The following is a 72,089-nucleotide window of genomic DNA, read 5'->3' on the forward strand; positions in this document are numbered from 1 at the left end:
ACATGAAGAAGGAGTAGACGGAGAGTGAATAGAGAACTTACCCGATTGCTCCAGGTCCTCCTGTTCGGAAGGAGGTTGCACCGGTGCCGACGAGGATGGAGGCGGATCGATTGGCTCCCCAGCATTGTCAGTAGTCTCTGTGCTCCGAGGCTCCTCCGCAGGCTGAGGATGGTCCGGTACACCAGGGGCACTGACAGGATGCGACTCAGAGGGGATGTTCTGAGGCTGTGGTGTAGCTTCCTCCGAGTCATTCGGAGTCGATTTCTTGTGGAGTGGGCAGTCTCTGTACAAGTGGCCCACTTTGTGACATCTGCGGCATCTGTAAGGAACGCCTTCATAGTCAATAATCTGCTTGCGCTCCGTGTCCCTCCACTGAATGGTAATGTATTCCAGCAAGCCTCCTCTCGTGTCCAAGTTGATAAGAATTCTGGCATAGGCCATCATACCCGTCTGCTGAAAGGATTTGTCATAGCCCATGTATCCTCCAATGGCATTGCCAATCCTTTTGAAAATGTCTTCCGACCAGTACTGGAGTGGAAGCCCTGGAAGACGGATCCATACAGGTCCAATGCCAATTTGCTCCGTTTCAGGGTCAAATAACGGAGTCCATCTCTTCAGTAACACAGGGGCATGCTCAAAATGCCAATATGATGAAAGTACCCAGTTGGTATGGTCGGCACGCGCGAAGCGAAGTGCGAACCAGCCCCGCACGAAGGTCTGCACAAAGGGAGTTTCTACCAGATGGTGGCCCCAGACTTCCGCTGCCCATTGCTTCAAGCGTGCAGCCGAGTAGTTTCGGCCCCTGATGCGACCGACCAAAACACGATCCGCAAAGTCCATAGCCTCGCCCCAGCGGATGTCGTCTTCCAACCTTAGAAAAACGTCCTCCTCTCTGGATTTAAAGCACTTATATTTCCGCTTAGGCCCCCGTGGAGGTTCTCTGAGAGGACGATCAGGAGGGGGGGGGGAAAGGATTGCTGCGGGGTCGGGATATTGGGAGTGAACGATGGACCCAGAAAGCCGGAGGACGAGGGGATTCCAGAGAGCGGAGGTACAACAGTAAAACTACCGGATGGAGGACCGATGGAAACAGGGATACCAATAGCATGCCCAGAGATAGGGAGGGCATGGGAACCCGCAACCGGAGGATGTGAACCAGGGTTAGGGTTAATACAACTTGCTACAAACCCTAGGGTAGCCGGAGAGTGCGGGGGCGTGGATAATGCAGGCCAGGTCGGCGGGTCGTCCGGGAGGACCACCGGGATGTGCGGATGAGGTTCACAGAAAGAAATCGGCGGAAAAAGTTCAGGTGGTTCTGAGCTGTACATACCTCCAGAAGAAGCAAGAGGAGTGCGCCAGATGGAGACCCCCTCCAATGGGTCCTCCGAATAATCAACGGCCTCGTTATCCTCCATAGCCAGCTGCGCCTAGGATCTGCAGACACCTCGGAACGGAAAGTAGACGGGCGAAAAAGACAGTTACAGATGGTAAACGGACCGTGTAGCACTCCGTCACAGTGCCTCCCAATGCCGGTGATTAACTGCCCGTGAAGATACCTGCAGGTCAACTGAAGTTCCGCGGTTGTGGTAAACGGTGAACGGCGATGGTGAGAGACGGTTGCACAGTTGGAGGGTTCGATCGCAGACTGCAGAAAACAAACCCTAACCATAACCCTCGCTCAGACAGGATCGCCCGGACGCCATCTCCTTTTGTCGCCAAATCATAATCTTCCTTATTTATTTTTTTTATTTTTATATGCATCAAGTAAATAATTTTTTAATAAAAATAATAAATTGAATTTTTTATTGATATATTCTTAATATTTTACTTGTCTGTAAATTTGTATTTGTAATTTGTCTATTAAAAAAGTTATAATTGGATGCATATTTTAATTTTAATTTTAATAATTATGTTTTTTTTTAGCAGAAACAGGTATGAGCTTTCATTAACTGGGCGGCCAGAAGCCATGAAATCGGTTACAATAGGCAGGTAGATTTTCTGCTTGACTTTTCAGCCAGCGAACTATGCCCTCTACTCTTAATATCCTCTTCTTTTTACATCTGGCAAAGTGGGTTTCTGCTACTAATTTCCCCAGATGGAAGATACAAACAAACTTTCTGCTGCTAATTTCCCCAGATGGAAGATACAAACAAACTTTCTGCTGCTAATTTCCCCAGATGGAAGATACAAACAAACTGATATAGAAGGAGACAAAAAGACATTTCACTTTATGGAATTGGGTCCCAAAGAACTTCATTATCTCTGAGAAGGGAGCCAATGTCTAGTTGAGCTGCCTTGTTTGCCTCGCTGTCTGCTTCTCTGTTGTTTGTTCTCAAAACATGGAAAAACTTCAGTTTCATATTCTTTGTCATACCTTTGATCCTTGAGATTATCCTTGCAAGTTGCAGGTCTGCTGAGTTGGAATTGTTCGCCAATGCTTGGATAATTACCTGGGAATCTCCAAAGACATTTGCCTCCTTATAGCCCAGTTCTTTGAGAAATTTGGATCCTTGGAAGAGGGCCATCGCTTCTGCTTGAATGCCTGTAGAGTGGCCTAGACCCCAAGCGAATCTGTGGACAGCTGATCCGTCTGGATTTATTATGATACCTCCGGCTCCCGCACTACCTGGGTTCCCTTTGGCAGCCCCATCAAAGAAGAGAGATGGAAGAATTTGGTTGGACATCCAGATTTGAAATTCTTGTTCATTTTTCCTGATTTGCCAATCTTTGCAAGAAGGGGGAGAACTGTTTGCTTTTGGGAATTTGAGATTAAGAGCAGATCCTAGCTCAATGTCCTGCTGGCTTAAGTTAGCATCATCCCCTTTGTCTTCCAGCCACTCAGCTAGCTGGCATTTTGCTGCATTGGCCACTAATATGAAATCTTGTTCTTTATTACGAAAAATCCTTCGGTTCCTTTCCAGCCATACTTGCCAACTGATAAACTTTGGTAAAGTGCTCCATGCTGACCTGACAGTTTTATTTTTTGGAGGGTGGCCTGGGTATTTGGTCATCCAATTTGCAAATAATTCAGGAACTGAAGATGGCAAGGTGAAATTATGAATCCAGGGGACTAGAAGCTCTTGCCAGATAGAGGATACGAATTTGCATTCAATCATAATATGTAGAGCAGATTCAGGATTTTCCTTACATAAGGAGCATCTAGACGGCCCATAGAAACCCCTTTTCTGTAGCCTGTCTTCAGTCAATATTTTCTGGTGACAAAGGAGCCAGCAGAAGTGATCAACCTTGGGGATTGAAGGAATTCTCCAAATGTCAGTCCAGGGAGCAGGGTTGGGGGGCACGTGAGGCCTCTCTAGTCATTTGGCATAGCCCTGGGTTATTGAGTAGCCTGTTCGATTTATTCCCCAGCCTCTCACATCATGCTTGTTTTTTAGAATGGGAGCGAGCCCATGTAAATGCGTGGATAGAGAATTCAGGTCAGAACGGAGATGAGCAGGAGCAGCAAGTTGTTTCCAACGGACCCACGCACTTTCCTCCCAATTAGATAGATCCCACAGCGTATTGATATTTGCTTTTGTCATCCAGCGCTGCAAGTCAGGCATGCGCAATACTTCAGCCAGCGGGGGTCTATTGAGAACGTTGTCCTTCCATATATGAATACACTTTCCATTGCCTGGAACCCAGAATGCATGATTTCTAATTAAAGAACTGGTTTTGCTGATGAACTTGTTGAAAGGGGTGTTGAATTTGTTCTTGGGCTGGTCTAGACATCGAGTTCTTGGTCCTCTGAAGTATTTTCTCCATAGCGCAATTTGCACCCAGCCAGGATTTGGAGCTATGATCTTCCAAATTATTTTGGCTCCCATGGCTACGTTTTGAGCATTGAGATCTTTAAAATTCAAACCTCCCTCCTGGAATGGTCTGGTGACAATATCCCAGTTTATCAAAGAAAACCTTTTCTCGTTTTGTTTACCTCCCTTCCAGAAAAAGTTTTGATTAAGTCCTCCATCCTTTTTATGATTCCTACAGGTGCTAATAGAATTGAAAATTTAAATAGAGGAAGACTGCTGAGCACGGATTTTATGAGAACTGCTTTCCCTGCTAAATTTAGCCAGGAGGACCCCCAGACCTACAATTTTAGTTTAAATTTGTCTAACAGTGACAGCCAGTCTTTGCCCAACGCCCTTGAGTGAAAGATGGGCAATCCCAGGTACTTGAACGAGGACCATGAAACAGAGATTTCAAACCCCAGGCAGCGAGCAATGGAATTTGCAGTTGAGGCGGGAATGTTCCAGCTGTAAATGTGGCATTTGGCGTTGTTTAGAACACTACCCGAGATCTTACAGTATTCTTCTAGGACTTCTTTAAATTTGGACGCTGAATGCGGTGATGCAGCCCCCATCAAAATGGTGTCATCCGCGAAGAGTGCATGGTTGATGCTTTTGGCCCCTCTAGCTATACAAAGACCAGCTAATTCTTGATCCTGTTGTTTGCGTTGACGATAGAAGCTGAGAACAGAGGCCTGAAGAACAAAAAGGAGAGGGGACAGGGGGCACCCCTGCCTCAACCCTCTAGAGGCTTTGAAGAAGTCAGCTACCATCCCATTTACCAGTGGGGCAATCCGTGGCTCCGAGATGCAGGCTCTAATCCATTTTATAAAGCTTGGGCCGAACCCCATTTTTTGTAAAACATCAAATAAAAAACTATGCCTAACATGATCAAAAGCATTTGCAAGATCTAGTTTGACAACCATACCTTTCTCCTTGCGGTGAAGACTGGAATGAATCACCTCTTAGACCAGCACGAAGTTGTCCACCAATTGCCTGCCTTGGATAAAACCACCTTGGTTATCCGGGATGATTTTGGGGAGGATCCTTTTCAATCTATTGGCTATCACTTTAGTGATGACTTTATACCCAATATTGCAAAGGGAAATTGGGCGAAATCTGCTGAAATAATTCGCTCCTTTCTCTTTGGGAATGAGAGCGAGAAAGGCTAAGTTTGTGCTGCCACCTATCTTTTGACAATCCTGAGATTTCTGTATCATTTTGTAAAAATCGTTTTCTACTATCTGCCAACAAACTTGGAGGAACCTAGGCGTGAAACCATCTGGGCCCGGGGCTTTGTCTGGGTCCATTGAGAACAGGGCTTCCTTAACTTCCTTTAGTGTGATTTTATCTTCTAGAGACTGGTTCATTTTAGAGGTGATCATGATAGGGATTGCGTCCAACAGGGCAACGTTGACATTAGCTCCAGCTTCTTCTCTGTACAGCTGCTCAAAGTGAGTTGTAGCTGCCTTTTTTATGTTGATAAAATCCTTCAGAACTTGATTGTCTTCCTTTATCTCGCTGATGGAGTTGCGGCCTTTCCTGGCTTGGGCTTGTTTGTGGAAGAATGAGGAATTTGTATCTCCAGATTTGAGCTAGAGGCTCCTAGACTTGAGCCTCTAGAATTCTTCCTCTGCCAGACAGGCCTTATGGAAACTGTGTTGGAGTTTGGCCTCCTTTTCCAATTCAGCCTTAGTATTTTCCGCTGTTTCAAAATGCAGATGTTGTCTTTCTAACACACTTTGAATTTTTTCCTTTCCGCTGCCGGATTAGGCAGGGTCTTGGCCCAAGCTTTCAGCATGATTTTAACTCTTCTGAGTTTTTCCTCCCATACAAAAAACGTTGATCCATTGACTGGCTTCTTCCAGCACTCTCTGATTTTTTCCATAAAATCTTTTTCTTTGATCCACAGGGAGCTGAATTTGAAGGGAATAGGTCCCAAGTCCTTAGTGGTCAATAGCTCAAGGCTGATGGGCTTATGATCTGATATGCTGTTGTGGAGAATATGCGATCTGGCTTCTAGACCAAGGAGTAGAAAGGAGCTTTGCACTAAAAATTTGTCCAGTCTTGCAGCTATGTGTCTCGGGCCAACCCTCTTGTTTGACCACGTGTACTTGCCGACGATTGGCTTGATATCTATCAGATCCCAGTCTTGCATGAGGTCTTCTACTGATTCTCTTGCCGGATCTCTGACAATGCTGCCTCCTCTTTTTTCTGACGAAAGGAGGGTGAGATTGAAGTCCCCGGCTATGATAATGTTTTCCAAATTTTCCAGATCTACCAAGCTTTTGATGGAGTTCCAGCATGTTTTCTTTTCACCTGCATTGTTAGGGGAATATACATTGACCAGACTAATAGTTTCCTTAGTTTCTAAATGCTGCAGTTTTAACAAAATCCAATGAGTATTCAGGGACTCAGAGATAAGGGAGAACTTATTTGGATTCCAGAGCGACCCCAGATCTCCAGATGCTCCACAGGCAGAGGTTGCATGCGCTCCATCTTTTTTCCAAAACTTTCTGCTTGTTTGGAGGAAGGCTGAATCCTCCAGCTTAGTCTCCTGGATGAGAAGAATGTCCGGGGCTTCCAGTGTTATTAGACTATTCATTGCTTCTTCTTTGGCTTTGGAGCCCATTCCCCTACAATTCCAGGAGACTATCTTCATCATTTACTTTTGCTGTGGTGAGCTCCTTTGGAGCTCTGGGTTTGGATCTTCTTCGTCTTCGGGGTTTTTGCTAGAAGTTTCTCTATTGGCTGGCTGCCCTGGAGCTTGTCTTTGTATGTTTCTTGCTCCCTTTTTTCTTTTGTTGACATTCGGCCTCTTGTAGATCTTTTGGGGGTAGACTGCGAATCTCCTATTTCCCCTTCTTCCTCCGAATCCTCGGAGTCTTGGGTTTCCTCCTCCTCTTCCAATATCTTCCCTTTAGATCTCCGCGGTTCGCTTTTATATTTGGGCGGGGAGACTTCTTTCGTAGTTTCAGTCTCCTGGGTGTTCATGATTTCAGATCCCAGTATCTCAAATTTATTTCCTTGGCTCTCCATGGGTGGGTGCTGAGCAGGGCCCGATTGGTTGGTTCTGGAGTTAGTATTTGCAGTCTTCTCGAAAGCAATTTTGGATCTTTTTGCCTGATTCCATCCTTCTTCCTTCCCTTTTTCCTCTACCCCTTTGGTCGGGAAATCTCTAGCGAAGTGTCTATAGACTTGACACTTCCGGCATTTGAACGGTAGCTGTTCATAGTCCAACTTCTGAACATGCGTCCAAGGGTCGACCCTTATTTTGAATGGCTTCTGGTAATCCGACCTCCAGATCTACCTCCACACAAATTCTAGCGCAGTCGTACTAGTACTTGCTGTTGGCCTTATCTATGAACTTCCCAAGGGTGTTTCCGATGTGTTTCAAAGAATCCCAGTTCCAACAGTGGACCGGGAGGTTGGGGAGCCTTACCCAAACCGGGACGACAAAAGGCACGTCCATCGCCGGATCGAAGTCCGGCGTCCATTTATTCAGATACAGCCCTTGAGGCCCCATGAAGTAGTGGCCATTTCTGAAAATTAGATCCTTGTCCTCTTTATCTGAAAATTCAAATAGGAAGTATCCTCTTCCGAGGAAGTAAGACATTACCTTATTCTTGATCAGAGGAGCCCAGTTTCTAGCAACCCAGTTCTCTGTTGATTTTGGGGAGGGCCAAAGACCTGTAAACTGACCGACCAGAGCGCGATCCGCCAGAGACAAAGCTACTTGAATCGGCCCTTCAGGAGGAAGAGCGATCTCGGGAATGTCTTCAAGTCTTTTCACGAACTTGGCAGCAAGGATCTGGAGGCCTCAACAACAGATGAGGGGGAAGGGGAGGAAGGCCCCTGGGGGCGATCCGGCTCCTCCATGATGAAGCAGGTCAAACCCTGGCCGACCGCAGCCAGAAGCTGGGGCCTTCGGCGGCAAACCCTAACCGACCGTAGCCAAAGGAAAGAGCTCTCGGCGATCCAGCTCGCAGGGGACGGAGGATGCAGCAGCAGGCTTGTCCGCAGGGAGCAGAGGGATGCAGGGCGGGCACGCGCGCAGGCTTCAAGATCCGCCGGGTGCGGATCTCGCGAGTTGCAGGGCCGAGTCGCGCGTTGCAGCAGCCCAAACAATCAATAAATTTAATAATTATGTTATATATATTGAATTTTATAATAAATTTTGTGAAAATATGAGTTTATGTAATTTTGGAAATTTTGTGTGAATAGAATTTTTTTTAAGGATTAATTATAAGTTTACTATTTGAATCTATAATGTATAATCACATTTTTTTCAAGTTTTAAGTTGTTTTTTTATATTGAATTGTAAAATAAAGAATATTAATTTAGATAAAGAAGCTTTAAATTTTTTTTATGAAGTGGAATTTCTTTAAGAATTTAATGCATGTTTAATGTTTGAATTTAAGATTTCATTTTCTTTAGGTTTTAAGTTGTTTTTATTTATATTGAATTATAAAATAAAACTTTTGAGAATATGAATTTATATAAAAAAAAACATTGGAAAATTTATATGAAGATTGGTGAATGTTTTAGGCACACTGTGTATAAATGGAAACGCCTTTAGAGGTTACTCACAAAGAAACTTGGTTTGGAACAATTACCACATGAGGGAGAGTGAAGGGTTCAGTGTAGACGATGAAAGACAAAGGTACCATACTGAGGTGATGAAAGACAAAGGCACCATATGATGGTGGCACCATATGATGGTGGATGGTTCAGTGTGGTTTCTATGCTTGGAGATTGGTGAATGTTTTAGACACACTGTGTATAAATGGAGATGCCTTTAGATATTACTCACAAAGAAATTTGGTTTGGAACAATTACCATATGAGGGTGATTACCATATAAGGGGGAAGGGTTCAGTTTGGTTGAGGCGATGAAACAAAGGTACTATATGATGGTCGAGGGTTCAGTCTCGCTGAGACTATGAAAGACAAATGGAAGAGAAAGGAGTTCTGATCTGGGATGCAATTATCAACGAAAATAAACTCTTCGAATTGTCAATGAAAATAAACTCTTAGATTGAACACTTGGGAAGGAAGTTGCACATGGCTCTTTTTTGAGTAGATTGTTTGATTGTATTACATTTAACATTAACATTTTTTTCACTCAAATTGGACTATAGTTAGATCATGTAACATATCACATCTTTTTTCTTTTATGCTCTTCTTCCATATGCGTGACTTACACGTTTTCTTTGCAACATCTGGTGCAAATGCTAGTTTACATTCGACCCACTGCTTTTTTACATTTCTAATTGTCATTGCAATCGCACCACCTCACCACCAAACCTTCCCACTTGAACGTTGGTCCTTTATGGCAAAGGGATCGATTCTCACATGCAAATATCTAATGGACAAAGAAAATACTAAAACAATACAAATATAAATTTTTTATTTCCCTCGGCTAGGAAGGGACCAAGGCCCAGGCCCGAATGGGCTCTAATACCATGTTAAATTTCCACTGTGGGTTCACCAACAAAGCAGACAAATTTTCGTCTCGGGTTCACCAACAACACTCTGTTTTATAAATCGCCCTCAGATTTCAGACATTCTGTAGCAGCTGGGATAACAATCACCCTCCTCTGTTTCGAGCACATTGGGGGTTGGAGGAGGTGGCCTTGGGCCTGCTGCATCGATGCTTCTCTCGCCTCCACTATGTTGTCAACAACAGAAAACGCAAAACCACCCACTAAGGCTCTTTGGCGCGACCTCTGTCAACCTCTAGGTCAATTTACCTCGCAGTTGAATTTACCAATAGCTTTCACCTCGGCGCGACATCAAAACACGCGGTCACCTTCGCGCAATTTGGTTTTTCACAGGCGGACGCGATTTTTCCACTGAGATCCGAGATTTTCGAGGGCGATGATGAAAATCACTGTAAGGAGATGAATAATCATCGCGATTTTTTCTCTCAGATCTGTGATGATCAATGTTCTTTTTCTTTTAGGAAGAGCGATGATGACTGTGAATAGAATTAAAAAAAATCGTGCTGCTGCTCCGCCTCCTCACCATACCAGGGTTTCTTCACACCAGCCACCAGGGGACCTCTCTTCCGTCACCTGGACACTCACTTAGTTATCAAAGCATATTGGTTTTGACTCAAAAGCCCTGCAGGTTCGATACCATGTTAAATTTCCATAAGGAAAATCTATAAGAGTCAACGCTCTGATTTTGAGAAGAAATTTAGTCGGAAGTGTCGAAAAGTATTAATGATGTTTGAATACTTGGTAACCATGGTCTTTACCGTTGTTCCCATGAAAAATGAAAAATCTTTAAAGGTAAAGAAAAATATGATATAAACGATGATTTATTAAATTTTTGATATTAAAGTGAGAATTAAGAATCATTTAAGGTAAAGAGACACACGTTTAATAGTGAATCTAACTCTACGAAATACGCGGTTTGGTATTCAACTGAGTATAAATAAATAAGGGCGAGTGAATGTTGAGATACATTTCTGCACAAAAACAGAGGGTTTACATTGCAACCCTCCCTCGAATTTATCCGCCATTTCGAAACACTCTTAACTAAGGTCCTCCTTTGCGCTTTGTATCCATCTGATCTGCCCTTCGGAAACTCTTTAACTCAGGCCCTCCTTACCAATTTGTATCCGATCTCATCGATCATCGGAGAATTTCCAATCTCTGTTTCTATTTTTCATTCGACAATGGCTGCTTCCACCTCCACCGCTGCTCATTCCAACAACAATAACTGCTTCGACGTGTTCATCAGCCATAGAGGGCCAGACGTTAAGAAGACCTTCGCCAGTCATCTGTACCGCCGGCTCATTTCCTATGGACTGCGAGTTTTTCTCGACTACCAGGAACTGCAAGAAGGAGAAGAATTTCCATGTCAAATAAAAGGCGCTATCAGAACCGCGTCCGTCCAGATTGCAATTTTTTCACCCACATATGCCGATTCACAATGGTGCCTGGACGAGCTTCTGTTCATGTTGGAGTCGGGGGCTCCTATTATTCCAGTGTTTCACCATGTAAAGCCAACTGAACTTCGGAGGACACAGGGCGAAGGAGTCTATGCTACATCTCTACGCAATCTCGAAAAGAAGAGAAGGTATGATTGTGAACCCCGTTACGACTCCAAAACTATCGAGAACTGGAGAACCGCTCTTTCACGGGTTGCAGACATAAGTGGGTTTGATCTGGATGAGGGGTTTAACGGGTAAGGACCTCGACTCTTCTCCCTCTTCCTATTTTAGTTTCAATACAAAATGCACTATGAAAATGATACTTTAGCTATAGTTTTATTTATTTGATAATAATCTTATTAATAGTTATATTTATTTTTCTTGTAAATAACTAGCGATGAAGGGGAACTACTGGATCGGCTCGTGGAAGTTGTATTGAAAAAAGGCAAAAAAAAGTTGAATGTTGCCAGATATCCCACGGGTTTGGATGAGTTGGTGGAAGATTTTGAAACGAAATTATCATTGCACCAGCACAGTGAAACAGTTCAGTTTGTTGGCATCACCGGCTTGGGTGGAGCGGGGAAGACGACGCTGGCTAAAGAACTCTTCAACAGGGAGAGTTCATGTTCAAAATACAGTAAATCCTGTTTTTTAATTGATGTACGAGAAAATGTTAAAATCTCTATACCTTCGTTGCAGAGAAAACTTCTGAAAGACTTAAGCGCATCTGAGGAACCAATAGACAGCAAGGATGAAGGATTAGAGATTCTCAGGAAGCATTTCTCAGTGTTATCTGCTCCAGTCCTGCTAGTTCTAGATGATGTAGATCACCAGGATCAAGTATATGCACTTTTGCCGGTTACAGATAAAGGTATCTTACTTCTACCCCATAGTAGCTTAATTTTAATCACAGCCCGTGACAAGAATGTCCTCACAAGGTCAGGAGTACAAGAGCCATCAATTTATAAGTTGACTGGCCTTAACACAGAACGCTCCAGAGAGCTCTTCTGTTCGCATGCTTTCAGCCAGCCCCATCCAATGCCGGGATTTGAAGATCTCGTTAATCAATTTTTAAAGGCTTGCAATGGATTGCCTTTATCCTTAAAAGTCTTTGGGGGGCTTCTCTATGGAAACACCAATAAATCTTACTGGAAAAATGAATTGGAGGAACTTAGAAAAGCACTTCCCCATGAGATACAAAAGAGCCTTCAGATTAGTTACGATGCACTTCCGAGAGAGGAACAACAGATTTTCTTAGACATTGCCTGCTTTTTCATAGGAGAAAGCAGGGATACCGCCATCAGAGTATGGGACGCGTCAGGTTGGAATGGCTCGCGCGGCTTTGAAAATTTATTGAGTAAATGCCTTGTCGAATTGGACATGTATGAGATGACAATGAAATATCATATAAGAATGCACGATCACCTCAGAGATATGGGGAGATATCTTGCTAATAATACTCCGGGATTCCCGTGTAGGCTTTGGCGTGGGACAAAGCATATAGAGGATTTGTTGCAACAATCTTCTGTAAGTAGTCAATCTTTCAATCTTCTATAGACCTTTCAATAAAAATCCGGGTACAATTTCTTACTTCGTCATTGATTTTGAAAAATGTACAGGAAGCAACCAAAGTGCGGGGAATTAGAATGTTACGTTGGGAACATTATTATGATGAGCGTGCAGACTCAGATGTGGATAATGAGTGTGCAGACTCAGATGTGGATAATGAGCGTGCATCCTTTTCACGCTACAAAATGAAGAACTTACAACTTCTTGATATTGACATGGAAGAAGATCACTTGAAATGCCTTTTGGAGGGGATGGACTCACCAAATCTATTATGGTTTCGCTGGCGCAACTGTCCCTGCTCTTCCCTCCCTCCTTATATTCCAATGGAGAAGTTAAGGGTGTTAGATGTGGAGGGGTATAAATTGGAAACATTGTGGCAAGAGGATTTGCAGGTAAATATAAATTTGTCAAGAATTAAAATGTTTATTTGCTATTATTAATAGGACACCACGGAACAAAAACGAAACAAAAGCGCTCTGTAGAGGACAATTATCTATTATATTTAGACTAATTAGAAAACCTGAATATACTGCAGACACCTTTCCGGTTGCGGGAGTTGCGGATTAGAGTTCATGTGCTCCATAAAATTCCTAAGTCCATAGGAAAGTTGAAGCACCTGATGGTGGTGGATATAAGGGCAGACGAAACTGTCGTAATTCCAAAGGAATTCTGTGATCTCCGTTCCTTGAAACACTTGGTTCTGCGAATTCGACAATTGAGATCTTTGCCAGATTCCTTCGGGGATTTATCGAGCTTACAACACATCGACTTGTCTAACTGCGTTGCCTTGGAGAGGCTTCCCGACTCCTTCGGGAATTTATCAAAGCTAGAACACATCAACCTGGAAAGCTGCTGTGCCTTGGAGAGGCTTCCCGACTCCTTCGGGGATTTATCAAAGTTAGAACACATCGACCTGGAAAGCTGCGGTGCCTTGGAGAGGCTTCCCGACTCCTTCGGGAATTTATCAAAGCTAGAACACATCAACCTGAAAAGCTGCGGTGCCTTGGAGAGGCTTCCCGACTCCTTCGGGGATTTATCGAGCCTACAACACATCGACCTGTCTTACTGCGGTGCCTTGGAGAGGCTTCCCGACTCCTTCGGACGTGACCTAAGGAACTTGAAGTATTTGGACCTGCGAAGCTGCCAGAGTTTGAAACGTTTACCGGATACCTTTCTCCTCATGGATAAGTTGATAAAGTTGATAGTGGACTGTCCCTTACAAGAACTGCATTTTGAAACGGTTGAAGGCGGAAGTGAAACAATGGCAGACTCAGGAGGACAACGAACATTGATTAATTTGGAGAGGCACCTGCCTCGGCTTCAACACTTGGAACTGCACAAAACACAAATATCGCAGGTATCATTTCCTACCGGTGTTTGCCCCAACCTTCAATATCTCGACATCAGGGATTGTCAAGATCTGGTGGAGGTTGGAACATTGCCAAATGCACTCATAAAACTGCAATTGATCGATTGTCCTAAATTGAGGAAAATAGAACGGCTATCTGGTTTTGCAAAACTTACGCTGGGAGTAAGCCGGTGCAAAGAAGTGGAGGAGCTGCCAAGTATCAAAGACAAAAGTGTAGCATTAGCAGAGTCGACGGGGCCAAGAGAATTGAATAATTCGAATTTTTCTTTTGACAATTGTCTGCTTCATCTCCAACACTTGGAACTGCACAACACAGCAATATCAGAGGTATTATATCCTACCGGTGTTTGCCCCAACCTTCAATATCTGGACATCAAGGATTGTCAAGATCTGGTGGAAGTTGGAACATTGCCAAATGCACTCATAAAACTGCAATTGATCGATTGTCCTAAATTGAGGAAAATAGAACGGCTATCTGGTTTTGCAAAACTTAAGACGCTGGGAGTAAGCCGGTGCAAAGAAGTGGAGGAGCTGCCAAGTATCAAAGACAAAAGTGTAGCATTAGCAGAGTCGACGGGGCCAAGAGAATTGAATAATTCGGATTTTTCTTTTGACAATTGTCTGCTTCATCTCCAACACTTGGAACTGCACAACACAGCAATATCAGAGGTATTATATCCTACCGGTGTTTGCCCCAACCTTCAATATCTCGACATCAAGGATTGTCAAGATCTGGTGGAGGTTGGAACATTGCCAAATGCACTCATAAAACTGCAATTGATCGATTGTCCTAAATTGAGGAAAATAGAACGGCTATCTGGTCTTGCAAAACTTAGGACGCTGGGAGTAAGCCGGTGCAAAGAAGTGGAGGAGCTGCCAAGTATCAAAGACAAAAGTGTAGCATTAGCAGAGTCGACGGGGCCAAGAGAATTGAATAATTCAGATTTTTCTTTTGACAATTGTCTGCTTCATCTCCAACACTTGGAACTGCGCAACACAGCAATATCAGAGGTATTATATCCTACCGGTGTTTGCCCCAACCTTCAATATCTTGACATCAAGGATTGTCAAGATCTGGTGGAGGTTGGAACATTGCCAAATGCACTCATAAAACTGCAGTTGACTGGTTGTCCCGAATTGAGGAAAATAGCGCTCGACGTAAGACGGCGCAAAGAAGTGGCAGAGCTGCTAAGTGGCAAAGGAAAAAGTGACATACTAACAGAGACAACCGGACAAAGAACATCAGGTAATTTGGGCTCTTCGTTTGACAAGTGCCTGATTCGTCTCCAACACTTCGAACTGGACAACACAGAAATATCAGAGGTATCATTTCCTGCTGGTGTTTACCCCAACCTTCAATATCTATCCATCGAGCATGGTATCAGTCTCGTGAAATTTGTAACATCTCCAGATTATATATTGAGAAAACTAGACTTGTGGCATTGTTCTAAGTTGAGGAAAATAGAAGAGCTTTCTGGTCTTGCAAAACTTCAAGTGCTGAGCATTGCCTGGTGCGGAGTGGAGGAGCTATCAAGTATAGAAACATTGGGATCTTTGGAAAACTTGCAGGTGGTTCGGTGTTCGAAGTTGAAGAGCATACGGGTATTGGCGAAGCTGACTAAACTTCGAGAACTAAACGTTTCTAATTGCTCTGAGTTGGAAGATTTGCCCGGGGTTGAACATCTGAGGTCATTGGAGAAGTTATGGGCATGCGGCTGTAAGAAGCTGAAGAGCATAAGGGGGTCGGCCCAGCTGACACAGCTTCGAGAACTGGACGTTTCTGAATGCTCTGAGTTAGAGGAGCTACTTGATATTGAACATTTGAGGTCGTTGGATAAGTTGCAGGCATGTAATTGTGCGAGATTGAAGCACTTACAGGGGTTGGCACAGCTGTCACAGCTTCGAGAACTAGATGTTACTGGCTGCTCCAGGTTAGAAGAGATGCCAGGTGTTGGATATTTACAGTCGTTGGTGTGGTTGCGGGCATCTGAATGTGTGAAGCTCCAGAGCATACAGGGTTTGGAGCAGATGGCACAGCTTCGAGAACTAGAGGTTTCTTATTGCTTCGAGTTAAAAGAGCTGCTAGGCGTTGAACATTTGAAGTCCTTGCTGAATTTGCAGGCACGTAGCTGTAGAAAGCTGAAGAACATACAAGGGTTGGCACAGTTGACGCAACTTCGACAATTAGATGTTTCTTTTTGCTCTGAGTTAAAAGAGATGTCAGGTGTTGGATGTTTGCAGTCATTGCTGGTGTTGCGAGGATCTGAATGTGTGAAGCTGAAGAGCTTATGGGGATTGCCAGGGCTAACACACCTTCTAGAACTAGATGTGTCTGGATGCTGTGAGTTAGAAGAAATGCAGGGTGTTGGATATTTGTCATCTTTAATGGTGTTACGGGCATGTGAATGTGTGAAGTTGAAGAGCATACAGGGCTTGGAGCAGCTGACACAACTGCTAAAGCTGGATGTTTCTGGATGCTCTGAGTTAGAAGAGCTACGAGGTGTTGGACATTTGATTTCATTGAATATGTTGCGGACATCTGGATGTGTGAAGCTGAAAAGCATCCAAGTTTTGGAGCAGCTGACACAGCTCCTAGAACTACACGTTTGTAACTGCTTTGAGTTGGAAGAGCTGCTAGGCATTGAACATTTGAAGTCTTTGAAGGAGTTGCTGGCAACTAACTGTAAGAAGCTGAAGAGCATACAGGGGTTGGAACAGGTAACACAGCTTAAATATCTAGATGTTTCTGGCTGCTATGAGTTAGAGAAGATGCCAGATGTTGGATGTTTGGAGTCACTGGTGGTGTTGCGGGCATCTGAATGTGTGAAGCTGAAGAGCATTCAGGGCTTGGAGCAGATGACACAGCTTCGAGAACTAGACGTTTCTTACTGCTTTGAGTTAGAAGAGTTGCCAGGCTTTGAACGTTTGAAGTCCTTGATGAAGTTGCAGGCACGGTGCTGTACGAAGCTGAAGAGAATAAAGGGGTTGGCACAGCTGGCACAGCTTCGAGAATTAGATGTTTCTTTATGCCCTGAGTTAGAAGAGAGGCCAGATGTTGAATGTCTGCAGTAACTGGTGGTGTTGAAGACCTTGCATGAAGTTGAAGAGCTTTTGGGAGTTGTCCCGATTCACAAGTCCGTCAGACCTGAAAGTGGAAGGTAGATGCCAAGACTATGTTCCAAAAGCATCTTATCGAAGCAAAAATCTTGAATAGTTTTTGTATGGTGCAGTTTAGTTGAATAGTTTTTATTTGATGCTTTATTGGTTGGAACATCGTAGTGTTTGTTATTGTAAGTCCCTGATTTGTATGTGGATCAGTATTAGTTTAACATTGATAGTTGAACATCAATAGTTTAATATTGATCATGATCAATTCAGTTTAGAAGGTTTAATTTAAAAAAAATATTTTCAATTAATTTCAAGGCTTTAAAATTTGATTACAATGCTATGTGGATAATTGATAATTTTATCTTAATGTACAATGCTGGGTGGATAATTGATAATTTTATCTTAATTTACAAATAAAATTGCAATATTCAAGGCATAAATTTTAAACATCAATACACTAAACTTTTCAAAAATCTGGAAAGTATTAAAAATCGTCCACGAACCTGTCAGGCAGGTGCTGATAATCGTGAAGATGGTAGTCATCCTGAAGTGGTGATTCGTTGCTGGCCAATCACTTCAACATGATATGATGCTCTTCCTCAGCACAGAATGACTTGAACAGAAACGACGCACAAATGCTCTTTGTCAACACAAACTATTCAAAATGACTTGAACAGAAACGACCAACAATTCTCTTCCTCAACACAAACTATTCAACGCGCACTAAACTTAGAGACCTCCAACGCAGCGGCAGCAATCTCTATACCTTCGTTGCAGAGAAAACTTCTGAAAGACTTAAGTGCTACAAAATGAAGAACTTGCAACTTCTTGATGTTGACATGAAAGAAGATCACTTGATATGCCTTTCTTGATGTTGACATGAAAGAAGATCACTTGATATGCCTTTTGGAGGGGTGGACTCACCAAATCTATTATGGTTTCGCTGGCGCGCCTGTCTCTGCTATTCCCTCCCTCCTTATATTCCAATGGAGAAGTTAAGGGTGTTAATGTGCACGCTTTTATATTGGAAACATTGTGGCAAGAGGATGTGCAGGTAAATATAAATTTGTCAAGAATTAAAATGTTTATTTGCTATTATAAATAGGACACCGCGGAACAAAAACGAAACAAAAGCGCTCTGTAGAGGACAATTATCTATTATATTTAGACTAATTGGAAAACCTGAATATACTGCAGACACCTTTGCGGTTGCGGGAGTTGCGGATTAGTGCTCATATCCTCGAGAAAATTCCCAACTCCATAGGACAGTTGAAGCACCTGGAACTGATGGTGGTGGATATAAGGGCAGAGCCTACTGTCGAAATTCCAAAGGAATTCTGTGATCTGCGTTCCTTGAAACACTTGGTTCTGAGCATTGGAAAATTGAGATCTCTGCCAGATTCCTTCGGGAATTTATCGAGGCTGGAACACATCCAACTGTCTTACAACTATGTCTTGGAGAGGCTTCCCGACTCCTTTGGGGATTTATCAAAGATACAACACATCAACCTGAAAAGCTGCGGTGCGCCGGGGAGGCTTCCCGACTCCTTTGGGGATTTATCAAAGCTACAACACATCAACCTGAAAAGCTGCGGTGCGTTGGAGAGGCTTCCCGACTCCTTCGGGAATTTGTCGAGGCTAGAACACATCCACCTATCTGAAATATTAAGCTTGAATACATGGTTCTGCCCGCAAATTGCCGCATCGAAGTGTTGTCCTCCCCTCCCCAAATTGCTCACCAGTGGTCCGTACTGTTGTGGCTTATAAACTTAGGAGAATGGCCAAGTGCCATTGGAGAGTCAAGCCATTTTGAAAAGTTGGTGTTAGAAGTGCCTTTTTTAGAAGCGCTGCCGTCTTCTTTCGGACGTGACCTAAGGAACTTGAAGTGTTTGGAGCTGCGAAGCTGCCAGAGTTTGAAACGTTTACCGGATTCCTTTCTCCTCTTGGATCAGTTGATAAAGTTGATAGTGGAGGACTGTCCCTTACAAGAACTGCATTTTGAAACGGTTGAAGGCGGAAGTGAAATAATGACAGACTCAGGAGGACAAGGAACATTGAGTAATTTGGAGAGGGGCCTGCTTCGGCTTCAACACTTGGAACTGCACAAAACACAAATATCGGAGATATCATTTCCTACCAGTGTTTGCCGGAACTCCAATATCTGGACATCAGGGATTGTCAAGATCTGGTGGAGGTTGGAACATTGCCAAATGCACTAATAAAACTGAAAGTGTATAACTGTTATAAATTGAGGCAAATAGGGGCATTATCGAGGGGTGAAAGAGCATTGAGTAATTTGGACTCTTCGTTTGACAAGTGCCTGCTTTGTCTCCAACACTTGGAACTGCACAACACAGCAATATTAGAGGTATCATTTCCTACGGGTGTTTGCCCCAACCTCCAGCATCTCGACATCAAGGACTTTGAAGATCTGATTGAGGTTCGGACATTGCCAAATGCATTCATAAAACTGAAATTGTACAACTGTCCTAAATTGAAGCTGATGAGCATAGCGGATTTGGCGCAGGTGATGCAGCTGCGAGAAATACGCATTCATCTGTGCAATGGGTTAGAAGAGCTGCTAGGCGTTGGATATTTGAAGTCCTTGGAGGTGATGCAGGTATGAAGCTGAAAAGCATAACGGGTTTGAAACAGCTGACACAGCTCCGAGAACTAGACGTTTCCAACTACTGTGAGTTAAAAGAGCTGCTGGGCGTTGGACATCTGAAGTCCTTGGAGGTGTTGCAGGCATCTGGATGTGCAAAGCTGAAGAGTATACTGGGTTTTGATCAACTGACCAAGCTCAGAAAACTAGACGTTTCTGAATGCTATGAGTTAAAAGAGCTTCCAGGCTTGAGCATTTGAAGTCCTTGATGAAGTTGCAGACATTTAGCTGCAAGAAGCTGAAGAGCTTACAAGGGGCCGCCGCTGCTGGACAGAATTAGACGTTTCTGAAGAGCTGCTCAGTGTCCGGCATTTGAAGATGTTGGATGTGTTGCGGGCGTCTAAATGTGTGAAGATGAAAATCTTATGGGGGTTGGCTGACAAACCTTAGAATGCTTGAAGTTACAGGTCTGCCGCTGAGTGCTGTTTGGGCTCGATTCCAGGGGCTAGGAATGCCGAGAGTATGTTCCTAGAATCTGATGATACTTTTTATTTTATTCTTTTAAAACCCATTTGTCCTTCCCCTACTGACCATGGTTATCACAAGAAGGTACAGTTTGCATGAATTTCAGTATTTGTTTCCGGGGTACAGTTTGCATCAATTTCAGTATTTGTTTCCGGCGTCGTCTACCCAGCGGTTGAAAATGCAGTTGTCTATAATGAGACTTTTTGGAAGCCTTTCCGGTGGGTTTTTCCGGTCGAAATCTGGCAGCAATTTATTGGAATCGCAAGTTTGATAGCTAGTTTCTGCACAATCAAGGCGTCCCAGGGGTTTTTCAGGGTGCTGAATCCAAATATGCAGTGAAAAAACCATTTTAACTGCAACAAATCAAGATTTAACCTCAATTTCTTCCGCCGGATTCCGTCACCGGAATCTCCAAAAAGTCGCATTATAGACAACTCCGTTGAAAATGGTGGCCGGAATCTGGCTAAAAATTTAAAAAAAAATTGCAATAAGAAGGTTTAAATAAATCCAGTTTTTGAGGGTGGAAATAGTTTTATGTTTAAATAAATCTAGTTTTTGAGAGTTGAGAGTGGAAATAGTTTTATAATGGAAATGGTTTTAGTACTATCAAAACCTTGAGCATCTTGTAATTTAGATATACAAAATTTAAAAAAAATTCTGCCATATTTGATCAAGAGAAATTTTCATAATTTTCCAAACAAATTTGAAAGCAAGATAGACTGCGGCTTTGTGTTCAACATCGTTTTTCAGAAAAATTTTAAAAAAATCTGCCATATCTTATCAAAATCTTGAGAAATTTTCATAATTTTCCAAACAAATTTGAAAGCAAGATAGACTGCGGCTTTGTGTTCAACATCGTTTTTCAGGATTGTGTGCGGACTAACGAATTTCAAGCTTTATGCACCTTGCACGAAATGGAAGCTGCAGTGGTAAAAGTTTTCTTTTTGGTCATGGCTTCCATACATTTTATCTTGTTTTTATAATTTTACCTTATTTTCTAAGTTTATGAATATTGGTAAAAGTTTTCTTTTTGGTCAGAAGGAGAAGTTATAATCACAACCTGCAGTATCTCCACAAATGCAGACAACTTATGGAAAAGACTATCCAAGCCTGAACTCATATCATAGGCCAGGGCCACAGGTATCCACGACTGGTTCCATCAGGATTGCACACAACAGGTGGTGGAGCAGGTCCTCGTCCAGGCTACCCATACTATGGTTCGACTGGAACTGGCTTTTAATCAATCAATTTTTTTTATTGAGAAATATGTTCATCAAATCAATGGCAGTTAGTTTGGGATTCTACATGCATTAACAATTTAACTAGACTGTGATGTAATACTACTGGAGTCCACTTGATAGCAGTCTACTCACTATTTTAAATGTCCACTGGGTTGTTGCCATTTTTTATGAATGTGAAGTTATACATTGTTTGAGCTCAATTTTCTGAAATTCTGTTGCAGGAAGAAGAAATTCGTTATCATATATGTCACCAGTGGAGTTTTCCAACCAATGCACACTCACTGAGCAGTTTTGTTTTTATTTGAATGTAAGTTGGTGGCATGCTATGATCTGAAACGGCTAGTTAAAAAATCATGTTTATTTTGTTGTAGACGTGTTGGAAAAGATTGTGCTTGCTTTGATAAAGCATTGCTCTCCTTCATATATTAAAATATATTTGTTGCCTTGGGGGTGATATATGTTTTGAAGCCAAGTGAATGTAATGCATGTACTATCAGGCATTTGAACAGCATGGGGAGATTGAAGAGGCTCTGTCACAAGGATTTGGCTTTGTTACATTTAAGCATATGGATTCTGCCCAAAGGGCATTGAAGGAGCCTAGCAAGACTATTGATGTATGTATTTTCTTTGTCAGTCTTGTAAATTTTGTGTTTTTTTATGCTTTGTATTTGTCCACCGATATCTTATTGAATTTGAAGGATACTGTCATTAAAGGATTAAGCATGTTTATTTTCCCAGTAGCTTCTGCTTTATCAATATTATATCTCATGAACACTTCCCAGGCATCTTAACCTTGTTTTCACCAACATTATAGACATGCATGCATTTAAATCTGAATGCCGCCCTCCCATACCTTGTGATGGTTATGATTTGCTTTATGATGGGCAGTTTAACATGCTTCTGTTGTTAGAGATTTTTGCATGTTTTTCCAAGGCCTAGCTCGTTTGGCTGTATTTGTCTTGGTTAATGTTGTATGTATTTGTCACCAACAGGGGATTTGCATTTGTGACTTTCAAGACTGTGGAGGCTACAAAGCGGGCTCTTAAGGAACCAAACAAAACAAAACCATTGATGTAAGCAATAGCTAGTACTGGATAATGTTGGTCATATTAGTTGAAGGGCAGTTGTTGATCTTGACACCTATGTTCTATGCTTGGCATGCAGGGAAGGACTGTTACTGTGAAAGTTGCAGCTGATGGTCAGAAGGAGAAGTTATCATCACAACCTGCAGTCTCTCCACAAATGCAGACAGCTTATGGAAAAGACTATCCAAGCCTGAACTCATATCATAGGCCAGGGCCACAGGTATCCACAACTGGTTCCCTATACCGTTGAGATAACGCGATAATATATATAATGAAAGAAATCATGTATCCCTTAATAAGCGCCCGACCTTTTCAAGATAGAGATTCCATGTCTTTGTCCCCGCCTCTGTATGTTTTCTGCCTGTCCTACTAGCTACTATCTCTGCTGCTGTTCCTTGTCTCTACTGGCCCTAATTACTCTGTGGTTTTCCTAGCCTGTCCTTGCCTGTAGTCTCTGTCCTTGTCTTTGTTGCTTCCACCCTGCTTGGGATCTGAGACTAAATGTACAGATCGCTGAAGATAGCTAGATCACTGAGAATTTGAGAATTTCACTGATTGATTAGAGCATCGAGAGAAAATGTCATGCTACCGTGATTGAATAACTAGATAAATCCTCCAATTTTGTTTGATAATTCGAGCTTCTCGATTCAGTCACTCCCGGTTCCACTCCGACTATGCCACAGGAATGCACAGTTCCTCGCCTTGCATCGGAGTGTTTCTCAACGGTGTTCGGTGCGAGGTTGCCTGTCTTAGCTATTCGGACTTAGTCAATTCGTCCTCAGGGAATGTTCCACCCCGACCCTCATAAGCCTGTCCACTCATTTAATCACACTCAAGATGCGGCTTAGTCTCCCAGCCCAAAATCCACCCATGGTTCAAGTCGCAATGGTAAGGTTTTGTTCGTAACTATTACTCCCCAATTAAGCTTTCACCTACATCACCGGTGGGGTCGTGTCCTAAAATGTAGTATTGTAGCATCTTATCCTTTTGAGAGACTCACTGCAGAGGGCCACCTACCGGCTAGAGCCCAGTCCCCAGTTAATCACACTTGTAGGAATTTACAAGGTAAGTTCCTCAGACAGAACACCAAAAGGACACCGCTCACAACCAGATCGCAGATCAATACACCAGTATTTTGACGTGGTTAAAACCCTCAAAGAGGGAAACAGTCCACGGCCTGAGCCAACGCGGCCACTTCAGGCAATTTATTAATAAAAGAATGAAAATTTACATATGTTTCTCTCATGCACGGATTACCCTACAAATGACCCTCCATGCGCTTTAAATAGAATTCATGGACCAATCGGGTGTCAAGCCACGGATCAAGTGTCGGTAATACCGAGGAGAGAATGAACCGTCGGATCACTACATATCGTGACCGTCGGATTGTAAGTTACAAAATGTACAACGGTAAAGAAACACACTTTACCTAACTCTATACTAGACCAAGTTGTACTTAACTATTTCCTATGTGTCAGAATATCCTAACATCCCCCCTTAAGAACAACTTGGGATAGGATTGAAGGATTTACAAATATGACACAATAGGAGAAGGAAGGAGGCACTAGAGCCTATACCCCCTTAGTGACAACTTCCTGAACTCCAACCATAAATCGAAGTTTAGTGAACTTCACCTCTGTGAGAGCCTTTGTGAAGATGTCTGCAACTTGATCATCTGTTGAACAATATTGCACTTCAAGAACATGGTCGTGAATGAGCTTTCTGATGAAGTGCATGTGCAGTTCAATGTGTTTGCTGCGCTGATGTTGAACTGGATCTTTGCATAGCTGAATGGCACTTTGATTATCACACCAAAGTGTAGTCGGATGCTGCTGCTCAAAGCCAAACTCTGATAGGATCTGACGAAGCCACAAGGCTTCCTTACTAGCTTCTACGACACCACGATACTCTGCTTCTGCTGATGAAAGAGAAATGGCACCTTGTTTCTTGCAAGCCCATGTAATAGGTCCTGAGCCAAGAGTGAACACATAACCGGCAGTAGACTTCCGATCATCAGGGTCACCAACCCAATCGGAATCAGTGAAACCAACCAATAGAGGAGATGCTTCGGCACTGTAATGAATCCCAAACTGAATTGTACCTCGAACATAACGAAGTATTCTTTTAACTGCTTTCCAATGACTTTCACGGGGGTTTTGCATGAACCGAGCAACAAGGCCAACAGCAAAGGAAAGGTCAGGACGAGTATGGGTTAGATACAAAAGTTTTCCTACAAGTTGACGGTATAAGGTAGCATCAACTTCAGGAGAAGTACAAGTGACGGAAAGTTTGACTCCAGACTGAAAGGGAGAAGGGGTTGGCTTACAGTCTTCCATGTGAAAATGACGTAGAATATCACAAGCATACTTGGACTGGGAAAGGGAAATACCCTCCTTGGATTGCAAGACTTGAAGACCGAGAAAATAGTGTAAGTGTCCTAAGTCTGTCATTTCAAATTTCCTTTTAAGGCTAGACTTCACATGGTTTATAAGGTTGGGATCACTACCAGTAAGGATAAGATCATCAACATAAAGAACAAGGATGATAAGAGAGTTGCCCACTTTCTTGGTGTAGACAGTATTGTCAGAATGACACCTAGAAAAGCCAGATTCTAAAAGAAAGCTATCCATTTTGGCATACCAAGCCCGAGGAGCTTGCTTGAGACCATAAAGGGATTTCTTAAGTCGACATACAAGGCTGGAGTCTGTTTGTATGAAGCCAATGGGTTGTTCCATATAGATTTCTTCATGCAAGTCCCCATGCAAGAAGGCAGATTTAACATCCATCTGATGGACTTCCCATTTGAAAGAGGCAGCAAGGGAAAGAACAAGGCGGATAGAGTTCATTTTGGCAACAGGGGAGAAGGTTTCAGTGTAGTCAATGCCTTCAACCCGTGAAAAACCCTTAGCAACAAGACGAGCTTTATGTTTATCAACTTTCCCATCTGGTCCATACTTGGTTCTGTAAACCCATTTGCATCTCACAAGTTTTCGTCCCTTTGGTAGAGGAACAAGATCCCATGTATCATTTGCCAACAATGAATGATATTCTTCATTCATAGCTGCTTCCCAATCTGGATGGCCTGAAGCTTCTGCAAAGGTGTCAGGATCATAATTTACTAGAGCTTGAGCCAGTAAAGAAGAGGCTCTCTTGAACTGAGAACGTTTACGTCGCTGATCTGTAGGATCACGGATCACTGGCAAGATCACCTGCTGCATCTCGAGTAGCATGAACCCATTTTGGAAGCTGAGGAGCTGAAGGAAGATCCTGAGATGGTGGGGGAGGATTGTCATCCTCACTTTCATCATCTGAAGAAGAAATGTTTTCAAAAGTAGAAGAGATAGGGAGAGGTGGCACAACCGCCGGACTAGGCTCGCAGGCCGATATATTTTCATCAAATTTTACATCTCTTCTAATGATAACATTTTTGGACTTAAATGGAATAAGTCTATAGCCTTTGACAGCTTCAAAATATCCAACAAAAGTACATTTTTCACTCTTAGGTTCTAAAGCTTTATGCTTTTCATCTGGAATATGGGCCCACGCTTCACTTCCAAAAACACGAAAGTGACTTACATCTGGTTTGATTGAGCTCCATGCTTCTTCTGGAGTGATATTCTTTAAAGCCTTAGTAGGAGTGCGATTTATTATGTAATTTGCACAGTTAATTGCTTCTGCCCAAAAACTAAGACCAAGTCCTTTAGATTGTAGCATACAATTAGCCATTTCCTTTAAGGTGCGATTCTTTCTTTCAGCTACACCATTTTGTTGTGGAGTATATGGAACAGTATGTTGCATTTGAATTCCATTCTCAGTGCAATAGTTGATGAATGTGTTTTTAACATATTCTCCGCCATTATCAGATCTTAACTTAAGAATTTGATGTCCAGATTGTTTTTCAACAAAGGCCTTGAAGGCCAAAAAAGTGTTAAATACTTCACTCTTGAGTTTTAAGAAGTATCCCCAAGTGCGTCTGGAGAAATCATCAATGAAAGTTAAGAAATACTTGCAGCCAGAGAATGACACAACTGGAAGTGGACCACATAAATCACTATGCACAAGCTGTAAAGGGGCTGAGGCGTGCCAAGAGGCACGTTTTTCAAAACTGTCCCGATGATGTTTTCCGAGTACACATCTGGAACAAACACCATCTATGCAAGATACCATAGGAAGACCTGTCACCATATTTTCTTTACATAGATGCTGAAGGGAGCGATAGTTTAAGTGACCAAATCGCTAATGCCAAAGTTTGCTCACTTCATCGTTATGAGCAACAAATACTGAGGGAAGATTTGATGACCCAAAGTTGTGAAACTTATACAACCTTGTAGAATCATCAGCAATGCCAGTAGCCAAAATCTGTTTAGGATCTCTTAAGTCCTTGATTACAACATCATGAGGTGAAAATTCAACGATTTTACCTTCACCTGAATGAGTTATCTGATATACAGATAGAAGGTTGCAGGATAAGGTTGGAACACATAATACATCATTAAACTGACCATTGTCTAGATGAACAGTTCCAGTCCCTACAACACTAAGAGATCTATCATCACCAACATATATATTTTTGGTGTTACAATCATTTAAAGAAGAAAACATGACTTTGTTTTTGGCCATGTGATAAGAAGCTCCAGAATCAATGAGCCACTCATGAGAATGAGAAGAAGAAGATACATTTAATGCATAGCCAGACCGAGATGCTTGACAACCACATGCAGAAAGTGCCATTCCTGAAGATGAAGTTGAAGTTGAAGATTGCCCCAAATGGATGTTATGCTTCTTCATTGCTGCTTCCAAGGCTTCCATCTTCTTAAAGCATTTTGATTCTAAGTGGCCATCTCGATTACAAAAATTGCAATGTCTATCAGTCTTCTTCCCTTTGTTTTTATTTGTCTTATCAATTTGTTGAAAGGATTTTTCATTTTGGGGTTGAAATTGCTTAGGACCCTTGTTTGGTTTAGGACCATTCTTTTTAGGATATGACTTCTTAGGATTCTTTGAATTTGGTTGCTGCTGGGCGGCTAACGCTTTCTTGGAAGAGTTTCCAAGATTAAGAAGACCAAGGTGTAAGAGTTTTTCTTGTTTTCTTATTAAAGAATCACAAAAAGAGTCAAAGGAAGGGGGCTTGTAGTCTGTTCCTTGAGAAATGAAGGCTTCTCTTGTAGAATGGAAGGTGGAAACAAATACAGAGTAGGCTGGTCCCAACTTTGTAAGAATGGAATAGATAAGGTTACTATCTTCTTTCTTAACTTTAACACCTTCCAAAAGATATCTAAGGGTCTTGAACTTGGACAAGAAATCTTCAATGCAAGAAAAATTATTAGGGTCCAATGTAAGAAACTCATTTTCAAGTTGATGGGCTCTAATTTCATTTTTAATCCCAAAAACTTTATTGATTTGTTTCATTGCTTCATCAGGAGTATCAATTTCTGCAATATGGAATCTAAGATCTGGAGAAATAGACATACCTATCAATCCACGTGCTTGATCTTGCCTATTTTCCCATTTAGCAGCCTTATCTTCATCCTTCGGTTTCTTTTATTGGCCTGAGGCTATTCTGTAGAGACCTTTACTTCTAAGTAAATCCTCAATGTAAGCCAACCATTGGAAGTAGTTGGTGCTGTCAAGGGTAACTTGGTATTGACTTTCCATTTCAATGGAAACTGAAGCTAAAGATGCTGAAAATAAGTGTTCCAATGGATAGATCTCGAAAAATTAGGCTGGTTTAAAAAAAAACGGCTCTGAAAATGGCTTCCAGATGAAGAAGTTATGGCTTTTTGAAAAAAAGTTGTTGAAGTTGCCGACGAAGTGCGGGAATGTGCGGAAATGAAAAAGTCCGCCCCCACAAAATGGAGACTTGAACCCAAGACCTCTACTCTCTTAAAATAGCTTTGAACCAATTGATCTATACAAAAAATTTGAGAGAGAGAGAGAGAGAGAGAGAGGGGGGGGGGTGCTTTGGGTTGCGTGCTTGCTTTGAGAAATCTCTTTTTCCCTACAAAACAAAAAACACAAAACCCAACACGGACATGCAAAGAAAACGAACCTTATGGCTCGAAGTTAGCTTTAGCCGAAAAACTAAATATTTTCAAAAAATGAACCTTGCGGCTCAAAGTTAGCTTTGGCCGGAAACTAAATATTTTCCTCAATGTTTCTGATTTTCCGAGATCACCCTAAGGCGCAGGGAAAAGAGCATACGCATGAGAAAAATCCTTCCCTTCTGTTTCTGATTTGCCCAGATCGCACAGAGTCGCAGGGAAAAGAGCATACACAGAAATGAAAGGTATAGATCCGGTAATAAAAAAAAGCTAAATAAACCGAAACCGAAATAAACATAGAGAAAATAATAGTAAACTGCAAATAAACACTGTATACCTCCAGATCTTAAAAATGACGCAGCTAGGGCTACCGGAAACCTTTTCGCGTGAAACGAAAGGGGTTCCTCACTGGAACAGATGCTCCCAACACAACAGAGCAGTCCTCTCGGCCCGAAAGCAGTCAGAAACAACAGATCTAGGAAACGGCAGTCGGATGCAGTTCTATCGGCTTCAGATTTGGATCACCAACGGACGCGGCCCTCAAATAGCTCTGATACCATGTAGGAATTTACAGGGTAAGTTCCTCAGACAGAACACCAAAAGGACACCGCTCACAACCAGATCGCAAATCAATACACCAGTATTTTGACGTGGTTAAAACCCTCAAAGAGGGAAACAGTCCACGGCCTGAGCCAACGCGGCCACTTCAGGCAATTTATTAATAAAAGAATGAAAATTTACATATGTTTCTCTCATGCACGGATTATCCTACAAATGATCGTCCATGCGCTTTAAATAGAATTCATGGACCAATCGAGTGTCAAGCCACGGATCAAGTGTCGGTAATACCGAGGAGAGAATGAACCGTCGGATCACTACATATCGTGACCGTCGGATTGTAAGTTACAAAATGTACAACGGTAAAGAAACACACTTTACCTAACTCTATACCTAACTCTATACTAGACCAAGTTGTACTTAACTATTTCCTATGTGTCGGAATATCCTAACAACACTCACGCACAAGGTCACGTAGCAGCTCTAAGTTCTTTAAGGAAATGGGCCAAGCTAGGCCAGAAGTACAGTGTTTAATGCTATCTCACCCAATAGCTAGACGATTTGACTAGTGCGGGGGTGCAAGCGATCAGATCAGAGAGATGCTATGCAAATAGAAGCTCAAGTAGAACTCCTATCAGCGTGTCAAAGTGAAACTAAATGCTGAGAAGCCAGACTCAGGATTCATGCACAACCAGTGTGCTTTCATTAAATACTGATCCATCCTTACCTTCTGAAATCACCCAATTGTTAACAACTAACTAAATGCCTTCTTTGGAAAGTGTGTTTGCCTCTGTGTTAAGCTCCCTGTAGACATGGAGGAAGGAAATGGTATTAAACACTGCCTTATTATTTTCATTTGTTCAAAGATAGGGCTCAACACCAGATTGCCCATCTTGAATTTCCCATTCATCCAATTAAGAACTACCAAGGAGTCTCCAAACACGTGGGACCTTGTCACACTTTTCTTTGCAGCTAATTTCATTAGTAACTTCAATGCCAATAGTTCTGCATAATTGTGTGAGCCTCCTCCCAACCCAGCCTTTAATTTTATTAGGTGTACTACGCTAAGGAAGATGATGCCTCTTGCCCCACACATAGTTGGAGTGCCTTGACTGGCACCGTCAAAGTACCCCAATGCTCCTGATTTGTCAATTGATTCATGAATTAGCTGTCTCTGAATCTGCATCTTTGGAATGGTTGCTTCCAAAGACTGTTCTTACTTGAGATGCACATTGAAAAGTGGGGGATATATCTCTCCTCGAAGAGATTTGCATTCCTAGCCAGCCAGATGCCCCAAGCCACTATTTCTTGCTTTTCATATTTTTAGGCTAGTCCACCTATAGCACTTTATGTTGTTTCTAGCTCTTAAAGAATATGTTTCAAGGCTTAATACACATATACCAAACTACGGTTTCTAGGGTCTTACTCTGTGTCTAGGTTGTTTAATACACATCTACCGAACAACTGTATTCGAGATTTTTTCCCCTTCAAGAAGACTGTTTCAAATCCGTTTCTAGTTGTAGATATATTATCCCTTCTAAGAAGATAGTTATAAAGCTGTAAGATATTTTTTCCCCTGCAAGAAGACAATAATCAACTCTGTATCTAACTTAGTTCACATATACCACACATATGTTTCTAGGTTGCTTAATACAGCGTTACAACTTGTCTCTAGGGTCTTACTCTGTCTCCAGGGTCTTACCCTGTTTCTTGCTCTTAAATCATAACTAAAAAATAAATCCAGAACCAGTAACTAAAAAAGGGTCTACAAGATACCATCAACGGCAAGGCCCAAGCCGAACCCATCCATACTCCTCTCTCGCCCAAACAAAAACCTCCCTTGATAGCTGCTCTCTCACTTTCTTTAAAGTCATGAGTGTCCTGCTACGCCCGGACCCGTAGAGCGTTAGCCAGGAGCCTGACTGCATTGATTCAAGAAGACTTGCTATTTGCTTTGATAAAGCATTGCTCTCCTCCATATATTTAAATATAGTTTTTGTCTTGGGGGTAATATATGTTTTGAAGACAAGTGAATGTAATGCATGTATATTTCCTCTCAGGCATTTGAACAGTATGGGGAGATTGAAGAAGGCGTTCTTATTATGGATAAGCTATGAAACCGGATTCGTCCAAACCCCTGGACGAATCCCGAATCGGACGAATCGGACACGATTCTGTCCGGACACGTGTCATATTTCCATGACTCGTCGTGTCATATCGGGAGTCGTCGTGTCATGAGCGAGTCATAAAAAATGGAAAACGTGTCGCGATTTTGGAGAGGAGTCCTGGTTTCGGATTCGTTTTTCCGCCGGCTGTAGGTTTAAGTTCGCTGTTATAAACCCCATTTGACCGCATTTGCAACCTTAACATCCATTTGGAGCGATTTGGAGCCGAGTAACAGCGATTTGGAGCGCATTTCTATTTGCAGGTTTAAACTTTAAGGTTAGTTTGCTGAACGATTCACGCCATGGCCAACTAGTTGCAAGTTTTTTACTTGTTTTATGCTGCCAGGGAGTGGTTAACCGTTACAATATACACTATTTTGTTGGGGTTTGCGTGGTCTCAGAAACCAACAGGTTCAGATAAATCATAAAAGCATTTTTTGACATCATACTCTCAGTTCATGAGCAGTAACAAAGCCACCGTACATTTGCATGTTCACTACAATCTGTATACCTGTACACTGATGTCTTTTGATTTCCCATACTCTAAGTGTGTTTATCTTACTATCTTAGTATCTTGTAGTTGTAAGTTGTCTTTCAGTTATACTTATGAATTATAATTTATGAATCATGATTTAAATTTTTAATAGATTTATCATTTATCAATTATCATTTATGTGACCAGTACCACTGACATTTATTTGAATTTTGTATGTACTATGCATGCTAATAGCTATAGATGAGGATCTATGTTTGAAATCAATAAATTTGTATCATTAATTAAAATTTGTGTAAGAAATATGCTAATAACTAATTTTTAAGATATATATATATATATATTTTAAATATATATATATATATATATTTTTTTTAATAAAATAATATATAACGTGTCCTAACCGTGTCTTGTTCCGGGGTCAACTTTTCCCGAATCCGACACCACGAATCCCGAATCCTACGTGTCCCGAATCCTCGTGTCAGGTGACTTAGTGGATAAGACATTAGGAAAGTCACGAGGATTTGGCTTTGTCACATTTAAGCGTATGGATTCTACCCAAAGGGCATTGAAGGAGCCTAGCAAGACTATTGATGTATGTATTTCCTTTGTTAGTCTTGTAAATTTTGTTTTTTTGATGCTTTGTATTTGTCCACCGATATCTTATTGAATTTGAGGGATACTGTCATTAAAGCATTAAGCATGTTTATTTTCCCAGTTGCTTCTGCTTTATCAATATTATATCCCATGAAGACTTTCCAGGCATCTTGACCGTTGTTTTCACCAACATTATAGACATGCATATATTTAAATCTGAATGTCGCCCTTCAGTACCTTGATGTTTATGATTTATTTCAAATAGAGCAATCATTGTTTCATTTGCAGGCATCTTCCCCTGGGACATTGATACCTCCTTACAATTCTAAATTGTATTTATTGTTCCACTAATAATATCTTTATAGTTTTAATTGAATATGTATCAGGTAATATCACTGTTATTTTGAAAAATATTTAACTGATGTTGGGGAGACAACAAAATTTAACTTACCACAAAACCCCAAAACTTGTTTGAAGAAAAATGAAAGCAATCCAACTATTGTTGCTAAAAGTGGTATTCCATTTATATATTGCAGTTTTGTCGGAGTCTTGAGACTTCTCAAATTCTATGGTACTCCATTGTTACATATGGTGGAAGATCGATCGTCAAACAACTCTGATTCATTATTTAACACCTATATTTGGTAATTTTATGTCCATTGTTGTTCATTGTACAGGGGAGAATCACTGTAACCAATCTGGCAGTGGCGAGCACAGGTCCTGGTCAAAGTGCAGATCAGGCTCAAAGAAAACTTTACATTGGTGGTCTTTCATATGACACGGCCAAGGATAAGCTTCTAGAAGTTTCTTCCAAATATGGAGAGATAGAAGAAGGTTCAGTTGCATATGATAAGAATACTAACAAATCCAGGTTACAAATCTAATATAAATCGGTTTGTTTTATGATGGGCAGTTTAACATGCTTCTGTTGTTGGAGATTACAAATCTAATATAAATCGGTTTGCTTTATGATGGGCAGTTTAACATGCTTCTGTTGTTAGAGATTTATGCATGTTTTTCCAAGGTCTAGCTCGTTTTCCTGTATTTTTCTTGGTTAATGCTATGTGTTTGTCACCAACAGGGGATTTGTATTTGTGACTTTTAAGACTGTGGAGGCTACAAAGCAGGCTCTTAAGGAACCAAACAAAACCATTGATGTAAGTAATAGCTAGTACTGGATAATGTTGGTCATATTAGTTGAAGGGCAGTTGTTGATCTTGACACCTATGTTCTGTGCTTGGCATGCAGGGAAGGACTGTTACTATGAAACTTGCAGCTGATGGTCAGAAGGAGAAGCTATCATCACAACCTGCAATATCTCCACAAATGCAGACAGCTTATGGAACAGACTATTCAAGCCTGAACTCATATCATAGGCCAGGTCCACAGGTACCAACCTCTGCACCACCACCAATTGGTTTCTCAGCATATGCATCTCAGCCTCCATATGCAACACAACCTACATATGGAGGAATTTCATCTGCTTCTCAATATGGTGTTCTAAGCTCCACAACACCATACAGCTCAAACCAGTATGCAAAATATGCAACATCCCTCCAAGATCCACGATTGGTTCCATCAGGATTGCACACAACAGGTGGTGGAGCAGGTCCTGGTCCAGGCTACCCATACTATGGTTCGACTGGAACTGGCTTTTAATCGACCAAATAAATGGCAGTTAGTTTGGGATTCTACATGCATTAACAATTTAACTGGACTATGAAGCAATACTACTGGAGTCCACTTGATAGCAGTCTACTCACTATTTTAAATGTCCACTGGGTTGTTGCGACTTTTGATGAATGTGAAGTTACACATTGTTAGAGTTCAATTTTCTAAAATTCTGTTGCAGGAAAAAGAAATTCGTTACATATATGTTATCAGTGGAGTTTTCCAACCAATGTACACTCTGAGCAGTTTTGTTTTTATTTGAATGTAAGTTGGTGGCATGCTATGATCTGAAATAACTAGTTAAAAAATTATGTTTATTTTCTTGTAGACGTGTTGGAAAAGATTGTGCTTTGCTTTATAAAGCATTGCTCTCCTCCATATATTTAAATATATTTGTTGTCTTGGGGTAATATATGTTTTGAAGCTAAGTGAATGTAATACATGTATAGCAATGTGGGGAATTAATGTTTAGAAACAACATAGAAATGAAGTTTATATTTGTTGTCTTGCGGGTAATATATGTTTCGAAGCCAAGTGAATGTAATTCATGTATAGCAATGTGGGAAATTAATGTTTAGAAAAGTTTGGTGTCAATGTGGGGAACAGATGTTTAGAAACAACATGTAATTTTAGTTTGGTGATAACGTGGGGAAGAAATGTATAGAAACAACATGTAATTGAAGTTTCGTGGTAGTAAAACTGGAGTAGAACCTAGTGGACGCTAAATCACTTTGCTTTTATGTAAGCTTTCTTTTTACGAACAATGTAAGCTTTCTTTTTATCAACAAATAAGCAATGTAGGTATGAAAGTACTTGTAATGAGTTTTAAGCAATGCAGGTATGAAAGTACTTGTAATGAGTTATGTCTATTATTTAGATCCCTTTACTTCAAGGATTTAAAGTAATACAATACTTCATTATATTTCAGTGTTTGTAGTTAGAAATTGTGTGGATACGGGTGGAGGATAGGGTTTAGGGTTTATGTAATACAACACAACTATTCTAAAGAAAATAACTTTGATTTTTCAAAGTTTTCTTGGAAGTCTAAGTTATTAAACTTTGAAGTCTAAGTTATTACAATGCGCTTCATTCAATACTGTTCTATTAGTTTATTTACTAATAGTGAACTGGAATATTTGATCCGGAGTTAAATTAAATTAGTTAAATTAAATTCCTTGCTATAGCATATTATTATAGCAATATATAGGAAATCATCTACTTATATTTAAATAAAGTATCCACTCTGAACCGAAGTTAAATTCATTGCTATAGCATATTATTATAGCAACATATAGGAAATCATCTACTTATATTTAAATAAAGTATCCACTCATTTGAAGACTGAATTATCCACTCATTTGAACATGGTCAATAATCATCTACTTATATTTAAATAAAGTATACACTCATTTGAACATTGAATTGACAAACTTTTTTTACACTTAAAATTTAAGATAATTATCTTTTCATTTTCTTAATTCATTTTTGCATTATCCATTACCACCTTTACCTCCGTTCTCGCTTCTTCGGGTGAAGCTGACTCTCCAACGGGTGGGACTGCAACCTTTGCTTGTGCTGCTTCTTGTTTTGTTGCGGGTGAAACCACTGCCTCCATCTCTGCTTTTGGCTTTATTGCTGCTTGCTTTTCTACGGTGCTAAGATGAATAGGTGGGACTGTAAGCTTTCCCTGTGCTGCTTTTTGTTTTGTTGCGGGTGAAACCACTGCCTCCATCTCTGCTTCTGGCTTTATTGTTGCTTGCTTTTCTGCTGCACTAAGATGGAATAGACCTGCTAATATACCCAAAATACCTGTTGCACTAAAATGGAATAGACCTGCTAATATACCCAAAACCTTCAGCTCCCTGCTATATGATGAGAAGCTATTCCTCCTGGAATAAAATGATCAAAACCTTCAGCTCCCTGCTATATGATGAGAAGCTATTCCTCCTGAGATCAGAACCTTCAGCTCCCTGCTATATGATGAGAAGCTATTCCTCCTGGAATAAAATGATCAAAACCTTTAGCTCCCCATGCTGGAGGTGATACATTGTGAATTAAGGTGATATTAGATTACTTTGTTATGAAATGTTTTATTTAAATCATTTACTTATAAAGGTTCCATAATATTAATAGAGAGCATTTTCATAAATCTTTCCCTTTGAACATTACCTTCACTTTGAACATATTTTGGTTCGAATCTCCAGTAAAAAAATAAAATTGCATAAAATTTACTTCTTTCTTATATGCTATTCTTTCTTATGCCATTGTGTTTCCTTTGCAACATGTGGTGCAAATGCTAGTTATAAATCTCTGCTCATTAGGGAAGGTGGGCCATTCATTGATGGATGCCTACACTGCTTAGCCATGTAGTGCATTATTTTATTTAACACATTTATTTTCTTGTTAATTCATTTTATTTTTACATTAATAATGTCTATAGGCATGTTTATTAATTTTATAGTAGAGATACATATTATTTTATTATTATCTAATTTTAAGGCCACAGCTTACCAAGGCATGCATACTCTATCCCTTCTCGTTTTGAACCTCTTACTTTTTAGGAGGAAAGACATGTTCTTAACCATTAGACCCACTCAAAACATAATATTTTACAAAATATCTTAATAGCAATCACATATAAAGAATTTAGATTTATTTTAATTTAGTTTAAATTAACTAATTAAAAGAAAAAAATGTCATACTAACATGTAAAATTTGTCATATGTATTATATTAGACATATCATCTTACTTAAACACCATTGTTCTATACCGTGGAGGTATTATTCTTTATTGATCCATAAGCCTAGCATTGCCTTATTATAAAAAAAATAAATTTCTGTAATTAAAAAGATATTTACATGTTTTTCAAACTATATGTATTTAATTTATATTATCAAAAATTAAAAAATATATAAAAATTATAATTTTATTTTATTATTATTATTATTATTAATAATTAATATTTTTTATTAATTTTAATAGCGTAAGAATTAATATAAGATAACTTCTTTTTAATGTTTATCAGGTAATCAAAATTCAGTTATCATTTCATTTATATAAATACATTAATTTGATATATTCATTTTTATTATTACATATTTTCTAATACATACAAAACCAATAAATTTGGTTTCAAAAGATTAATATGTCCACTTATTGATCAACGGTGCTTGGGATGATTAAAAATGAACAGGTTACTTTCCATTAAACTTATTAGTGTAATTAGAAAGGTGAAAGCGAATGCTTAAGCGTCTTCTATTTCTACGTGTTCGTCTCCTTATCTTAGACATTTCCTTATCTTAGACATTTGACCAACTACGAAAAGTTTCGGGTAATAAGTTTGCTCATCTCTCTATACTTGACAAAAAAGTCTCTCCGTCATAGAGATCTGTTTGATCACAAAATGCTTAGTTTAATAAGTTTGTGTCAAGTTGTTAAAAGTTTGCGTTCCAATTTTCAAGATTATTAATCAAGAATTTAATAATCTTAAGTTTGTATTAATATTGAATTTTAATTTGAAAATTGAATTTTAACGAGTAGTTTTCATAAATACGGAATTCACAATTTTTAATAAGTTTGCATTTTAATTTTTAATAAGCTTTTGTTTGTTTGTTTTTTTTTTTTTTTTTGTATATTAACGAGTAATTTTTTTTGTTTTCATCTCTTTATGTTTAAATTGAAATTTAAATAAATTTTATTTTAAATGTGATATAACATGGTGTATTTTATTATAATTATGATTTTATTAATTTTTAATTATAAATGAAAATTTGTATTCATATAAAATTCATATTTGGGGTGAAACTTTACATTAAAATTGGGTAAAGATAAAAATGATAGGCTATTACAATCGATTCTTATGTCCTATAATAAGTAGAAGTAAAACTCTTACTAGAAAACATCTAAAATTTTACAATATTATATGTGCATACTAACACCTAAAATTTACAATATTATGTGTATACTAACTCACAAGAGTAAGAGGATTGCAATCATCACAAACGATGTCCCTTTACCAAATAAGATTTACTACATTGAGATTTGGAATTTCAATGAAACAAAGATTAACATAATTATTGCTGGAAAAAGCTTGCTAATTCATCCTTTGTCCTTTAGATGATGGATTTGTGGGCAATGAGCATGCCCATAGTTGTCATAAGACTAGAGGCTAGCTGATTATGTCTTAGTTGAAGATCAAAAATCTCAATTTGTTTTTGATGTAGCTATTGTTTAATATGTCATTGAATTGCCTCAGATTGACTAGCCATTCTAAAGATAATTTGTTGCTCATACGCTCGAATGTTAGTTGGCTCCCACACACTCTGAATATGTACGAGAGAGACATTATTGTCAAACCTAGGCCCCCAATTTTACCACACAAACTCAATTCACCCCAAAGGGTGGAGAGAATGTGGAGAAGATAGAAAATTGGACCCATCAATTCTTCATAAAACAATTTCCGAATTACAAATATAACTAGTGGTTGATGCAAGAAACACTTATTGCTAGCACATGTTTGCTTTTGATACAAGACCAATAAATTCTACTGTGTCATTATGCTTGCTACGAAAACATAGTGGAACTATCCACTATGAACATTGCTACCAAATGCTACTTTGAACCTCTTCTTACCTCCCCAATTAATTTTCTTGATGCAAAAGAGAGTTGGTAGTGTTGGCATGTCATTCTAGTTCAAAATTCAATCACTAGCTTTAACTATCATTTGCATGTCATTTCTTGAAGCATGAACTGTGAATATTTCTCATATTGTATTAACATATCTCATAACACAAGGGTGATAGTCACAACGATCTCGATTTATGAAGGAACGAAATGAAATACAAATTTAAACAAAACACAAAGATACACTTCAATTAATTAATAACAAGTACTGAAAATTGTTTACATGTAGAATGGAACAAACTAGCTCGGGTGATAGTAGCATATTTATGAGAAGAGATGTGACATCTACATGCCTTCTAAACTGTGTTACACTGAGGTTCTGAGGCCTTTTTATCATAAAGAAGAAGTGTGAAACCCTAACCCTAGGAGATGAAGCACTAGTGGTTTTGGGCCTTGTTGGGGTAAGTTGGACTGCCAACTTATCGGGGTCGTAACTTTGGCATATGAATTCTGTTTGACTATCATAATACCTCGTTTTGAAGATCTCCATGAGGAGACAAAAAAGAAACTATGAATTAGTTTTTAGCACTTTTGTGTTCTCTTTGTTTTTCCATAAAAAAGTATTTTAGGACCTTAAAAAAACTTCAGAAGTTTAGGACTCAAAAAACTACCAAAAATAGAAAGTTGTGCTAGAATTAAGGAAACTAAAAAGAAACAATGTTGGGAGTCCAAGTGGAATAGGCAGGTGGCCACTAATATCCACCTGGATCAATCCTCCCCACTTAGGAAGCAATGGTCCCCATTGCATTGAGTGCCTTAATGAGATGGGGAAACTTTTGCTAAACTTAGTCCTTGATGAGCCACTTGCCTTGGTGCAGGAGCTCGTTGGCTTTGACAACCTGATAAAGTTGGATCTTGTTGTCGCTGCTATAACACCCTCCAAAATTTTCACTACATTCAAACTTGGGATCCTACTTTACCATCGTATCTAGTGTCGCCTTAGTCGTCAAATGTTATTCCATGTCATTCTATATGATTCAAGTGTTCTTGAGTTTTTTCAATTGTCATCGCATTGATTAGAACATCGTTAGTGCATTTCATGGTCGTACATCTTTGTTGTTGTCAAACGACACTTTTGGTCGCACGCACACACACTTCATCTATTGTACTTGGGGAATGTAAGTGAGGTGGTGTTTTGATGCATACTTATCCTTGTTCAAGCTTGTCTAAGTTTTCTCAATAAGTTGACATGCGTCACAAATGGTTTTATGTTTGACCTCATCTTGTTCGTTCCTTGCTTTATGTTTTAGACATAGACAAATATCGATTGTAAAATGAATCCGTCAAGGTTGGGAGCACAAAAGAACACTCTTAAGCCTCAAGCAAAAATCCTTCCTTTTTTGAAAGTGCCACATGCGCCCTCCAAGAGCACAAAGCGCATGTTAAAAATAATAATGAGAAATTGATTCCTTGATTTGTACGTTAATTCAAGGAGTCAAATTCGAGTTCCTTCCTGTGCATGACTCTTGTTAATTTTTGCAACTGTGGTAAAATTCCACCTTGGACAACTCAAATGAATGATATAATGATTGCATTAGATTCTTCTTTTTAAGAAGACCAAAATCGACCTAAAGATCACCCAATTTGGTCAAGCTGAAGTTGAGTTATGAATTATTTTATTCATACATGTATTATGGAATGGGTCAGCCCTAACCACATGAGTAAATGCTTGGGTTAATCTTAACCCCAAGTGAACCCTCAAGAAATTGTATAGATAGAAGAGACCTCAAGATCATTTGGACGCACCTTCTCTTCTCTTTTGTCTTTGTTCGCACACGTTCAATCGAAGGAGTTCGCACAACGGTCCAAAATCACAGGCGAAAGGTTCATTTTGGGCTAGGGTTTTATGGATATTTGACACTGGCATAGAATAGGGCATTCTGGTACCTGGACGCTAGCACATAAGCCTATGAGAGTGACCAAAGACCCTTGGATGCTAGCACAAAGGCTTATGGGATTGACTATCACTTCAAAGGAAGATCTATACGATTTGGTCCTTGGTCGCTTGCCCATAGTGGTCTTGAGAGCGACCAGGTTGTCCCAGACACATGCATAGTAACTTCAAGGGAGTGACCAAGGGTTTTAGGTGTGTTTCACCCTAGTCACACGCACAAAGTATTCTAGAGAGTGACTGAGAAGTCACACTCGCCCTCACACAGTATCTGAAAGAGCGACCAGGGAGTTTCGGTCGCACATAGACAATTCTGATGAAAGCAACCAAAGTTCAGATCTAGGGTTTGACATCTTGGCTTCAGTTGACTTTAGGGATCTGGTAGATTTGGTTTTCTCTCTGTTGTTATACAGATTGTATTGGGCTCATTGACAATGACAACAGTGCTCAGGAGTGTTCGAAACGGTGACAACAATATACAACAATTGACATCAGTTTGTGACATCACATTACAACCATCAGTATGAGGGTTTTGATTCCTAGCATGATTATATCTGTTTCATAGATATCATTATTTTTTTGCTGCATAGATAAAGTTATGGATCATTGTACTATCTTTTGTTGCATCATTTGATGACAAAGTAAGAAGAAGAAGATTTGTAAAGGTTTTCCCCATAGTGGGTTTTTCCCTGGTCTTAGACTAGTCCTGGTGTCTCCATATGTGTGCATTCCTTCTTCTACTTTTCCTTTTATGTTTTGCTGCATTGATGATGATGGTGATGTTGTTTCTTTCTATGCAATTGCATATGCTAATGTATAATGGAGTAGATTTGAATAATGTAATGATGATATGGGGCGAACTTAATGTATTAATGATGAAATGCAATTATCAAAGCAAAGAACAATGTTTCCCTATGCAAAATTAACATGGTATTATAGCTGGGTTGAAGAGAAGTAATGGAGATCACCTTGATAAGGATAGCTTGGATGGAAGTATGAATAGGACGGTGGAGACCTAAAAGAATTCTAGGGTTTGAAGAAAACGCTAGGCATCTTGATGATTAGGGTTTGATGGATTATATGAGGTTAGGGTGGAGAGAAAACCATGTTTTATGGCAAAGACTTGAGATTTGATGTATGAAACTCTAGCATGGTCTATGTCAAGCACTTGTGGGAGATTCGATGAACCCCTAGATGGGATAATCCCTAGCAGACCTGGTTGGATACTTGAAAGCAACATTGGTATATGGACCATGGACATTGATGGCTCTTGAAGATTGGTTCAAGAGGGATAGGATCACCTCTCATTGAAGATAAATATTTCTTGACTTATGATGATTCCTACTTGTTAAACTTATAGATATGATGATTATGTTTATTGCTTGTAATTCTTGTATATGTATTTGAGTATATGGATGTTTCTAACCTCCTTAATGAGATGTGTTGAGTAGATCCTTCTTGAGGATCATTTTGAGATGCAGATCTGGAAAGAGATAAAGAGGTACTTGATGAAAAGATGACAAAGTGCTTCAAGTGGCCTATGTCTAATGAAAAGGTGCACAGGTAATACCACAAGGTATGCATGGTATGTTTCAACTATTGGATCGGTAAGTCCTAAGGTATGATGAGAATGTCTCTTTCTTTAATGTCTCACACACACACATGAAAGTGACTTGGATCTATGTTTCCTGTGATGAAATAATGCACTTGGTGTTGAACATTTTGATCTGAATTCTATGAGGCTATCTAATGTTGGTACATTGGTGTTAGGATATTCCGACACATAGGAAATAGTTAAGTACAACTTGGTCTAGTATAGAGTTAGGTATAGAATTAGGTAAAGTGTGTTTCTTTACCGTTGTACATTTTGTAACTTACAATCCGACGGTCACGATATGTAGTGATCCGACGGTTCATTCTCTCCTCGGTATTACCGACACTTGATCCGTGGCTTGGCACCCGATTGGTCCATGAATTCTATTTAAAGCGCATGGAGGGTCATTTGTAGGGTAATCCATGCATGAGAGAAGCTTATGTAAATTTTCATTCTTTGATTAATAAATTGCCTGAAGTGGCCGCGTTGGCTCAGGCCGTGGACTGTTTCCCTCTTTGAGGGTTTTAACCACGTCAAAAATACTGGTGTATTGATCTATGATCTGGTTGTGAGCGGTGTCCTTTTTGTGTTCTTTCTGAGGAACTTACCCTGTAAATTCCTACATGGTATCGGAGCTATTTGAGGGCCGCGTCCATTGGTGATCCAAATCTGAAGCTGGAAGAACTGCATCCGACTGTCGTTTCCTAGATCTGCTATTTCTGACAGCTTTCGGGCCGAGAGGACTGCTCTGTTGTGTTCGGAGCATATGTTCCAGTGAGGAGCCCCTTTCGTTTCACGCGAAAAGGTTTCCGGTAGCCCTAGCTGCGTCATTTTTAAGATCTGGAGGTATACGGTGTTTATTTGCAGTTTACTGTTATTTTCTCTCTGCTTATTTCGGTTTCGGTTTATTTAGCTTTTTTTTAACCGGATCTATACCTTTCATTTCTGCATATGCTCTTTGCCCTGCAACTCTGTGCGATCTGGGCAAATCAGAAACAGAAAGGAAGGATTTTTCTCATGCGTATGCTCTTTTCCCTGCACCTTAGTGTGATCTCGGAAAATCAGAAACATTGAGAAAAATATTTATTTTTTCGGCTAAAGCTAACTTTGAGCCGCAAGGTTCAACTTTTGAAAATATTCAGTTTTTTTGGGTAAAGCTAACTTCGAGCCATAAGGTTCGTTTTCTTTGCATGTCCGTGTTGGGTTTTGTGTTTTTTGTTTTGTAGGGAAAAAGAGTTTTCTCAAAGCAAGCACGCAACCCAAGGCCCCCCCCGCCCCCCCTTTCTCACTCTCTCTCTCTCTCAAAATTTTTGCATAGATCAATTGGTTCAAAGCTATTTTAAGAGAGTAGAGGTCTTGGGTTCAAGTCTCCATTTTGTGGGGGCGGACTTTTTCATTTCCGCACATTCCCGCACTTCGTCGGCAACTTCAACAATTTTTTTTCAAAAAACCATAACTTCTTCATCCGGAAGCCTTTTTCAGATCTGTTTTTTTTAAACCAGCCTAATTTTTCGAGATCTATCCATTGGAACACTTACTTTCAGCATATTCAGCTTCAGTTTCTGTTGAAATGGAAAGTCAATACCAAGTTACCCTTGACAGCACCAACTACTTCCAATGGTTGTCCTACATGGAGGATTTACTTAGAAGTAAATGTCTCTACCGAATAGCCACAGGCCCAGAAAAGAAACCGAAAGATGAAGACAAGGCTGCTAAATGGGAAAATAGACAAGATCAAGCACGTGGTTTGATAGGGATGTCTATTTCTCCAGATATTAGATTCTATATTGCAGAACTTGAAACTCCTCATGAAGCAATGGAACAAATCAATAAAGTTTTTGGGATTAAAAATGAAATTAGAGCCCATCAACTTGAAAATGAGTTGCTTACATTGGACCCTAATAATTTTTCTTGCATTGAATATTTCTTGTCTAAGTTCAAGACCCTTAGATATCTTTTGGAAGGTGTTAAGGTTAAGAAAGAAGATAGTAACCTTATTTATTCCATCCTTACTAAGTTGGGACCAGCCTACTCTGTATTTGTTTCCACCTTCCATTCTACAAGAGAAGCCTTCATTTCTCAAGGAAAAGACTACAAACCCCCTTCCTTTGACTCTTTTTGTGATTCTTTAATAAGAGAACAAGAAAAACTCTTACACCTTGGTCTTCTTAATCTTGGAAACTCTTCCAAGAAAGCGTTAGCCGCCCAGCAACAACCAAATTCAAAGAATCCTAAAAAGTCATATCCTAAAAGGAATGGTCCTAAACCAAACAGGGGTCCTAAGCAAACTCAGCCTCAAAATGAAAGATCATTTCAGCAAAATGATAAGACCAATAAAAACAAATGGAAGAAGACTGACAAACATTGCAATTTTTGTAATCGAGATGGGCACTTAGAATCAAAATGCTTTAAGAAGATGGAAGCCTTGGAAGCAGCAATGAAGAAGCATAACATCCATTTGGGGCAATCTTCAACTTCAACTTCATCTTCAGGAATGTCACTTTCTGCATGTGGTTGTCAATCATCTCGGTCTGGTTATGCATTAAATGTATCTTCTTCTTCTCATTCTCATGAGTGGCTCATTGATTTTGGAGCTTCTTATCACATGGCCAAAAACAAAGCCATGTTTTCTTCTTTAAATGATTGTAACACCAAAAATATCTATGTTGGTGATGATAGATCTCTTAATGTTGTAGGGACTGGAACTGTTCATCTAGACAATGGTAAGTTTAATGATGTATTATGTGTTCCAACCTTATCCTGCAACCTTCTATCTGTCTATCAGATAACTCATTCAGGTGAAGGTCCTACAATTGGTACACTTTATGTTTGGATAACAACTATGATCTATCTGTTGGATATCTTGATCCTATAGAGAAGGATAGAACCTTGGCTCTAGAAAATGATACTCTTGATTCTTGTCATGATGGATTTCATATAGAAGGATAGTTCATTGAATCATATATGAGTCTGCTAGTAATGCTTGCGATAAATGTGATGAAAGCATGTGGAAAGAGTAATTGACACTCTTGTTGTTTTGATAAAGCTTTATTAATGAACTAATATGATCTTGTTGGTCATGAAGTGCATGGTAAACTTGATGTGAGAGGTATAAGTGTAAGATTGATATTCCAGATCTCTTATTACCTATGGTCTTGTCTTGACGACATATGGTTAAACCAAATGTCCTATCTTAATAGAGTGACATGATAGAAAGTGCTATTGTGTTCATAATCTTTGAGATCTATATATTGCTTTGATTCTAAACCTTCGACGAAATATTGATATCATGATGTTGATAGGCATACGTTTATGATCTAACATATCTACTGTTGCATGAATCAAGTAGAGACAGGTTTCTTACATGAACGAAGATGAGTGATGCAAATCCCCAATCAGAGGGAGAATCTCTTCTCAAGATTCTTACCCTTATTACTATTTGTATTCTATGCTGCTGAAGTATGATTTATGTGCATCTGACAATATTGATCTGCAACAAAGTCTTAGATCTGAAGCCCATATATAAATTAGGGTTTCTTCTCTGGATGCAGTCATAGGTCTAGGAGATCTCATCCCTAGACGCACGCATGTTAAGGCCTAGACATCATCCAGGTAGCTAAAGTTGCTCTCATGCTAACCTGAAGGGAGCGACCAGAGGTTTGACTATAGTTGACCATCATCTGAATCTTTCTGAAACTATCTGAACTTTGAATCATGATGTCCCTGACATATTCTGCCACTGTTAACTGATTTCTAAAATTGTTGAGTTGAATTTCTAATCATATAATGAAGTATTGTGCATGAAATTAGATGGTCACGTAGAAGATGTCAGTACGATAAATGTATTGCAAATAACAACAAGATCTGCTAGCAAAAAAAGCTTGTGTGTTTGCAGGTGACTGGAACATACATATAGATATGTCACTATGTTTGTTCTATGAGATATTAGAACGATTTGACTGATTGATACAGATGAACAATGTTTTGTCATGATGCTTGACATCAATTTTGATGATTGAGATATGCTTTAAATATAGATCTCACTATGATAGAAAATTTCGACTTGACTTGATGTCTAAGAATTCAATTTGATGATTGTTGATTTACCCTGATGTCAATGATATGTGGACACTATAGCTCATGTGGGTATTCAGAAATTGGCCTCCTTGTTCTTAGCACAATGGTTGAAATAATGATAGTTGTGATTATGAGAATGGATTATGTTATGATTATGAGAATGACTTGATGAAGCCTCAGACTTATATTGCATCGTTGATTACAACTTTTTGACATGATAATAATCGAATTCAGTCTTGATATGAGCTCTACCCGTCTCTTGGTTGAAAGTATTGATACTATGCTAATGATGACTTTGATAATGGTCGTGAACTGGATTCTAAACTTTGATGAGATGATTTTGCGGATACGATGATACAAAAATGATTTATGTAAGGATGATTATGATGGCTTAGCAAGTCATTATTCTTAGAGCATTTCAATCTAGATATGTCTATATTTGATAGTTTTCTGATGAAGTCATGATGATGAGTTACAAGATATGGCTTTGATATTGATTATGGTTATGATTTTATATCTTGATGATCTACTTGTGATAGGTGATGAGCCTCTGATGATCTAAATCAGAGGGAGATGGTTTCTAAAGACCAAAATGATGTATCATGGCATGATGAATTGATTTCTGGAGTTTGGGGAAGAAATTTCATATTGAAAAGCTATTGGAAAATGTTTTTGTAAATCCTTGATACTCTGATTTGAAGTTCAAAGATGTTTTGAACTCGGCATGGCACCTAACAATTGATTGAAGTATTATTGATTCTATTTTTGAACAACCATATATATATATATGATCTGCATAGAACCTCAATAAATTCATGATTGAGCTACTTCACTCACATAGAGTTGCCACCGGGCATGATTTGAAATATTTGTGTTGGGTGCAGTATTTAGGGGTATTTCAGGCACCTTTTTCCCTACTTTTGGCTATTTCTCTCCACTGAATCCATCAATCCTTGACACAATGACACTCTCCCTGGTCGAAAATAAATATTTTTCTATGACATATTATTATGCCATTTTTGTTGAGCATCGAAAGAAACAATGTCTTTTTGAAATGACTAACTAGGGAAATTGTAGAAGATGTTTTCTGGATGTTTTTATTTTAGGTGATGCTGTAATTATCAAGGATTTTGGTTAGACAATTGATGTTGTTACACCTCAAATATGGCTTCTACACTGTGATGCTGTTGCAAACTGTCAAATACCGAGGCAGTTATTCTCAAGATATTTGTGAAGACTGTGAGCTATAAATTTATGCGCAAAGTTGAGAAGATTTGAGAAGTTATAGATATTAAAGGTGGTGTAACTATTACGGATCCTTAATTGGAAACTGGTTGTAACAACTTCTATTTTATTTCATTTCTGTTAAAACAGTAAACATGAGAATCATGAGATTATCATGATTGATTCATTCCTTAATTTCGGGTCTCTATAAGAATTTATAAGGAGATCTAGCCCTCTGAGAAGGGGACAACAATTTTTGAAACAACACTAATATTTTGATCTTGTAACCTTCAGCCATTTTAATACAATAAGTACTTGGTGCTGGTTTTACTATTATTGTGTTGATAAGGGGGAAGGGCCCTCCTCTTTAGCATGGATCACAATATTAGTAGTGTATATATTTTCTTAGATGTTTATGTGAATTTTATATTTTCATTGCATATATTGTGGAACAAATGCATTTATGTGTTCAGATTTATGGTATGTTATTTTATATTATTTCTTTGAGTCAATCAATAAATATATGGTGCACCTATTTATTTTCTGGAACTTATGAAGTGTGAACTTCTTCCTTGCTAAATGAATTTCAATTATGCATTGTGTTTTTCGATTTCTGCAAGTGTGAATTTCATTTTTGCAAGAGTGTTTTCAGAATTCTGCATATGTGTTCAACGACATATTTTTGTTACTTGGTTGAACATGTATCCACATAGATAGTGCTGACTCCTTTGAAATAAAAGACCTACCCTAGTCGAAAATTAATGTTTGTGATTCAAATGTTTTTTTAGCATGATAAAATAGACCAAAAATTTTGGCATTGTTGCCAAGGAAGGTAGTTGACAATACAATCAACCAGTGTGTTTCTTGTTAGGATAGCGTTTCTAAGTGCATAGGTGCTGGGTGGTAAGATGAGAGGTAAGAACCTACGCATCGCTCTAACTTACCTAAGTGGGCTCACCACTGTGATCATTAGAACACTTAGGGTGTGTAGTTTATTTTGAAATTTCCTTTTAGAAGTGTCCTCAGTTTTACAGACACTGGGCGGTAAGACGAGAGGTAAGAACCTGCACATCGCTCTAACATAACTCAGCGAGCTCACCACTGTAGTAATTGAGACACTTAGAGTGTGAAATAATTACACATAGGTTCCATGTGTAGGGTGTATGAATAAGAAGACACGAAAAATAGAAACTCTAATAAATCTACAGGTAAAACGGGTCATAAAAGGAACAAGAAAATATATAGATTTAGGGAAGAAAACATTTATTCAGGAATTAATCTCAAAAGTAGAGAGAGAGCAGTCAACTTCGTAGAAGGACACAAGAAAAATAGGCCTGTAGAAAGCTGTTACTCCCATATCAAGATCAGAAGTATCTGGTTCCTCTGTCTTAGGACCCCACCATCCTCAAACTAGCCTACATACTCCCAAAATTGTAGATTCAATTCAAGAACAATAGGGAGAGACTAGTGGCCAGGATTTTGGATTAGAAGGCCAAGGGGAAACCAGTGGGAAGCACCAAGAGCCAGAATCGAAAGAACATTCTTTTACTTATCAATACCCAAATTCAGGCAGTGCAGTAAAACAGCCAGCCCCAGAGAAACATGAACAATCATCACAGGAATCTTCATCCATAGAACATTCACCCGAATATCTTTGGGAAGAGACTCACCAAAACAAGAATCAAGAGAATCCACAATGGGAGACAATAATAACAATGACATGACAAATGCCACTATTACCACTTTTGAATTTCCAATAAGTGATATAAAGGGTGAAGATCCCATGAAAAACATCCCTCTATCAGCCCTTCCATATTTTCAAGGATACTTTTTTTGTTTGAATTTTATGTTTCGTGAAGGAGCTATCATTATATTCAGATGCTCAGAAGTTGAAGTTGTTCCCTGCTAATCTGAAAGGAGCATCATTAATATGGTTCATGGGACTGGGTTCTGCTACTATTCAGACATGGGGAGATATGAAAACCACATTTCTGTCAAAATATCAGGGCTATTGTTAGACCAGGGACTTGTGGGAAGAAATATTTAGAATGACGCAAAAGGAAGAAGAAAAATTGGAAGATTATGTGGAACGATTCCACTATAATCTACCGAGATCTAAACATAGTGATCTAGATCTAGAAATCTTGAAAATTATATTCATACGGGGAATGAGAGATGATTGCCTCGATATGTTGAACCTATTGGGAAAATGAGATATATCTCAGGAATCATTTGAAGAGATAATAAAAATCCACTTAAGATGCTTGAGAGGATCGTCACGAGGGAGAAGTATGGCATAGGATGCCTCCGTTAGAATACAAAAATATGAAAATGGAGGTGTGACTAGAGCTAAGATCAGAAACCTGTTGGAAAATCTTAAGACTGATCTCCTCAGTACCTTATATGTTAAACTAACAACAACAAAAGTGAAAAAGGCATAGGATGAAGCTGATAAAGCTTTGGCTATGTTCTGCCTGAAATGTAAAGAGAAACATGCATTGAAGGAATGTAGAGTCAATAACATCATCTTGTGTAGTATTTATGATCTAGAGAATTCTATAGGCTACTGTCCAGATCTTCTCAGACTGAAATTAGTGCTCAAGGAATCAAGTGAGGAAGTTCAATCCTCCTACTTTATTGGGTCTAGGAAGCCTTGGTAGCCATGACCATCAAGTATGTCTCAAGATTTTTATTTTAATCCATGGAATATTGTATATAATGCTCAACAATTTCCTTCACTATGGAACCAATGGTCTCCCTCTCCACCTTTGCAATACCCTCCATCTCATCCATATTCTTGGCCTCAAAATTGGAGAGGAAATTCCTTAGGTCCAGCCCCTCCTGCACTACCGATGCAACAACAATTGCAACTGCCACCTCTCTCAACACCTACTGCTACTCCTCCCATACAACCCCAATTACCTGTACAGTCTAACCCTAACCCAAATAATAAGGCAACCCAAAACATAGAGGCCCCCACTTCTTTCCAGACTTACTACATTACTCCTATTGAATGTAATGAAATTCATCTTCAGTCAGGGAAAGTAGTAAATCCAAAAACCTCCCCTGTTATTACTGAAGAGGAATGCGAATCACCCAGAGAAGATACTATGGACCTTGAAGAGGTTGTTACACCTGTAAAAACCAATTCGAATAAAGCTGATACACCTATAACAACCAATCCAGCTATTGTGGTAACTAAGGATCCCCGTATCCACAAAGACTAGCTGAAACTAGGATGATTCCGCAACCTGAATCTGATTTTCTCAAGGAGTTAAAAAACTTGCACATATGGATTCCTTTAATGCAAGCCATTAAAGATGTCCCTATCTATATGAAGACAGTCAGAGACCTATATGTTAAGAAACCTAGAAGGAATCCCAAAGACCCTGATACCATCCATGTGATGGGAAATTGTCAAAACTGATGATTGGTCAACCTCTTTTGACTAAATATAATGATCGAGGGAATCCTATAGTCACTATTTACATTGATGACAAGCCCATTCCTAATACACTAATTGATTTAGGGGCAGAAATCAATGTAATGACCAAGGAGGTCTTCACTACTTTAGGATTACACAGACTAAGACAAACACCTACAGTGCTAGAATTGGCAAACGTGTCACATGTTAAACTTGAAGGAATGTTAGAAGACATAGTGATCATGGTGGATTCCTGGAGATATCCAACAAACTTTCTTATTTTACAAACCAAATCAAACCTGGGGGGGCATCCCTTGATTCTAGGAAGGCCTTGGTTGGCTACTGTAAATGAATTTATAGGATGCACACCTAGGTATATGACAATTTTAGATGGATAGACCATGAAGAACCTCAGCCTTTACCCCCTAGAAAAACCAAGTGAGGGTTTGGAAAACCCCTTATGGGATGAATTTGAACCTGAATCAGATTATTCCTAGCCACTCCTCACTCTCGGCTTGTTACACATTGGTTGTTGATGTTACAGGAGTTTGATGTAACAATTTTAGATAAACCTAGGAAGGATAATGTAGTGGTTGATTTTCATTCTAGGTTGACTGTTGATGATGATTGCATACCCATTGAGGATTATTTTCTAGATGAGTATCTTTTTTCTATTTCAACCTACTCACCATGGTATGCAGACATAGCTAATAATGTTGCTACAAGGAGATTTCCACAATATCTATCCTCAAGGGAAAGGAAGAGGATTGTTCAGCAGAGTGGAAAGTATTCCTGGGTAGAGGGATACCTTTACTACATAGGGCCAGATCAATAGATCAGGCGATGTGTGAGAGAAGATGAGATATTTGATATCCTCAATGCCTGCCATGAGGAACCATGTGGAGGACACTTTGCTGACAAAATGATAGGGTATAAAAGGCTTTCAACTGGATATTATTGACCTACTATATTTCAGGATACGAAGAAATTTGTAAAAGGATGTGGCATTTGTCAGCAAAATTCCTACATTCTAGTCTGCACAGACTATGTCACAAACTGGGTTGAAGCAAAGGCATTAACCAGGGCAACCAAGCAGGTTGTTTCAAACTTTTTGTTTGAAGACATTTTTGTTCGCTTTGGGGTGCCTCAGGAAATAGTGACAGATAGTGGAGTACAATTCACATCCCACTTGATGTTATATGAAACCAGCTTAAGAAAAGATAGAAAAGATAGATCAACGCCTTAGAATTCAACCTCTTCGAGGGGGCAACCTCCTTTACATTACATAAATGAACAATTCTTGGATGATACAAATGAAAAGACCTCCTTTCTATATATAGGAGTCTAAGGGGTCGTAACATAATCAGAGCCAACATAACAATAATAATGTAAGGGCACAATAATAACAATAGTGGGCTTCTATGGGGCACAATAGTAACAATATGGGCACTACATGGGTACAACGATATAATAAGTGGGTTGTACTAATAACAATAAGGGGTTACACTAGTAGTATAGGGGCCTAACATGCCCCTCTCCTTCAAAAAGCGTTGTCCTCAATGCTTGAGTAGTTCTTGATGCTTCTGTATAAAATTCTTGTCCTCCCATCTGGAGTCTTCAGTGGGTAAGTTCTTCCACTTGATGAGATACTCTGAAATTGGTCGATTTCGTAGCTGTCGGGTTCTTGTTTCTGTGACTGCTCCAGGTTCCAATATGATTTTTCCTTCCTCTTCAATTTCTAGCAATATTGTTTGAATTGGGATCTTTTGCAACTTTTGAATAAGTGGCCATACTTCTTCGTCCTTCTTCCATTCATTCCTTGCTTCATTTATCCAATCTGGTTGGGTAATAGAAATAGCACAAAACAATGCTTCCACATCCTCATCCTTGAAGAGTCTTCCCATTCGGTAAGGTGGCCATTTTTTAAGTGCATGTAGTGTTGCCAACATTTCCTTCTCATAAATAGCTTGCTTGAGATGTAGTAGTAAAAATACCCAATCACCTACATCAAAACATTTTTCACTATGATGTTGATCTACCTGTTGTTTCGTTTGATTTTGCATCGAAATGGTGTTATCCTTTAAAAGTTGGAGAACTTGTTGTTGATGCTCGATGTGATCTTTCACTGCTTGAATCTTTTACTCCTTGATATGTCCTTGTATCTTTAGAGTTTGAGGAGTGGTAATTTCTTCCAATCCTTTACAAGATATGGTCGGATTCATTTCGTGATGCTCGATCTGATCTTTCACTTCTTGAACATTTTTCTTCTTGATATGTCATTTTATCTTGATGGTTTGAGGAGTGGTAATTCCCGCCAATGCATTACAAGATATGGTCGGATTTATTTGTTCTTCATCTAGGCTTTTTTCCTAGAGTATATCCTCTTCTTTTGACCTTTCTTGCTCCTTTTCTTCTTCCTCTTCACAATCTATGCAGAATAATTTCTTCTTAGCACACTTATGACCTTTAGTGTATTTGCTATCACAACTGTAACATAGCCCTTTTGCTATTTTTTCTTCCAATTGTTGTGGTGTCAACCTTATAGGTTGTGGAAGACTAGGGGCAACAACAATTTTGTCTTTATAGTTGTGAGTGGTATGCTTCCTGGTTGCCATAATTTTTCTTTCCATTTTTCTTGCTAACCTGAATGCCTTCTCTAATGAATCAGGTTCCCAAAGGCGAACATCATGTTGGATATTATCCTTTAAAGACCCTATGAACACATCAATCCTATGCTCCTCTGGAATATCTTTTACCCTTATGTTCAATTTTTGGAACTCCTTAATGTGCTCCATTATTGAACCCTTTTGTTTGAGACTTATCAATTGGCTAAAAAAAGTGTTGCTTTTTGTATCCTCATAATGTGCTATCAATTCTTCCGTAAAAATTTCCCAAGTGATAAATTGTTTACGAGAGCAAAGCCATTGATACCATACAAACTGATTTGGTTCCAAATATAAAGTTGCCATACGTACCTTTTGTGTGTTTTGCACATTATTGAGATCGAAGAATTGCTCCATCTGTAATATCCATGTGGCGGGATCCTTGCCATCAAACTTCCTCATATAGATTTTTGGAATATGGTGAGTCTTCGATCCAAAATTAGAGTCTATGGAATCATGATTAACATTTCTTTTTTTCTCATCATGAGTTTCCTTTAGTACCTTTTCACCCTTAGTGACCATTTCTTGTCGCAACTTATTCATATTTATCTTCAATTCTTCCATCTTATCATCCATGCCATCAATTTTAGCTTCTACGCCTTTATTTAGACAATCCATCTTAGCTTCTACACCTTTCTTTAAACCATCCATCTTAGCTTCTACATCTTTCCTTAAACCATCCATCTTAGATTCTGTTGCTTTTTGTGCAAGTGACACTTGTTGCACTTGTTCTTGTAATTTTGATATATCATATAGCATTTCTTCTTCTTATTCATGAGTCATGCTAGAGATTTCAGGTTTCCTTACTAGGTGTTTGCATTTTCTTTCCTCGGGGCATCAGTTACCGATAATAATTCTCTATTATGCCCTTTGAATTCCTTCAAAATAAATTTTCAAAGCAAGCTTAAGCAAAAATTTAAGAAAATCTACACACCTTTTTTCACTTTGTAGGAGTTCGATATTGCCTCTGATGTATCTCTATACTTTCCAATCATCTAGTTCTAAATTTGTGATCTGTAGTAGCCCTTTGTGTCCTCTTTCCAATGCCACAAGTCTGACCCAAATTGGATTCTCCAAGGAAGAGTTATGCGAAATCTCCCACAGTGACTTGATTATAGACTAGTTCAGTAGAGCGAACTTGTACGACGTGCCACAAGTCACTGTTTCAACCTTTGGATCTGAAAAATGCATACAAGAAACTACAGTCCGTCCTATTTCTGCACCTTTTGACGAAATTTCAATCCGATCCCCAGAGCGAAAGTTATGATGATTTTCCCCAGGTCACCTGTTTGGAATGTAATTCAGGAGTCTGCAAAAAGACAAACTTCCTCAGATCATATCTCCGCAAATATAGCGCGAAAAGCTCTGAAATTCGGACCCTAGGTTCAACGCAATTTCTTCTCAAATGGTTTTTTTTTCAACTTTTGAAACGTTGCAGAAAATTTTTTATAGCGAAAATTCCACGATGACCTGTTTGGAGTAGCGAAACCCTAGAATCCAAAGCTCTTATACCAAATGTTATGAAACCAGCTCAAGAAAAGATAGAAAAGATAGATCAACGCCTTAGAATTCAACCTCTTTGAGGGGGAAACCTCCTTTACATTACATAAATGAACAATTCTTGGATGATACAAATGAAAAGACCTCCTTTCTATATATAGGAGTCTAAGGGGTCATAACATAATCAAAGCCAACATAACAATAATAATGTAAGGGCACAATAATAATAATAGTGGGCTTCTATGGGGCACAATAGTAACAATATGGGCACTACATGGGTACAACGATATAATAAGTGGGTTGTACTAATAACAATAAGGGGTTACACTAGTAGTATAGGGGCCTAACACTTGGTCCTGAAGTTAGTTGAGAAATATAAGATCTATCACAGGATTACTTCGCCATATCATCCACAGGAAAATGGTCAAGTGGAAAGCACAAATAAAGTTATTGAAGGAATTCTCACCAAAATTGAAGCCAGCCACTGAAGAAAATGGGTTGACAAACTTCCAGAAGCTCTATGGGCATATAGGACTACATGGAGAAATACTACTATATTTTCACCATATGAATTGGTATATGGTAAAAACCCATTATTTCCCATTGAGTTCGAAGTAAAAACAATCAGAACAACATTGCAAGTGAACCTAGATTTAACTACAACTCAGAAACATCGGTTAAATCAGCTAAATGAACTTGATGAGAAGAGGTTGGTTGCCATTCAACAAACATATATCATCCAACAATAGAGGGCTAAGTGGCATGACAAATTCATAAAAAGAAGGTGTTTCATAAAGGCAGTTGGGCTTTATTGTATGATTCATGATTCAAATATTTCAAAGGAAAGCTCTGCACTAGGTGGCTAGGTCCGTACGAGGTAGATACAGTCTTTGACAATGGGATTGTAAAATTAGTTACCATACACAATGCCAAGGTGCCATTGTTTTCCAATGGGCATCGTCTTTGTTGTATCATAAACCTACCTCGAAGGATTCATTTGTTAACATTGTCACAGGATCTGATCTCCAAGTTTTGGAAGCAGGGGAAAATTCTCTTGTGCTGTCAAATTTTTAAAATTCAATAAGTGTAACAACTAAAAACCAACTTCTGTTCACAACTGCTACACCGTGCAATAAATAAATAAATAATATAATAATAATAATAACAAAAAAATATGTCTGCGAAAACCTCCTATGAGGCGCATGTAGATGATTGTAGCAGTTGAAAACCACTTTGTGGTAGCTGGTACATATTTTTCTTTTTAAATAAGTCTTGTAGCACCATGTTGTTACACACATATATTTTGTTGTTACAACACCAGTTCTATTCATTTTATTGTATTATTTTTAACAATCCCTTTGAGAGCATAGTACTCTCCAAGGCATATTTTATTGTAATAAAAAGTTATGTTGTGGATATTTAGTTATTAAAAGAAGATCTATTTGTTGTTACATATGTAACAACCAATCGAGTCAGAGACAATTGCAATAGGAATCAGTTACAACTTGTTGCCTAAACATCCTCGTCATTAGTGGTCGTCGTTAGTCCGATTACATCACCCACCAGTAAGTCGTTAAAAAGGAATATTTCTTTTTCTTTACTTAGCAATTATGGTGATTAATATGTCATTATATCTTGGTAGTCGGGGACAAACTTTGCATTTATGTCCCGAGGGTGTGAATCATTTGATGATATGTAATTTAATGTGAATCATTTGGTGATCCGTAATTTAATCTGATTTGAAGTGACAAACCTTGCAATTATTATTACCTTTTTTATGAGAAATCACTTCATTAAGTGTAAATCGTACCTGAGCCAGATCTCCATACCTTTGGGTTAAATAACGAATCAATAACTCACATTGCATGATCTCCTGATTTGAAACCCTTGTTCATGACACCCCTGTCTACTTCCCTGATATCAATCCACCCCAATGAGGCTCCACACCCGCATTGCATGAATTTCTCAAGGATTGCGACAATGAGAAGACAAGAAGTGCGGACATGATCAGTTGTAATAGTGCAAGATGGGTGGAGTAGCGGTTAGGCATGAGCTGAAATCCACAGAGGCTTTAGAGAATTTCCCTGAGGCTTGTCAATTTTTTAGAGAAGCTGGGTGTTTCGAATTTTTTGAGTGACTAAAAGGGTCAGAGGAAAGAATTGCACTGGAATTTGCTCGAAATCTAGAAAGAAATCTAACATATGTTAGAGGTTTGAAGCTGGAAGTTATAGAGGAAGTAGTCGCCCGAGTGACAACACTTCAAATTGAAGGCAAGCGATGGTTCAACCAGAAATTCAATGACCCATCCCTCAAGACTAATTTTTTGTAGGGAGAGGATAAATTGGTTAAAAAGGGAAGGGGATAATGGCAGAAGTGTTCTTAGACACACAATTTTATTAATTAGAAAAGAAATTCCATAACATTTTTGTAAGATTTTACACACACACTCCAACACTCTTGCAATCAAGAGAATGAACTATATATAAGCTTAATTTCCTAGCCTATTCTAGTTATGGACTAGTTATTAAATTAACAAGTGTCCGTTTACAGTAAATGAAATTCTAACCAATCTACTAACTCTACTCCTAAATTAGAGTCTAAGATACGACATTATTCTAGATGTCATATCTTTTACAACAATATTCTATTTCTAAGTGTTTCCAATATTTAATTAAATATTCTAAATAAATAAATATTCTAAATAAATAAATATTCTATCCTAACTTAGTGAACTATGAATTTTGTATTTTGGATCATCTAACATTCCCCCCTATGATCCAAAGATACCTTACAACAGATACCAAGTTCATCTATGAACTTAGTGAATTTGATCCTGCCAAGTGGTTTTGTGAAAATATCGGAGACCTGATCTTCTGAAGGACAATAAACTGGCTTGATGACGTCCTTGGCAATGAGCGATCTAATGTGATGATACTTGGTGTCCACATGTTTTGTTTTGGAATGAAAAACTGGATTCTTGGCAAGCTTTATGGCTGACTGATTGTCGATGAATAATGATGTAGCTTTTGCTTGAGGAATGCCCAAATCCTGCAAAACTCTGCGCAACCAAACAATTTCACATGCTACTTCCCATGCTGATATGTATTTTTCTTCGGCTGAAGAAGTGGCCACTGTAGCTTGTTTCTTGCAACTCCAAGATACTGCAGCTGACCCCATGTTCATTAAATAACTGGAGGTTGATGCTCGATCATCAATACTGCCAACAAAGTTGGCATCTGAAAATCCGCCAAGTACAAAGTTTTTAGTCTTTTTGTAAAGAAGACCAAAATCTTTTGTTCCTTGGATATATCGTAGAACCCTTTTGGCTGCATTCCAGTGGCTGTCTCGTGGTTCCTACATAAAGTGTGAAAGAATACTAATTGCATAAGATAGATCTAGTCAAGTCATTGTCAAATAAATTAGGTTGCCAATGAACTTTCTATAATTAGTGTTGTCCACCTTTCCCCCCGCTCAAAATTTGAAAGTTTCAAGTTTTATTCCAAGGGGGTAAGAACGGGCTTACAATCCTGCATTCCGAAGCGCTGAAGAACTTTTGTTGCTTACTCTGAGAAATGAAAATATGAGGTGGACGTTGGAATACTTCAACTCCAAGATAGTAGTGAAGTAGTCCCAAGTGTGTCATCTTAAAACCTACATGTAACTCCTTTTTCACTTGTACAATATGATGATCATTGTTTCCAGTAATGATCAAATCATTTACATACATAAAAAGAATCACCAGATTTTGACCCTGTTGATGTACATACAAATTATCATCAGATTCACTTCATTGAAAGCCAACTTTCCAAAGGTATTCATCCATTTTGGAATACCAAGCTCGTGGAGCTTATTTTAACCCATATAAAGCCTTAATCACTTTACAGACTTTATGTTCTTTCCCTTCAATTTCAAAACCTGGCGGTTGTGTCATATATACATCTTCCTGTAAATCTTCATTGAGGAAAGCACTCTTTACATCCATCTGATGCACTTTCCATCCTTTTTGTGCTGCTAATGCAAGTGTTAAGCAGATGGTGTTCCATTTTCCTATAGGAGAAAAAGTCTTCTCATAATCAATGCCTTCCTATTGCGCAAAACCCTTAGCCACAAGTCTAGCTTTGTACTTGTTGATTTATCCATTTTGGTTGTACTTAATTCTATAAACCCATTTGCATCCGATGGGTTTAACATTTTGAGGACAATTAACAAGTTTCCAAGTGTTGTTTTCTTGAACTACCTTATATTCTTCAATTATAGCTTGTTGCCATTCTTTATATTTTACTGCCTCTTTGTACGTGGAGGGTTCAGTAACATCATTCATGATCAAGGAAATTTTTTCTTCATTCCTGGTGGACCCCCTTGTTCCTATTTTATTTTTCTCGTTGAGCCTTACATCTTTCAAAAGTTGAACGACCCATTTTGGCAATTGATGTTCACTTGTTTGAGATTCTGAAAAGTCACCATCATTATAAAGAGGATTAATGTAAACAGAGGTACGTTGATCAAATATAGATTCTGGGGGTGAAGAATCACTGTCAAAAGAATTACTGCTACTAGGAGATTTTGATGAACTGCCAAAAGACCCATACTATGTTGGTGAAGTAAATGGACTAGATGAATCATCTTCAGAGGAAGGAAAATCAAGTTCATACCAATTTTTTGAATTTGGTTAACTTTGAATGTTTCCTTTCCTTTTATCTCCTTTGGTTTCAAATTTTTGAAGAATATGTTCTATTTATTCAGAACTCTTACTCTCAGTTTCATAAAAAATTACATCTCTACTGACAATAAATTTCCCATTTGATAGAAGCCTGTACCCTTTCTTCTCATCCGAATATCCAATCATTGTGCATTTCAAACTTCGTGAGTCAAGTTTGGTTCGTTTTTCTTTTGGAACTAAGGCATAACACATGGAACCAAAAACTCTAAGGTGTTTAACTTTAGGCGTGAAACCAAACCATGATTCATAAGGTGTGATTCCATCCAAAGGAGCAGTGGGAGACATGTTCCTTAAGTAAATCGCTGTATGGATTGCTTCTGCCCAATAAATAGGACTTAACTTTTTAAAAGTTAACATAGATCTTGCCATTCCTAACAAAGTGTGATTCATTCTTTCTACTACTCCATTTTGCTGTGGAGTGTAGACATTTGTAAGATGTCGTTTGATCCCATTGTCTCTACAATAACTTTGAAATCCATTTGAAGCGAATTCTCCTCCATTATTAGTTCTAAGAGTACCAATATTTTGTTTGACTTCATTTTCAACAAGTTGACGAAAAAATTTAAACTTTTCAAATGCCTCTCACTTATGCTTCAAGAAGTAAACCCATGTCATTCTGCTGAAATCATCAATAAAAAGTAAGAAATATTTGCAACCTCCTAGAGAAGCTTGCAAGGGTCCACAAATGTTACTGTGTACTAATTCCAAACGCTTGTTTGCTCACCATGAACTTGTCGGGAAAGTTTCTTGACTTTGTTTTCCATAAATGCAAGCTTCACATCTTGCATTTTCTTTCTTGAAGGTAGGAAGTCCCTTAACCATTCCTTGTTTTTGCAGTTGAGAGAGACTGTCAAAGTTTAGATGTCCATATCTCACATGCCATAATCTAATAGGTGAAATGTTTGTGTTGGCTGCCCCTGCAAAGTCAGAATTCCTTGGAATAACTGTTCCTTTCATTCGTAATAGTTTTCCATCTTCATATCTTGTCATCACTGTTTTCATGTTTTGTTTGATTGAATTAATTTTAACTAGGCCATCCTCCAAAACCCCACGATGTCTAGCTTGTCGGATCGAGATTAAAGATAACAAATTATTTTTAAAGGTGGGTACATACCATACATTTGAAATCAATCTTTCTCCAATTTCAGGGAGATAAACTTTAACGACACCTTTTCCATAAGGAGTATGTTTTGTATCATCAGCAAGAAAGATTGAAATAAGGTGGCATGGTTGGAAGTTCCAAAAGAAGTCTTGTCGAAAAGTCATGTGTTGAGTTTCTCATGTATATAAGATCCATGCAGCTTCATAATCACTTTGAAAAAAATTGGAAACTAATGCTGCTGATTTTGATCTTTGACATGGTGCGAAGAGATATTCAAAACCATCTGTTGAGCCCCAGAACTACCTCTCTTCTAGATACTTTTCTAGACCTTTTCTCTTCCATTTTCCCACATCAGTGCCTCATAAGCTATCAAAGATTGTTACATATTGATTCTAGGAGTGCATTTAAGTGGTTTTCTAACTATATCCTTGTGTGTACTATTTGATTTATATTTTGTTCATCAACTACGAAATGTAGCCACTTTTCGCAGCCGACTCACAATTCCGCAGCTGACTCGCAATTCCACAACTGTTTTCATTGTTCTATAGGTTACAGGTGTCGGCAGGTGAAACGAGGCACGTGGGCAGCTCAGAAATGATCTACACATGGACAAGGTCCTATCTGTTCAGCCGAATTCGTGAAGAAAGGCATTGGTCAAAGGACGGTCAAACAAGGAGTCCTACATCAAATAGGTCTCTGTTTCAGCACGTGAAAAGTCTGAGACCATTCCTAGGTTCGTGGATCCACTTTTGACGGTTGTAGGCCGTGTCCATGACGCAAGTCCAACACCCACCTTTTGTAGATTGAATGTTTATGGCAACCAAGAGGCTGAACTTACGGGTTTTGTCCTGTTTACGTGTCCTCTGCTGAAGATTTCTCTCAGAAAAACAGTTATCTATTTTCCTGTATAAATAAAGCGTTTGCAACGCAAGTAGCTAGTTCAGATATTAGGATTGATGCTGTTGTAACAAGAAGACATACTCTCTGTTTTGCAATATAAAAACTCTGTTTTCTTATGATTGTGTAAAGCGTGGTTCTGAGGTGACAGCATGTTAACCAAAGGCTGTGCAGAGGGCCCCTGCTGGCTGAGGTTTTGCTTTTCGTTTTTGTAAAGTTTTCATGCATCTTTTCTCTTATTTCCACTGTATATTTCTCATAATTTGTTTATGGTGTTAATCGTTTTATTCCTGTACATGATTTTGCAGCATTGCATATTTTTCACTAACATTGATCAGTGTGTTTCAGGATAGGTTATGCTCGAGATTTTTCATATAATTTTTGCATCAAGTAGTGATATGAGATTTGCTTCTCTGCTGAACTTTTTAAGCTTTTCAATTTCAGTTGTTATGCTTTGATTTCAGTGAGATTTGTTTGCTGCTATTAGCTAGTTTAGATATCAAGTTCTTCATGTTATTTGACGTTATCTCCGGTGCCATGGCTTAACCTGAGAAGTTAATTGGCGAGCTATCAGATTATAAGTGAAGTAATTTGATTTTGCTTTCATTAATCTGTAGGTAGGTAGTTTAGATATCAATTTCTTCATGTTATTTGACGTTATCTTTGGTGCCATGGCTTAACCTGAGAAGTTAATTGGCGAGCTATCGGATTATAAGTGAAGTAATTTGATTTTGCTTTCATTAATCTGTAAATAGGTAATTTAGATATCAATTCTTCATGTTATTTGACATTATCTCCGGTGCCATGGCTTAACCTGAGAAGTTAATTGGTGAGCTATCGGATTATAAGTGAAGTAAATTGATCTTGCTTTCATTAGTCTGCAATTTTTGGTTTTCAGTGCAGTAGTTTAGATTTTATTTCTATAATTAGATGGGTAGCAGAGACAGTGACCTCATGATCAATATTTCATCTTTTGCTTGATTTAAGTAGCTGCATATTTACATTCTTGTTCAAGTACTGATTTTATCAATAGCATGTTTTGAGATCTTTTGAAGTGCTAAGTTTTGGAAATTACCATAAGAGACATAAACCTTGTCTTAAATCTACATCCATACTTGCCCTCTAAAATTATTCTTAAAACCTAAGAATAGGATTTCCATTTTCATTAGACACCTTAGGAGACCAACAAGGACAAAACCCCAAAAACAAGATAAAAACTGAAAACAATAAAAGTAAGAAAGAGGTTGTCTTGCACATATAGTGCGCCACACTTCATTAGTTTACGACTCCCAGATTGATAATTAATGTAGCAATTTAGGACATACTAAATTGAATAAACATTTTGGCGCTGTTTCCGGGGAAGTGTAACTAGGTAGCCGATCTCTTACATAAAAAAGAGGGAAAAATTGATAATTTCTTGAAGTATGCTCTCCTCTTGCACCTAGTGTGATCTAGAGGATCAGAAAAGAGAGTTATTAGTTCAATAATTTCTTGAGTATGCTCTCTTCTTGCACCTAGTGTGATTTGGAAGATCAGAAAAAGGATTATTAGCCCAACTAAAAAAATAATCATTAAAAAAATAAAAAATGACATGCATAGAGCAAGAGATTCTAGGAGAAGGTTTCTAGCTAGGGGCAAAAGTTCGATTTTTACAACTCCAACTACTTCAAGGATTAGACAAGATACACCTCCATCCCAGACTCATACTCCCAGACTTAGGATTCCTGGAATTCAAGGGGAAAAAACTAAATTAGAAGATTCTCCCACACTAACTACTAAATCTGATCTAGGAGAAGAACCCTTCTTCACTTTTATAGGGGAACATATTGTAGTAGAAGAAGTAGAATCACCTAGAGAAGAGGGAAAGGAAGATACTCTCTCTCATCAGCCATTAATAGAAGAACCAGAAGACCCTGAGGAAACTATCATGGCAGAAGAAGTACTAGATGGAGAATTTTCTCTATTTGGAGGAGGGCATAGAGGTAGAGGTAGAGGAAATAATGGAGGTGGTGGTAGAGGAAACAATGGAGGAGGTAGAGGTAATAATGGGGGAAATAGGGAAGGAGATAACTCATTTGGATTCCCTATAGTCGATGAGGAAACCCATACAACAATGAAAAACATTTAACCATCTATCCTCCCAAACTTTTATGGGTTGCGAAGTGAGAATCCTGAAACATTTCTATTTGAGTTTGAAGTCTTGTGCCGAACCTATGACTATATGGAAGACTCTCAAAAACTCAAACTGTTTCCTTCAACATTGAAAGGGGCTGCTCTGAAATGGTTCATGGGATTAGTCACTCAATCTATTAGGACTTGGAATGATATGAAGCAAACATTTTTGGATAGATATTTGGATTATTGTATGCCCACTAATCATAAGGATGAGGTATTCAAAATGATGCAAAAAGAAGATGAGAACTTGGAGGATCTGCTTGAAAGATTTCAATATAACTTAAAGAGAGCAAAAATGAGCAATTTAGATGAGGAAACTTTGAAAGCCCTTCTATTGAAAGCCATTAGAGATGAATGGATAGATATTTTAAACATGATGGGGAAGGGAGACATTTCTCAACTTCCACTACATGACATAGCAGAACTATGTGTCCATCTCTCAAGGGGAAAATCTGAAACTGGAAAAGAGCCTAGAGATCCTTCTCTTATTAGAGCAAAAAAATCTGCAACTGGATCAGTAAGTAGGGCAGAGATTGGTAATATGCTTGATGATTTCAAAACTGACATTCTAGGGAGCCTCAGTGAACAACTAGACACCCTTAAAATTCAAAACAAGTAGAAAACAGAAGTTGATGCCTTAGCCATCTTTTGCCCAAAATGTAGAAAGAAACATGCTCTAAGGGAATGCCCCTTGGATGCAAAAGTTGTAGAAACATGTATGATTTTCTCAGAAAGTCATGAGACCAAGGATTGTCCTTCAATTCCTGGGCTCAAAGCTGTCTTTCAGGAAGATCCAAATTCAGTAGAATCCCTTTGTTTTGTTTCAAGAAGACCTCGGCAAGGGCAACAAAATCAAGGATTTAACAATCCTATGAATTTTCAGCTCCCACCAAATTGGAATTCTTGGTAACAACCTTGGCCCCAACCTCAAAATCCGTATTAGTCTCAATCATGGGCACAAGGGGTACAAAATCCTTATGGGAGATTTGGTCAATTTTATCAATATCCTCCATCTTTTCAAAATCCACAACTTCCAAATCAAAACCCACAACTTTCATTGCCATTTCCACAACAACAACCTTCTCAACAAAATCAAAATTCTCAACTATTGCTTCCATTTCAACAAAAGCCAAATCAACTACGAGCCCAACCATTACCAAATCCCGACAACAAAAACCCTCAGGATGCTTACATGGTAGAAGGACAACAATTTCCTACCTATATGATTGTTCCTCTTAATGATGTTCAACTTAGATCTAGTAGAATTTTAGAAAAGGAAAAACCTTCTATAGATGTTCAAGAGCAAGATGCCTCTGAGGAGGATTCTCTAAAATTCAATAAAGGTTCTGAGGAAGCATCCCTTCAAAACCCAATCATTCAAAAAGAAAAACAAAAAGAGTCAACCCCCACAACTCCTATAGTTGAGCAACTTGCATCTACATCCACACCTCCTTTTCCTGAAAGATTACAAATTGACAAAGGGGTGGAAAAACAAATCTTGTTGCCTGACTATGATTTCTTAGATGAATTAAAGAATGTCTGTATCAATATTCCCTTACTACAAGCCATTAAAGAGATTCCTATTTTAGCAAAAACAATAAAGGAGTTGAGTTTCAAAAGACCAGGTAGGAAACCAAGAGACACAAAAAGAATCCACCTGGTAGGAAAAATAACAGATATCATGATGGGAAAGATTACCATGCAGAAATATGTGGATCCAGGTAGTCCAATTGTCAAGACACACATAAATGGGATAGAAATTCCAAATACATTGATTGACTTAGGGGCTGCTATAAACATTATGAGTAGACAGACTATGGAACAACTTAAACTTCCTAATCTTCTTTTTACACCTATCTTACTGCAACTTGCAGATTGATCAGTAATCAAACCAGATGGTATATTAGAATATATTTTGGTCTCCTTAGATTCTTGGGAATATCCAGTAGATTTCATGATTTTGACTCCCAAGAGTAATCTAGGAGGGCACCCACTCATCTTAGGAAGACCTTGGCTAGCCACAACTGATGCTTTCATTAGTTGTAGATATGGGGATATGTACATTTCTGATGGTAGTTCAACAATGAAATTCAATTTGTATCCTCTAGCAAAAGCAATTACAGAAGTAGGAGACAATGAATGGGTCGATGATGAAGATACTATACGACCTGTCTTTCCTATCTCTGAAGTTAGTGAAGATAGTAAAATTTTTAACACATTATAAAATTTTGAAACATCTTCAGAATATGACCACACACAATTTCAGTTAGATTCTGATATTGAATATTTATCATCAAGGCAAATGTCTCTCTACTCTGTGGAAGAGTTTGGCAGTTCTGTAGTTGAAATTTTTCCAGGTAAAACATTGAATATCAACAAAAGTTTGGAAAAGTTACAATAGGAAGAGCTAACCAAAATCTTGCAAAAACATTCTACTGCATTTGCATGGGAGTATACTGATATGAAAGGTATTGACCCTAAGACTTGCATCCATCATATCTATATTGAGGAAAGCAGTAGACCAATTAGACAACCTTAGAGAAGGATGAATCCAAATCTTAGGGAGATTGTGAAAGAAGAGCTCCAAAAACTACTCAATGTGAACTTCATTTACCCAATTTTAGATAGCCGATGGGTTTATCCCTTGGTTATAGTACCCAAAAAGAATGGTAAATGGAGGGTGTGCATTGATTACAGGGAATTGAATAAAGCAACTTTAAAGGATCACTTTCCTTTGCCCTTTATCGATCAAGTATTAGATACATTAGCAGGTAAAAAGTAATTTTCATTTCTGGATGGTTTTAGTGGTTATAATAAAATTCAGGTAGCACCTGAAGATCAGGATAAAACCACATTTACCTGTCCATGGGCAACTTTTGCTTACCGAGTGCTTCCTTTTGGATTATGCAATGCACCCGCAACATTCCGAAGAGTAGTACTAGGAATTTTTTCTGATCTAATCCATGATTGTGTAGAGGTATATATGGATGATTTTACAATTTATGGTAATACATTTGAAGAGGCATTAGAAAATTTGGAAAAAGTCCTTATAAGATGTAAAGAAACAAACCTTTTATTAAGCCATAAAAAATGCTTTATGATGTTTACTGAAGGTATTGTTTTAGGACATCGTATTTCAAGGGATGGGATTAAAGTTGATAAATCAGAGGCTAAAGTCATCTCCAAGTTACCTATTCCAAATTGTCAAAAAGATGTTAGAAGTTTTCTGGGATTTACTGTATATTATAGAAGATTTATAGAAAACTTTACCAAAATAGCATCTCCACTCTTTAAAATACTTACAAAAGACTGTGAATTCAAATGGAGTCCTGATTGCCAATCAGCATTTGAAGCTTTGAAAACAATAATATCGAAGCACTTATCTTGAGAGGACCAAATTGGAAACTTCCTTTCCATATTTCTACAGATGCTTCAGATACAGCTCTAGGAGCTGTGTTGGGACAAAAAGACTTGGTTCCTTATGCCATTTACTATACTAGTAAAAATTTGACTCTCACTGAGTTGAATTATACTGTGACTGAAAAAGAGTTCTTAGCTGTTGTTCATGCAATTAATAAGTTCAGAAATTATATAACATGCTATGAAACTTTTATTCATACTGATCATTTTGCAATTAGATATCTAATAAACAAACCTGTTACTAATGGCAGAGTTACAAGGTGGCTCCTACTTTTACAGGAATTCAATATTACTGTGTTAGATAGACTAGGGAAACAAAACACAGTAGCTGATTTCTTGTCTAGAATTCAGAATATCAAAGAAGATTCTCCTGTAGAGGATAAGTTTCCTGATGAATACTTATTTGCAGTAACTACTAAGACTCCTTGGTATGCAAAGATGGCTAACTATTTGGTTACAAGGAAACTACCTCCACATTTATTTCCTAGTGAAAGAAGAAAGATTATTCAGGAGAGTTCAAAATATTCATGGATTTCTAACGAATTGTTTAAAACAGGGCCAGACCTTGTGATCAGAAGATGTGTCAGGGAAGATGAAATGCTTGATATTCTCAAAGCATGTCATGATGAACCGTGCGGTGGACACTTTGCTGACAAAAGGACAGCCTATAAAATCATTTCTTTAGGATATTATTGGTCGTCCCTCTTCAAAGATGCAAAACAATATGTCAAAAGGTGTGACAACTGCCAAAGAGTAGGGAAACCTACCCCCTCAAATGAGATGCCATTACAACCACAGGTACTCATCGAACCCTTTGAAAAATGGGCTTTAGACTTTATTGGACCTATTAATCCTCCATCTAAATAGAAAAAGTATATATTGGTATGTACTGATTATGTCACTAAATGGGTAAAAGCCAAAGCATTATTTTCTACTACTAAAAATTCAGTTGTTAGTTTTCTTTATGAGGATATTTTTACTCGCTTTGGTGTTCCAAGAGAAATTGTGACAGATCAGGGAGGTCAATTCACATCCAAACTGGTGGAGAAGCTGATGGAAGAGTACAAGGTCAAGCACAAAAAATCCACTCCTTACCATCCACAAGCAAATGGTCAAGTGGAGTCCACAAACAAATTAATTGAAGGCATCATTACCAAGACTATTCATCTACACAGAAGAGATTGGGCAGAAAGGCTTCCTGAAGCCTTATGGGCCTACAGAACCACATGGAGGAACACAACATGACATTTTCCCTATGAACTTGTTTATGCGAAGGAAGTTCTGCTCCCCATTGAGTTCCAAGTTAAGACCTTCAAGATGGAAGTTCAAGTGGGAATGGATCTATCAGAAGCCCAAAAGCATTGAATGGAGTAGTTGAATGAACTAGATGAGATCAGACAAGAAGCAATCCTAATAACTGATCTAGTTCAATATCAAAGAGCTAAGTGGCATGACAAATACATCAAGGAGAAAAAATTTCAAGAGGAGATTGGGCATTGCTATTTGATTCCAAGTTCAAAGATTTCAAAGGTAAATTTCAGACTCATTGGCTTGGGCCATATGAGATTGAAAAAGTTTTTAGCAATGGAGCAGTAAGAATCAAAACAATTGATGAGTATCAAACTCCTCTCATTGTGAATGGTCACAGATTAAAGATCTATCATAAGCCACTCTCAAAGGAGGAATTTGTCAAAATATTTCAAGATAATTCTGCAATAAGGCTGGTGAAGAAGAATATTTCTTCTCCACTAGCCTAGTCTTTGTTCTTTTCATCATCATCTAAAAAAAAAAAAAAAAATGTATAAGCCTGAAAACCAATCACTGATTGGTAGTCTTATACAGAAAATACAGGGCGAAAATCAGAAACTTCTGACGCCCTATATTTTCCAAAAAAATCTCTCTCATTTCACTCATAGTTGTTTCATTTCATGTCATTTCACTTCATTTCATTTCATTTCGCCATCACATTCCACCAATAAAATTCCTTTCATGTTCAGTTTTCCATATATCATTCATTCAGTCATCTTTCATTTCCATCCATCTCCATTCACTTCGCCAAGTCATATGTTATTCACTATGTCAGTTTCCGCAGCCGAATTCTGATTTCACAGCTGAATACTGATTCCACAGCTGATTGTTGATTCCATAGCTAATACTCTGTTACTCTGTAGTGACAGTCAAATGTTAGCCAAGTAATGATGAAAACTAGATGTAGGTATGGAAGACGAAAATATTTTGAAGATGTCAGCACCTAAAAGCACCTACAAGAGGCAGCCAATCAAAAGTTAGCGAACGGAAGTGGTAAGATTCTAAGGTATGAGCAAAATCAATTTCAAATATCATTTTAAAACACATAATCTGTATAGTTGTAAAATGACAAGCTCCATCATGTGTAATGATTCGAATTGATAGTTTCCTTAACTCCTCCATGACCTTTTCATAACTCCACCACGATCTCCGCATCAAATTCTAACGGCCTCATAATCCTCTTTCGAATCTAACTCGTACTCAGTTGTACGTCTGCATTACACATGTTGAACTGGTTAATCATGAAGATGTAAGTCAATTGACCACGACTCTCCTTTGACGCACCACTTCGCCGTCATTTTATGAATTTGCTAACTCCACTCCGTAGCCTTTTATTTCAAAATTTTGCTAGTCTCACTCTGTTTCCATACTCTCACACCGAGTTTATGATTGCCAGTCCAGGGTTTGTTTATACAAGCCTCTGCTCCGTGAACTTGTTTTCATTGCATGCTCCGTATTCTTCCCGTTTTGTAACCACTGTTTTTTCTGCAATCCTCCTCCATCTTCCGCTCATATAGCCATTCTGCCTCTGTGAAACCATCACTTACAGAGGTATTTTCGAAGCAAGAGGGAGGAATGGGCCTTTTGTTAAGAACAGAGCTAGATGGAGCTAAATTCATGGAGGGTTATCCATAGTTAAAGAGCATGTTAAGGAAAGCAAGGTGGCTGTAGTTTATCCAGAAATTCAGGGGTCATAATAAAGAAGTCACGAAGATGTTTGCAAGGTCCTTCAACGACATGGAAGTTGAGATTGGGGATATCAAATTCCCGGTAACAGAGGCATCCATTGCAGCAGCAACAGAGCTCCCACAGGAAGGAGAACGATGGTTCAAAAACAAAGACTTCGATGAGAGGGCCTGGAGGATCATTTTGCGTAACCCAGGTATGGATATAACCGTTTTTAGATGTGAAATTCCTGTTTTAGCCCTAAGGGAAAAATGGACTAGTTTTCTATTGATAATTCAGAAGTTCATTATGTGTGAAGGAAGGTATGGGTCTATGTACATGTACCATATAAGGTTATTAATGAATTTTCTGGAGAATCAAACTATCAATCTGCCTTATTTCTTGTTGAGTAGCTTGAAAAAGATGTCTACCACTATACAAAAGAATCTGGATGATGTAGAGCCTCATCTTTATCATCACGACCTTGTTAAAATTCTGATTGAAAAACAATTGAAGGAAAGAAAGGACACATGGGAACAATTCCTGATTAGAAATTTCTTTCAGGACCCACCTGAAACACCTGAAGGTAGCTCAACAAGAAAAAGTAGGAGAAGAAAAACAAGTGTAAACATTCAAGATACTCCTACTAGTATAACTAAAGAAACCAGTAAGGAAGAAATGCTGCCTGAAACTTTGACTGAGGTTAGAAAACAAGAAAAATAGAAAGGGAAAAGAAATATTGAAGACATTTATCAGACCCCAGAACCTTCTTCAGAAGAAGAGCAAATAATTTTTGAAAGGCTAATTCATCTTAAAAAACTGTCAGTTAAGGAAAAATAAAAAGGAAAGGAGAAACAGAGTGTAGAAAAGGGAGATACTAGCTCACAGAATTTAAGAAGGAGCTCGAGACTTAAAGGCAAATTGAAGAAAGTGCAAATCAAAGGGGCTCACTTCATAGACTTAGGAGGGGAAACGCCATAATAGTCACCAGCAATCACTCCTCCTGACCATAGTCCACAACATTCTCCTTTTCCTCAACCAGATTTTGAAATCAGTCCAAGGAAGGCCACACCAGAAATAGATCCAACTCAGCAACAAATGTACGATTTTATTGAATCATTGGAAAAGAATGCAACATAATAGGGAACTTCATCTAATTAGCCTGGTACAGCTCAGGAAGCTTTGATCCAATCATTAAAACAAGAAGCTTTTAAACTAGAAGTCCTGAATAGAAATATCAAAAGGGAAAATGAAACATTGAAAGAACAGAACAGGGTGGACACAATCATCCATGACAATACCATTCTGCATTTAGGATTGTGGCATAAGAAAAATAGGAAATTGAAGAGGAAGAATAGGAGGTTGAGCAGAGCCCTCATCAACCTCAAATACAGGTGCCTAATGATGAAGCCCATGATGATAGTGACACCAAGGAAGAAGAAGAGAAGGCTAGATGTATTAGCAGAAGTCTCAGAGCAGATGAATTGAAGGAAGGATAGTCACAGTTTTGGTTGCATGAGGACATGCAACATCTTCACAGTGGGGGTATGTTGAGCCCCAGAACTACCTCTCTTCTACATACTTTCCTAGACCTTTTCTCTTCCATTTTCCCACATCAGTGCCTCATAAGCTATCAAAGATTGTTACATATTGATTCTAGGAGTGCATTTAAGTGGTTTTCTAACTATATCCTTGTGTGTGCTATTTGATTTAGATTTTGTTCATCAGCTATGGAATGTAGCCACTTTCTGCAGCTGACTTGCAATTCCGCAACTGTTTTCATTGTTCTGTAGGTTACAGGTGTCAGTAGGTGAAACGAGGCACATGGGCAGCTCAGAAATGATCTACACATGGACAAGGTCCTATCTGTTCAATTGAATTAGTGAAGAAAGTCATTGGTCAAAGGACGGTCAAACAAGGAGTCCTACATCAAATAGGTCTCTGTTTGAGCACGTGAAAAGTCTGAGACCGTTCCTAGGTTCGTGGAT

At 38.8% G+C, this 72,089-nt stretch overlaps 4 protein-coding genes across 11 annotated transcripts; 3 read left to right on the top strand and 1 right to left on the bottom strand.

The window, feature by feature from the left end:
- Window positions 1–2,228: 2,228 nt before the first annotated feature.
- LOC149198139 (uncharacterized) lies at window positions 2,229–3,116 on the bottom strand. Its single transcript, XM_089408931.1, has one exon. The coding sequence runs from the start codon at window positions 3,114–3,116 to the stop codon at window positions 2,229–2,231; it is 888 nt and encodes a 295-aa protein (XP_089265057.1).
- A 7,106-nt stretch (window positions 3,117–10,222) lies between these two features.
- Window positions 10,223–21,092, top strand: LOC149198140 (uncharacterized). Of its 6 annotated transcripts, none has more exons than XM_089406120.1 (6): window positions 10,223–10,984; window positions 11,126–12,257; window positions 12,350–12,691; window positions 12,835–16,826; window positions 20,773–20,853; window positions 20,990–21,092. In XM_089406120.1, the coding sequence occupies exons 1-4, from the start codon at window positions 10,473–10,475 to the stop codon at window positions 16,738–16,740; spliced, it is 5,892 nt and encodes a 1,963-aa protein (XP_089262246.1). In that variant the 5' UTR covers window positions 10,223–10,472; the 3' UTR covers window positions 16,741–16,826; window positions 20,773–20,853; window positions 20,990–21,092. The 6 variants fall into 6 exon arrangements, with proteins under 6 accessions (XP_089262246.1, XP_089262244.1, XP_089262248.1 ...); XM_089406118.1 differs by having other exon boundaries at window positions 20,773–20,835; window positions 20,945–21,092; XM_089406122.1 differs by having other exon boundaries at window positions 20,773–20,835; window positions 20,973–21,092.
- Window positions 17,291–19,619, top strand: LOC149198141 (uncharacterized). Its single transcript, XM_089406127.1, has 2 exons — window positions 17,291–17,830; window positions 17,974–19,619. The coding sequence occupies exons 1-2, from the start codon at window positions 17,711–17,713 to the stop codon at window positions 18,541–18,543; spliced, it is 690 nt and encodes a 229-aa protein (XP_089262253.1). The 5' UTR covers window positions 17,291–17,710; the 3' UTR covers window positions 18,544–19,619.
- Window positions 18,609–34,084, top strand: LOC149198142 (UBP1-associated protein 2A-like). Of its 3 annotated transcripts, none has more exons than XM_089406126.1 (9): window positions 18,609–19,901; window positions 21,369–21,454; window positions 21,645–21,761; window positions 22,312–22,452; window positions 30,892–30,934; window positions 31,984–32,084; window positions 32,764–32,957; window positions 33,168–33,243; window positions 33,335–34,084. In XM_089406126.1, the coding sequence occupies exons 2-9, from the start codon at window positions 21,392–21,394 to the stop codon at window positions 33,743–33,745; spliced, it is 1,146 nt and encodes a 381-aa protein (XP_089262252.1). In that variant the 5' UTR covers window positions 18,609–19,901; window positions 21,369–21,391; the 3' UTR covers window positions 33,746–34,084. The 3 variants fall into 3 exon arrangements, with proteins under 3 accessions (XP_089262252.1, XP_089262251.1, XP_089262250.1); XM_089406125.1 differs by lacking the exon at window positions 18,609–19,901 and adding an exon at window positions 20,973–21,096; XM_089406124.1 differs by lacking the exon at window positions 18,609–19,901 and adding an exon at window positions 20,990–21,123.
- The last annotated feature ends 38,005 nt before the right edge of the window (window positions 34,085–72,089 follow it).

The sequence above is a fragment of the Pinus tabuliformis genome, chromosome 2_2 (assembly GCF_031772625.1).
Source record: "Pinus tabuliformis cultivar Carrire ecotype Pingquan chromosome 2_2, CPIR1, whole genome shotgun sequence".
NCBI lineage: Eukaryota > Viridiplantae > Streptophyta > Pinopsida > Pinales > Pinaceae > Pinus > Pinus tabuliformis.

What these genes read in the sequence shown, in the direction of transcription:
- LOC149198139 (XM_089408931.1), bottom strand. Translation starts at nt 3,116, where the DNA reads ATGATTGAATGCAAATTCGTATCCTCTATCTGGCAAGAGCTTCTAGTC.
- LOC149198140 (XM_089406120.1), top strand. Translation starts at nt 10,473, where the DNA reads ATGGCTGCTTCCACCTCCACCGCTGCTCATTCCAACAACAATAACTGC. An exon ending in ATTTGTTGCAACAATCTTCT is followed by an intron (nt 12,258 to 12,349) that starts GTAAGTAGTCAA and finishes AAAAATGTACAG; the next exon opens with GAAGCAACCAAAGTGCGGGG. An exon ending in TGTGGCAAGAGGATTTGCAG is followed by an intron (nt 12,692 to 12,834) that starts GTAAATATAAAT and finishes AATATACTGCAG; the next exon opens with ACACCTTTCCGGTTGCGGGA.
- LOC149198141 (XM_089406127.1), top strand. Translation starts at nt 17,711, where the DNA reads ATGGTTTCGCTGGCGCGCCTGTCTCTGCTATTCCCTCCCTCCTTATAT. An exon ending in TGTGGCAAGAGGATGTGCAG is followed by an intron (nt 17,831 to 17,973) that starts GTAAATATAAAT and finishes AATATACTGCAG; the next exon opens with ACACCTTTGCGGTTGCGGGA.
- LOC149198142 (XM_089406126.1), top strand. Translation starts at nt 21,392, where the DNA reads ATGTCACCAGTGGAGTTTTCCAACCAATGCACACTCACTGAGCAGTTT. An exon ending in AGTTTTGTTTTTATTTGAAT is followed by an intron (nt 21,455 to 21,644) that starts GTAAGTTGGTGG and finishes ATGTACTATCAG; the next exon opens with GCATTTGAACAGCATGGGGA. An exon ending in ATCATAGGCCAGGGCCACAG is followed by an intron (nt 22,453 to 30,891) that starts GTATCCACAACT and finishes ATTTCCTCTCAG; the next exon opens with GCATTTGAACAGTATGGGGA.